Source organism: Mesoplodon densirostris, chromosome 19 (assembly GCF_025265405.1).
Source record: "Mesoplodon densirostris isolate mMesDen1 chromosome 19, mMesDen1 primary haplotype, whole genome shotgun sequence".
In the NCBI taxonomy this organism is placed as follows: Eukaryota; Metazoa; Chordata; class Mammalia; order Artiodactyla; family Ziphiidae; genus Mesoplodon; species Mesoplodon densirostris.
In genome coordinates this window covers 65439825-65491021 of record NC_082679.1, presented here as the reverse complement: position 1 = coordinate 65491021, position 51197 = coordinate 65439825, and the positions used below count along the sequence as shown (strand labels likewise).

The 51197-nt window shown below is 60.5% G+C and overlaps 4 protein-coding genes across 5 annotated transcripts; 2 read left to right on the top strand and 2 right to left on the bottom strand.

Moving 5' to 3' along the window:
* Positions 1-2399: 2399 nt before the first annotated feature.
* Positions 2400-6823, bottom strand: TRAPPC2L (trafficking protein particle complex subunit 2L). Of its 2 annotated transcripts, none has more exons than XM_060083618.1 (5): positions 6735-6823; positions 4884-5056; positions 3644-3731; positions 3427-3506; positions 2400-2607 (listed from the first exon to the last, which is right to left on the bottom strand). In XM_060083618.1, exons 1-5 carry the CDS (start codon positions 6765-6767, stop codon positions 2562-2564), a joined length of 420 nt encoding a protein of 139 aa, XP_059939601.1. In that variant the 5' UTR covers positions 6768-6823; the 3' UTR covers positions 2400-2561. The 2 variants fall into 2 exon arrangements, with proteins under 2 accessions (XP_059939601.1, XP_059939600.1); XM_060083617.1 differs by lacking the exon at positions 6735-6823 and adding an exon at positions 5667-5833.
* A 181-nt stretch (positions 6824-7004) lies between these two features.
* GALNS (galactosamine (N-acetyl)-6-sulfatase) lies at positions 7005-28738 on the top strand. The gene is made up of 14 exons (XM_060084587.1): positions 7005-7213; positions 13068-13191; positions 13912-13986; positions 14485-14587; positions 16968-17111; positions 17869-17935; positions 18016-18143; positions 18419-18558; positions 20175-20278; positions 20560-20696; positions 21284-21386; positions 24438-24559; positions 25082-25199; positions 27773-28738. The coding sequence occupies exons 1-14, from the start codon at positions 7097-7099 to the stop codon at positions 27857-27859; spliced, it is 1569 nt and encodes a 522-aa protein (XP_059940570.1). The 5' UTR covers positions 7005-7096; the 3' UTR covers positions 27860-28738.
* An 801-nt stretch (positions 28739-29539) lies between these two features.
* APRT (adenine phosphoribosyltransferase) lies at positions 29540-32076 on the top strand. Its single transcript, XM_060083088.1, has 5 exons — positions 29540-29645; positions 29781-29887; positions 30968-31101; positions 31349-31427; positions 31548-32076. Exons 1-5 carry the CDS (start codon positions 29566-29568, stop codon positions 31688-31690), a joined length of 543 nt encoding a protein of 180 aa, XP_059939071.1. The 5' UTR covers positions 29540-29565; the 3' UTR covers positions 31691-32076.
* CDT1 (chromatin licensing and DNA replication factor 1) lies at positions 32062-36710 on the bottom strand. The gene is made up of 10 exons (XM_060083087.1): positions 36402-36710; positions 35793-35924; positions 35562-35713; positions 34844-35041; positions 34600-34745; positions 34342-34442; positions 33744-33932; positions 33321-33461; positions 33043-33244; positions 32062-32684 (listed from the first exon to the last, which is right to left on the bottom strand). Exons 1-10 carry the CDS (start codon positions 36675-36677, stop codon positions 32521-32523), a joined length of 1701 nt encoding a protein of 566 aa, XP_059939070.1. The 5' UTR covers positions 36678-36710; the 3' UTR covers positions 32062-32520.
* Positions 36711-51197: the final 14487 nt, after the last annotated feature.

Sequence of the window (51197 nt, the reverse complement as noted above, 5' to 3'; positions counted from 1 at the left end):
AGGCTTCTACCCCAAGGAACTGGTTCCTTTTCAAGTATCTTCTTAATCCCTTCTGTGTGGCCACTGCGAGGAGTGTGGGCCCTTGAGTCCCTCCTTTCCTGTGGATTTCAGGCCCAAGCAGCCCACGTGGGCGGCCAGGGCTCCAACCCACACTTCCTCAGCTGTGCCCAGAGAAAGCCAAGACACGCCGGATCCTCTTGCCCGTCTGGCCCGGGGAAGAAGGGAGAAGGAGTGCTGATGGGGAGGGACGACAGACCTTCAGCAGAAGCACCTGGAGCAACAGCCAAGGGCTGAGTAGGGGCGGCGTCGGATGGGGCTCAGCCCTGTGGGGAGGATGCGCCTGGGGAGGCAGGGGATGGGCAGGCAGGGGGCCCTCAGTGAGGCTAGCCTCACAGTACAGAGATGCAAAAAGTTAAGAGGAAACTGCCATCTGACAGTTCTTTTGGCAAAGCCAAGGCTAGCAGGTTACGACTAACCCTTGATTTTCTCAGACTTAAAATGGGAATGCTACCTAACAATGCATGTGAAAAACCTCAAATATAAAACCATTGTGGGTTGCTCTGGCTCCATCTGCAGAAAAACCCAAATAGCAGTAGCTTCAACAAGATAGGGGTTTCATTTTCTCATTTAAAAAAAATGCTGAACATCAGTAGTCCAGGGCTGGTATGTCAGCAAAGACCCAGCCTCCTTCTAGCTTTCTGCTCCCCATCCTTAGGGGATGAATCTTGCCTGCATGCTCTCAAGATAGCTGCCTGGGCTCCAGCCATCACATCTAAGTTCCAGGGAGGAGGAAGGGTAAAGATGAAGGTACCGCCAGCTGAATCCCCCTTTTAAGTATCCTTCCTGCAAGTGCCTCCCAACACCATCCACTTACGTGCCGTAACTACCTACCCTGGTGAGGGCAGGAAGTATATTTTGTCTAGCCGATTGTTCCCAATAACACTAGGGGTCTGTTAGTAAGCAAGCAAGGGAGAATGGATGTTGCCTTGGCAACCTGTAGTCCCTGCCTCGGCCATTACTCAGGCAGGAGAGATTACTAAGTAAAAGCTCAACCAGAAAGTTGAGGATGGACTGTGGGGAGAAAGCCCGTGTGAGGGTGGCCTGCATCAGACCAACACCTGCTGGTCGCACTTCTCAGCCCTCTTCTAGGTGTTGCAATTCCACCTGTGGCAGGTGAGGCGGGGTGGGGGGGGAGCCCGGGACGTGTGTCTTTAACAGATTCTGAGCTGTTTTTTGTTTGTTTACTTCTGTAATCCTGTGCTCATAAGAAGGGAAGGAAACCCAAAGACAAGCAGAGCAGAGTGCATCCCAATCCCAGCCCTGGGCCAACGATGCTCACAGCTCACAGCCTCCCTGTTCCCAGTGGGTCTAAGCCACCCTCCTACCTTCCTCCTGGTCAGAGACCCTCTCCAGAGTGACTGAGGGGGCGGGAGGGGCTCGTGGTGTCTTGGGGTGCCTGATCAAGGAAGCCAGCCACGCTGAGACCACACAGAGCCGACTGTGTAGATGGCTCAGGCCCAGGAGGGCCTCTTCCACTTCAGAGACGCCGTCACCAAATGACAAAGTGCACAGGAACCTGGGTCACCTGATCCCAGAAGGGGCTGTGGCCTCAATCACGGTCAGTTAGAACTGTGGTCAACCTTGCCTGAGCAGGCTTCTGGGGAAGCAGAGGGCAGGAATCTGACGACAGCAGCGCCTCCTCAAGTGTAAGCGCCCCTTCCACAGCCTGCCCAGGGGCCTGGGGGTCAGCAGGGAAGGGGGCTCCTCTCCCAACACCCACCTGGCCCTCGGGCCATCAGGAACCTCAGGGCACTCGCAGGCAGGAGGGGACTCTGGGGGTTTGCTCATTCGATGCCCAGCAGCAGCTGATGAAGACGCTGTAGTTCCATGGTCTCGGGAGGGTGGCCTTCCGGGGCCGGGCAAGACCAGGAGGAGGAAGGCCCCTCCCGCCGGGGGAAGGTGTGCAGGCCGTCCCATGTGCCCCTCTAATCCGGCTCTGGGCGCAGAAGGCCGACCCTCCAGATAAGCCCACCTGCTGAGCCACTGGAGGGGGCGGCCGGCCCACGGGTCCCCTGCCCCTCCCTTCGCAGCCTCTCCTGGGCTCCCAGCTCTGAGAGCTCCCGCCACCCAGCTCCCCCTGCCGCTTCGTGCCCAGTGGGGACAACGGCTCCTGCTCTGCCCGGTCCCCGATCTGCTCTGTCCCTGAAAAGTCCACATAAAGTGTTTCCTTTTGTTTTCGGCCGTGCTGCACAGCATGCGGGATCTTAGTGCCCTGACCGGGGATTGAACCTGCGGCCCCTACAGTGGAAGCACAGAGTCCTAACCACTGGACCGCCAGGTAAGTCCCTAAACTGTCTTTAGTTAAACCTTGTGTTGACGCGGAAAGAAAAAGCGAAACCTGACCTCACAAGACCTTTAGTGAACAGGCACCGTGCACGAGGCCCTGCCCCCAGCGGCACGTCCATGACACCCAAGAGGAGACAAGTGGAAATAAAGATACATCGGAACAACACGGATATGCACAGAACGATTCCTTCCAGCCACGGGCTGCAGCACACTCCTCAGCAGACCGGTATCATCATGGACGTCACCATGCCATCGAAGGCCCTGCAAAGAGAAACAGACAATCAGAGAAGCAGAGCCAGGCCCTCCATCCCTGGCTGGCAGAGATGTCAGTCTCTGAGGTCCCGGTGAGTGAAACCGGCTGAGGCCAGGACGTGCGTGCCGACACAACAGGTGAGAATCTGAGTCTCCCACCTCATTCCTGTGTGGTTTCCCACGGTGCTGCCCTTGCTGGGTCTCCAGGCCGGGGTGGGACCCAGGATGACCCAAGACACATTGTCACCACTGAGGGAAGGCGCCATAGGAAGGGGTCATCTTCCCTGGCGGGGGTCACCTGCCGGCTACAAGGAACCCCTTAGGAACTGTGTCTGGGATGCAGGGAATTCCCAGAGCAGGTTTGGAGCACGTGCTCGTGAATGCTTCTTTGGGAAGCATCACTGTGACATCCAGATGTTAGGTCTGTGTTTACCTGAAGGCTATTTGGAAGACACCTGCAATCTAATTTCCTAATCGTCTAAGTTCAACATCAAAGACAAAATCGGGCCGCGACAGGAGGACGTTTTCTCCCAGAGGCTCCTGTCCGTATGCCTGAGCCCTCACTGGGATCTGGGGAGGCGCCCCAGGACCCGCTGGGCCGACCTGGGAGACCAGACGGGCAAGCTCTGCCCCCTCCGCTCCCCAGCTCCTCGCCTGCTGATCTGGAGACCCAAGGAAGAGCTTGTTTGGAAACACAGGGTTCTGCTTCTTCAGAATGGCTGCCTTAGAGGGACAGTGCCCTTCGCTTAAAAAGACCTTCCCTCCCTGCCTCTCAGAATTGCTGCCTCTCAGCAAGGCGGGGGCTACCTGAGAAGGCACCACACCCACCTGGACTGAATGCGGTCCCCCGGGTTATAGAAGGGGTTGCACATCACGTCTGTGTAGGAGTTGTGTAGCTTCCGGAACATCTGAAACAAGAACCAACAACGTGTTTAATTCACATGTGCAAGTACACACAGCTGCTGCCATGCTCGGGCCTCTCAGCATTTCTGAACAAAGACGGAAAACCGAGCGGCCAGGCGCGCCCACTGGTCCCCACACTCACACTGCGAATCTCGTTGTCTCTGAGCGCCGTGTTGGAGGAATCCACTACCATGACAAACTTCACCTTGGAGTTGGTCACGTAGCCGTATCTGCACAGCTGGTTAGGGAACATGCTCTTAACACGGGGACTCTGTGACAGCCCCAAGCACAGCATCACCGTGCAGAGCCTGTGAGAGGAAGGCCATCTGTGCATGTCCTCCGGCTGCTAAGCTGCTCTGGAGAAGCATGACAACCTGCATCACAACAAGTGCCCCAGGCTGGGCCACTCCCACAGTGCCAGGAGGACACGGGACTGCACCAGGTGTGACTGGACACTTCCTTAGACAGCTTCTTGTGTTTACTGGAGAAGCAAAGGGCAGGGAGCTAAGCCTTATCATGATTCAAGCCCCGGGGCAACCTGCCCAAACCCTGGGGCCCCTCGCCTTCTCTCTGCATCAGTTCCCAGCTGGGAAGGGTTAACTGCAAGACCAGAGGTTGCACAAATGAGGCGAATCCTGCCTAAGGTACCCACACCTCTAAAGGCCACTCCATCTTGCAGAACAGTGGCTCTGGGCAGTGACGCTGGGCGAGCTCGTTACTGCTTGTGGGAATGTCTTTGAACTCCATGGGTTTCGAGCCATTTGTCCCAAGGACTGGTCAAGATCTCACAGTGACTGGTGGGGCTGGGCCTGGCAAAGAGATGAGTGGGGACTTCCCTGGTGGTCCAGTGGCTAAGACTCCTCGCTCCCAATGCAGGGGGCCTGGGTTCGATCCCTGCTCGGGGAACTAGATCCCACACGCATGCTGCAAGTGAGAGTCCACATGCCACAACTAAAGATCCTGCACGCTGCAAGGAATATCCCACATGCCACAAGTAAGACCCTGTGCAGCCTAAATAAATAAATACAAAAAAAAAAAAGATGCGTGAACAGTGACCCCTTGCTCAGGAGGTGGTGGCCCCGCTGAGACGGCATGAAGCCAGAGAGTCCCCAGTTCCTCCACAAACCCAAGGGACAGGTGGGGATTGTCACAAGGCAATTCAAGCCTGGCTATTCCCACATTATCGTCCTAATTAAAGAAAAAAGGGTATGAGGTCCTAATTGTCCTCAAGCTGCTCTAATTCCCCACTGGCCAAAAGCCCGCATCTTTTTTCCTTTTCAAGTGATGTTACGAGATGCTTTTCAAGGGGACCTAACGCTACAGTGCACCCTGCGACTGCAGGGAATCCCCAGACTTGAAGCCACTGCCAAGTGCGAGGATACACCTTGTAGTCCTCTGTGGGGTACAGCAGGCCCAGGTAGAGCTCCCTCTGGTCCACCAGGGCCTTCCCCATTGCTGAGATCTTCTCGTCCACCACGTCCAGGGACGTGTGCACCATGTAGTGAAACTTGAGCTCGTTCTCTGTGGGGACACTGCGGATGTAAAGAGGGTAATTCTGCAAGAAAAAGATGACGGCGGCTGAAGTGACAAGGATCCACCCCATGTGCACTGGCCCGGAAAACAAGGCCACGGGGCACTCAGGAGGGCAGATCGGCCAAGTGCCAATTAGCCATGGAATACGCTCTCATTCCCCAAAACCCACTGCTTAATCCCCCAAACTGGGACGTCCCTGGTGGTGCAGTGCTTAAGAATCCACCTGCCAATGCAGGGGACACGGGTTCGAGCTCTGGTCTGGGAAGATCCCACATGCCACGGAGCAACTAAGCCCGTGCACCACAACTACTGCGCCTGCACTCTAGAGCCCACGCACCACAACTACTGAAGCCCGCGCGCCTAGAGCCTGTGCTCCCCAACAAGAGAAGCAGCCTGCTCGCTGCAACTAGAGAAAGCCCGCGCGCAGCAACAAAGACCCAAGGACGAAGACCCAACGCAGCCGAAAATAAATAATAAATAAATAAAATTTCAAATTGCCGTGGGCATTGCCTTCAGGGTGCCCAATCTAATCTGAGGAGGTTTTCATACTGTCTGCAAAGGGGCATGGGTAGGATGGGCAGAAAAGAGAAGACAGCTCTGGGAAGTGGGTCTGAGCGCAGACTGTCACTCACCTTCTGAGCAGGGCCCCATCCTAGCACGTGCCCTCCTCCTGGCCTCATCATACTGGCTGTTTCCCAACACTCCAGCTCCTGCAGTCTCAGAGGCACTGGCAGGCTCCCTCTAAACCCGTCAAGGCTCGTCTCAGACCTCCATCTCTGCAGAGCCATTTCCGAGCAACCTAACCCCGGAGTTAACAGCGTCTTCCCAGGCTCCCACAGGCCTGGCACTGCACAGATATAGTGTACACAACGCTGTCCCTACCCTGATGGAGATGACAGATGAAGGAGACAGTTCACAAACCCACCAACAAATAACGCAGCAAGTGATAAGACGGAAGCCAGCATAACAAGAGCTTCACGGGAAAACCGCCTCAGAAGCCTAGTCTTTCAAAAGGCCGGGGCGGACACCACGGCTCCGTGCAGTAGGAGCGCGTGGATGGGCACGCAGCTCAATCTCAGGATTCAGAAAAAACTTCCTAGAGAAAGTGAAATCTTTGGTGGCCAGTGGAGGGGACAGGAGTGGGGGGGAGGGAGGAAGGGGTTCCAGGTGCACAGGCCCAGAGGTGAGAGAGCAGAGCCTGCCGTGGGAGCTGCAGGTAAGTCCGTCAGCTGGAGTGGAGAGTGTCTGTGGTACGGGGAGGGGATTACTCAGACATGATCCTAAAGCAATGAGAAGCCACTGTTGAGGTTTCTAGGCAGAGGTGTGCAACGGTCTGACTTGTGGCTGCTGAGCGAAGAGGAAACAGTCACTCGTCCGGGGGTCGAGGGCCTGGCCGTTGGGAGCGCGCGGCCGAGAAGGATGGACAGAAGTGGACGCCTAGACTCGGGAGCAGGAAACCACAAAGCCCGCGGACGGATGGCTGGGTGGAGCGGGGGCCCGGACGGAAGAGGAAGACCCGGCCCGTGACGCTTCGGCAGCGGCAGGTGCAGGTCTGGGCGGCGCCTCCCCCGGGCCCGCCCCTGGCCACCTACGCTCGGCAAAGCCCCCGGGCCCACCCTCCGGAGCCCTTGGGGCAGGGAAGGAGAGGAACCGGAGAGCTAGGCTGACGCTGGAGCGGGCCTGCCCTCCGGAGTACGCACCTCCTTGGCGATCACCGCTACGCACACCGCCATTTTGGGGGCCCGACAGGCCGCATCACGTGACGACGACGACGGTCACGCGGCCGGCCAGGCCCCGCCCCACCCCACCCCACCCCACCCGCCTGTCCTTCGGCTGGCCCTGACCCTGCCTCTCCTGTCAGTCAGTCGGCCTTGCCCCGCATCCCTGTCACTCAGCCGGTCTGACCCCGCCCCACCTCTCATTCTGTCGGTCAGGTCAGGGCCCCGCTTCTTCTGTCACTCAGTCGGCATGGCCCCGCCCCATCGCCCGGCCGGAAGTATCGCCCGCTTCGCCAGGCCCGTTCCCGCCGCTCCGGGGCTCGGTGGCGCTCGGCGTGGTTACCATGGCGGCGGTTGCTGTGGCGACGAGGTGGCGGCTGCTTCTGGTGCTGAGCGCCGTGGGGCTGGGGGTCCCAGGCGCCCCGCAGCCCCCCAACATCCTGCTCCTGCTCATGGACGACGTGAGTGCGGGTGTGGGCCGGGCTCCCGGGAGGGCTGCGCGCGGGCGGGGTTGGGGGCGGCCGGCGGTGTGGGGGTCGCGCCTGGCCCTGCAGGCCGCAGCCTGGCTCGTGGGTGAGGGTGAAGCGAGGTGTAGCGTCCAGGCCGGGCCAGGAGGAGACCTTCCTGCCCTGTTCCCTCCCCCGCTCCTTCCGCTGCCCCTCAGGCGTGCCGCGACGCTGGCCGCGTGAGGACCACCTCCCCAGGATCCCTGCTCTCGCCTGCCGCCCCCCACTGCTGGGGGTGTGGGTGGCAGGGAAGCGGTACAGAGCTGACTTAAGACCCCGGCCTGCCTGCCCGCCCCGGAAGTCGCCTTCCCCGCTGCCTTTGGCCTGCTGGACCGGCCCTGCCCCAGGGCTGCCGCCACCTGCTTGGTCTGGCTGCTCCCACCCTGCTGAGATTTCTGACCAAAGGTCAGGTCTTTGTGGGTCGGGGAAGAACTGAACCAGAGGAATGTCCCCCGATGGGTGTGTGTGTAGCCCCAGGCCACCCTGGTCACACCGGTGGGCCAACCCTTCCCACAGAGCCGAGTTGTTCGCGCCTTCTTTGCGACTTGGTCCCTGTGCTCCTTCCCAAGGAAGCGGGACTGTATTGGGGGGGCACTTTTTGGGGAGTGAGATGGAGGTTCTGAAATTAGCCCATGTGAGGCGTTGGGGTAAAGTGGGGGCGCAGACAAACCTGGGTTCAGCTGCCTGCTCCACTGAGCTGTGGGCCTCCCCTCCGCCCCGTCCTGAGGGCTGAGGCAGTGCAGAGGGTCCTGCATGCGGCTCCTAAACCCTCGACTCCGGACTACAAGTGGGGGGGGCCCTGGATGGCTTCAGGATGGGGTCGCCAGGAAGGCCAAGGCGTGACTGGAGGGTTAGAGCTTCCAGCACAGCCTTGACCTCCAGGGACTCCAGGTCGGTGTACACGTGGAAGGGCTCAGAGAGGGCAGGGAAGTCCCCCTGACACCTCACCCGAGGCATCTCTTCCACCTGTTGTCCCTGAGTTGTACCCTTGATAGTAAACAGGTGATAGTAAACACAGCGCCACCCTGAGTTCTGTGAGCCGTTCTAGCATATTATCCAACTTTGGGGGCAGTGGGGGTGGGTTGTGGAAGCCTTGACTTACAGGAGGCCCAGGATGTGGGCCTGGCATGTGAAGTGGGGGCAGTCTTGTGGGGCTGAGCCCTTGACCTGTGGGGTCAGATGCCAGGTCCGGGTAGGTAGTGTCAGACGGAGCTGAATTGCACTCCCAGCCGGTGCCTGGAGGCCAGAGAAGTAGTTGCTGTGGTCACCCACCCACACACATTTGGTGTCAGAAGTGTTGTGAGTAAAAATAGCTAAAAGTTCCCCAAAAGACCAGCAGAGACACTCCCAGGAGCCTTTGGACCAAGGCCACGGGACCCACGTGGCTGCTGGGCGGTCCTGGCTGGTCGGAATTGCGAGGTGCCGTGTGTGTAAAAAACACGCTCGGATTTCAAAGACCTAGTACAAGAAAAAGACATAAAATATATCTCATGTAATTTTTTTATTATGAAAATAATTCTTTATTACAAAAAGTTAACAACATTCAAATAAGCCGGAAAAGATCGCAGCAACCCATCCATAGTGGCACCACCCAGAGGTGACACAGACCATGCTTCTCTTTACCCATAACTGCTCAGACACGACGGCTTCCGCAGGGACCCGGAAGCTCCTCTCCTCCGGAGCCCGCCCCGATGGCTGGTATGGAAACCTTGCTTCATGACGAACACGTGGGCCTTGGAAATGCTCGCTGTGTCAGCGGGTCAGCCTTCTCAAAGCTGAGGTTGCTGGGCAGGAAGGCTGTTTAAGTACGTAAATGATTGGGGCAAGGCTGAGCTGAGCACTTAGCCTCTCCGATTTCTGCCCCTCCCCTTCTCTGCAAGGTGACAGTTCATTAGTGAAGGTTGATGCTGCAGGCTGGAAGAGATGGTCGTTTTCTGGATTTATGGGGCTACAGAAAGTACACCCTGTGCCCACACCCACCTGTTTCTCTTTGCCCGTTACCGGGGCCGCTGGGCTCTGTCGGAGGCCCTGAGTGGTGGAGCGGGACCGGCACTGGGCATGTCTTACTCGAGGGGGGCTGACCCGGGGGCCCGTCTGCCTGGGTGCCCAGGGTGGGTCCAGGAAACGGGGACAGTGGGCCAGGAGGCCCTGATGCCCTGACTCTCCTCTGCGGGTTCCCCCTGTGACTTTGGGGTTCTTTGGCAGCTGAAGCCCGGAGAAGTCAGGGAGACCTCTGTCCTGGTCAGCAAATGACAGGAAACACACTCAAAGCGACTTTCGCAGACGTGGGGGCCGAGGCTCTCCTGACTAGACAGGCTTCGGGCCCCCCAGCTCTGTGTCCTCACCCGTGCGGTCATCTGGCCTGTCAGGAGGTGCACGCCCTGGTAGGCGTCAACCTATGGAAGGCTTTAGAAGAGGCTGAGAAGCTCCATTCTCTAAGGCTGATGGGTGACGGGGCCGGGGCGCAGGGACAGAGCCCCCTCCTGCCTGGCTGGGCCCGGGCGCTGTCTGTGTCTCAGTTCTTTACTTGTAAAACAGGACTAAGAAGGATGCTCTGTGACTGCTGGGAAGGGTAAGGCCAGGCTGCACAGAGGCCAGCCGCTGTGTCCCCACGGTGGGCCCATCCAGCCAGTGCCCCCGTCCTGACCCTCCAGGGCCTTGCACACGTGTCAATGTGGACACACGCACGGGTAATAATCCCTCGTAGCCGCGTGTGGCCCCTGTACTGCTCAGAAATCTTTTATTTTTTTAAATTTTTATTGGAGTGTAGTTGCTTTACAGTGTTGTGTTAGTTTCTACTGTACAGCAAAATGAGTCAGATATATGTATGTATATCTCCTCTCATTTTTGGATTTCTTTCCCATTTAGGTCACCAGGGAGTACTGAGTAGAGTTCCCTGTACTATGATCTCATTAGTTATGCCCATAAGTCTTGAAGTTCCCACCGAGTAAAGGCAAGGCCGCGGCCAGGAAGAGGACCGTAGGCCCGCGTTCCCGGCTGCCTTGGGAGCGCGGGTGGGTGATCACGTGGGAGAGAGGAGACATCCTTCCCACTCTGTGGGAGACCCTGCCCAGGGGGCCGTGGAGGATGGTCTCATGGAACCGGTGATAGCCGTGCAAGGTGGATGTTAACGTCCCTATTTTTATAGCCAAGAAAGCCTACCGATAAGTGATAATAGAATTTGATTCAGCAGGAAAGAGCTAACACAGCAGGCCAATGACTGCAGGCCTCAGAGAGGCTCACCTGTACATAGGTGGGCCCTTGGCCGCCATCTGGGAACTTGGATTTGGGGAGTATCCCAGCATTCCCTGTGCCTAAACTGTTTCTGCAAACGTCAGATCTGTGCTGACCCCCACCTCCCTCCTGGGAGGCTGGGATTTGGGCGGTGCCAGCGGACCCGGCCCCTCTGCCTCTCTCTGCTCCTCCTCCCTGGCCTGTGGGTGGGGGTGGGCAGCCCGCCTGCGCCCCGTGGGCCACGGGGAGAGGCCTGGAGCCTGCAGCCTCGTGCCTCCCACTCCGCTTCCTGCCCCGTTGGCCGCACCTCCCTCCAGGGGCAACTTGCATTCCAGCTCCTGTTGTGGTGAACGGAAAAGCCTTTTCAGTAACTTCAAGGTAAACCATCTCCAAAGGGAGTCTACGGCTGGAAGGGTCTTGGAGAACAGACCGCACGGTCCAAGGGCAAAAGCCCCAAGACAGTTCTGGGACCTGAGTGTCAGGATGGGCCTAAGGCTGGGGGACAAGGGGACGTGTCCCCCTCCTGGCTCTCCCTGATGGAGAGGGCGCCGTGTGAGCTACTGCCCAGTGCAGGGGACATGAATGATTACAGCCAGACCACACACGTACCTGTGACCATCCTGGGCAAACCTGCATGCTCGGCCCCCACGTGTGACCCAAGGCTCCCCGAGCTTCGTGCGTGCCGGCCCAGCTCTCCCCAGCGTCTCCGTGCAGACCTGCCGAGGCTGCTGTGGGCTGGCAGCCCGTGGCCCATGAGTCCGGAGAGCTTTAAGGGGCCCCAGAGAGACAGGCATGGCTAGGCCTCTGCAGCACCAGGTGCCTGCGCTATTCCAGTCGCACTCCATGGAGACGTAGTTTCCATCACGCACAGTTCACCAGTTAAAGGGCACAATTCCGCGGTTTCTAGCACCTTCACAGCGTCGTGCAGCTGTCACCACGGTCAGCTGTAGGTCATCTTCATAACCCCGGGAAGAAGCCCCGTCCCCGCCCTCCCCCCCAACTCCACCCCTCCAGGAGGAGCGGCCGGTGAAGGAGAGCCCGCTTGGAGGGGGCTGGCGTGTCTAGAGAATCCAGAGGGGAAGCAGGGCCGCGCCCGCCATCGGCGCCCAGGGGAATCCGTTTGTCGGGGTCACTCCTGCCCCACGCCACCGGCCGCAGAAGGATGCGTTGGGTCGTAGAGCGAAGTCACGTCCCGTTGCCCTTTTCGGGTATTTCTTTAGCGCTTTATGATGACAGTTGTCACAGACCCGTGCAGCTGCAAGCGCGTCGCAGTGCACAGCTGTCGCCCCACCTGGACCCTGCCTGCTGTGTCTCACATCTGTCCGTCCGTCCGTCCCTGTGCACGTGCTAACCCACCTCACCACCTGGCTGGTTTTATTTTGGCACAACGCCCATAACACGAATTCACCCTTTTAACACTCGAAAGCGTGCAGTTCGGCGGTGGTTAGCACGTTCGCCGGCTTGTGCAGCGCCCCCATCCAGTAGCTGAGCACGTCCCACCCCCCGAAGAGAAACCCCTGTCCCACTGGCAGTCACTCTCCTCCCCCTCCCCCAGCCCCCGGCAACCACCCGTCTGCCTTGTCCCCATGGACTTGCCTGGTCTGGACGTTTCACATCCATCGTACACCCTGCGGCCTTTTCTGACCGGCCTCTCAGCGGCCTGTTGTCGTGTCAGCACCTCGTTCCTCTTTACGGCTGAGTACTGGCCCGTAGTGTGTGTGTCAGGTCCCTCGTGCCTAACAGGTGGCCACAGACTTGGTGCCTTGGAATAGGAATCTCTTCCCTCCAGTCCTGGAGGCAAGAGTCTGAAATCAAGGGGTCGCAGGGCCAGTCTCTCCAGAGGCTCCGAGGGAGGGTCCTCCCTCCCCTCCATTTCCTGGGGGCTCCTGTGCTCCTTGGCTTGTGGTTGCGACCCTCCAGTCTCTGCCTCCGTCGTGGAGGCCTGGCCTCTCCTCGTGTGTCTGTCTGGTCTCTGTGTCCATCTTCTCACCCGGGCCCCCGTCGCTGGATTTAGGACCACCCGAGTCCAGTGTGGTCTCATCTCAGCTACTTAGGTCCGTGTTCCCAAATATGGTTACGTTCTCCGGTTCTGAGTGGACATAAACTGGGGAGGCTGCTGTTCGCTCTGGTCCTGGATGGATAGACTGCATCCTGTCTACTGTTGATCAGTGACGGACACAGGCTGTTTCTTTTGAGCAGTTGGGAGTCCTGCTGCTGTGGACGTCCATGCGGCGCCTGGGTGCCGGCCGGCCCAGTTCTCAGGACAGCGAGCTTGCGGGGAACCGCGGGTCTCGGGGCCTCGCCGGGCTAGCTTCATGGGGCCTGGCCACTGTTTTTTAATGTGAATTCACACCGCAGAGTAGGACGGCCTCCTCGTCTGTGCGGAAGGCAGGGGTGTGTGTCTTGGTGCCGGTGCCCCGTGAGCACGTCGGGCCGGCGTCGGAGCCGGGAGGAGGTGGGCGCTGGGCATCTGCACCGGGGAGCGGCTGGCCATGCACTGGCCGTACTCAGGGTGCACCGGGGGCCGCGGCTCCGGCTACGTTCTCATCCCACCTCCACTCGCTCTTTCCTGCAGATGGGGTGGGGCGACCTCGGGGTGTACGGAGAACCTTCCAGAGAGACCCCGAATTTGGACCGGATGGCTGCGGAAGGGATGCTCTTCCCGAACTTCTACACGGCCAACCCCCTGTGCTCCCCTTGTAAGTCAGGGCCCCCTCAGGCCACCAGGGAGTGGGGCCGGGCATAGGGCATGCTGGGCGGGGGACGCAAGGGGGGCGGGCACGGAGCGCGGAGACTGAGGCGCGGCGGGGAGGCGGGGAATGCGTAGACCAGAAAGTGGGGCACAGGGTGCGGGCACGGAGCGCGGGGCTGGCAGCCCTGGCTTGGGTGCCGGCTCCACCGGCGTTTCCCGCGAGGGGCAGAGGGCTGGCAGGCGGCCCCTTCTGTCGGATCCTGGTGCTTGGGAGCACCTGGGCTCCGTGCCCTCGGGAACACGGGGCCATCAGGAGCCATCAGAGGCCACCAAGGGCTCGGAGCCTCTGCGGGTGTTCGAGGCCCAAGTGGCTGCCTCGGCGGCGGGGGCTGTTCATTCACGGAGCTGAGTGCCGCGGCTGGTTCGGGGGAGGTGCTCGGCCGGGGAAGGGGTCGTCAGCTGGGGGTGTACGGGCCTCGCAGGTGGGGAGAACCTCTGATCTGGAGGACGAGAGGTGACGCCGGAAGGGGCGGCGCATGAGGAGGCCTGCGGGCTGTCCCGGGAGCCAGAGAGAGAGTGAGGGTGCACTGCAGCTGGCCCTGCTGCTGGTCTGTGCTGGGCTGTGCTCCCTCCCGGCTCTCAAGTGGCTGCCGGGGACTCAGGCACCACAGGGCTGGCCTCGGGCTGCACGCGTGACCCGTGTTTCTGTTGTGTCCCCTCCGCGTAGCCAGGGCAGCTCTGCTCACCGGACGCCTGCCCGTCCGCAGTGGCTTCTACACCACCAACGGGCACGCCAGGAACGGTAGGCTGTGCCCTGGGGCAGAGGGAGGGGGCGTCTGTCACCTGTCCCCTCCGGTGACCTGGCTTCTCCCGGGCGCACTCGTTACCCAGGGTTGAGGGTTCTGTCTGGGTCGTAACTCATTCGCAGAGCTTCCATCAGAAACAATGTGTTTTAGGCAAGTGGGGAGGATGTGAGGGTGGGGCCGGCTCCCGCCCTGTCCCGGGGGTGGGGGCGGCCCAGCTCTAGGGTGGGCTCCCCACCAGGTGGGGCTTCAAGGGCCCCTTGGAGGAAGGTGTGGTCTCAGAGCCTGAGTTCTGGAGACCCTGGGGGCGTGCCCTCCCCTGACCCCTGACCCCTGACGTCCGGACCCCCCTCGGGGGCACGTTTGCCTGTGGGCTCCGGTAATGGTGCTGGCCGTGAGGAGCGGCTGGAAGACCTGAAAAGTGCCCCGGCAGTGCCGCCCCGACCAGGGCTCTGCCGCTCCGCCCTGCCGGCTCACACGGTGCGTTGCTCCACCAGCCTACACGCCACAGGAGATAGTGGGCGGCATCCCGGACTCAGAGCTCCTGCTGCCGGAGCTGCTGAAGGAGGCCGGCTACACCAGCAAGATCGTGGGCAAGTGGTAAGTCCCACACCTGCCAGCTGGGCTCACCCCACGGGCTCCGTGCTCACGTTGCCCAGCGGGAGCCCCTCGGGTGGGAGGAGAGCCCCTGAATTCCAGGTCCGCTAAGATGTCCAAAGCGGCCCTTTAAAAGCTGCTGTGGCCGTGCCCGGGGGACCTCCCGTGGTGAGGCTGGGCTGGTGGCTGCCACAGCAGCACCAAAGGAACCATGTCATTGCACACACGTGCCGTCACTGTCACACGCCAGTGAGCAAAGGGGCTCTGTCTGGTGATGAAACCAAGAAGCAAGCAGGGGACAGAGGACGGCCGTGTGGTGTGGAATCATCGGGATCAAGTGATCGTAAGAGATCACGTTGTCACACGCGGTGTCGCGCTGTTAAGTGGCTTCTCTCCTACTCCCCGGGGATGCCTAAGTACGCAGCCCTAGACGTTGATATGAAGGTCGGATGTGCTCTCTTTCCTCTTCCGAGTGTTGGAGCCCTTGGAGACCAAGCCTGCTTCCTACAGGAAGCCTTCCCTGACTTTCCAGCCCTGATCATCTCTGCTCGGCTGCTGCTGTGCTTTGGATCCTCTCCCCTTGACCCCTCTGGCACTCACCACCTCGAGGGCAAGCACCTCATCTGCGCCCCTTGGGGACCACTGCCCCATGCAGTTGACAGTCCTAGTGATGGGGGATCTGCAGAAACTGGGAGAGGAGTCCTCAGGGAACCCGGGGACCTGGGGGCTGCAGAGCAGAGCTGACGAGGGTGCAGGATGTGGGAAGCCTGCAAGGCCCAGCAGTGTCGGGAAGGCCCGGGCGACGGCGGTAGGGCGGCTACAAGGCCCACTGGGGCCGTGCCAGGGCTGCGCCCACAGAAGGAGGAGGCCCTGCGATGACCGGCGCTCTCTGCCCAGCCTGGAGGCTCTGCCCCGGTCCAGGGGTCTTCCATTCATGGTCACTGACACGGGGCAGCCAGAGCTGGAGTGGGAGCCTGTCCCCACGGGCTCCCGAGATGGGCGGACTCAGGAACAGGAAGGGACGCGGCAGGGCCTGGAGAAGCAGCTGGCATGGACTCAGGGAGGTGGACGCGGTGCTGGTGGACCAGCCGGGGTCAGGGCGGCCATGGCCAATGGGATGACGGGCTCTGGGAGGCCCGGGGCAGGGGGCTCGGCCCCTCCTCTGCCAGGTGGGTGTCCTGGTCTCAGCAGGGTCACGTCAGAGCCACAGGGGGTGTTGGTGGCCGTGGCCATGACTGCCTGACAGCCAGCCTCGGGCCCCAGCACCACGGATCCAGATTTCCACGGCCTAACCAAGGCCTGGGGTGGATGGAGCCTGGGCTCCCATGAGGGGCTGCCCCGAGTCCCAGGGGCTCGACGTGCTGTCACTCAGCTCGCTGGCGGGCAGCGCTGACCCCGCAGCTGCCCTGGGACCAGCACTTGGAATCAACAGCTTCACACGAGCCGGACCTTCGTGGGTGTTTCTGTTTCACGAAGGCCGTTTGGGCTACAGGACGCAGGCCCAGGAGTGTCACACCCAGAGGTGTCCAGCATGGAGGGGGCATCATAGCTGCGGGCCCAGAGAGGAAGCACGGGGCGCAGCTGGCTCTCCTTTGCGGAGACGGCGCTCAGGGCAGAGCCGGTGCGGGTGCCCCCGGCACAGGGGCTCCAGAAGCCAGGCAGCCATCCAGCGGAGGCAGAGTGTTTCAGGACCAGCAGGGGGGACCGAGAGGTTCACTTACCAGCGCCCAGACTCCGCTGCCGGCCAGCTCAGTTCCGGCCCCATCCTGCCCTGCTGCCTTGTGCTGCACCCACCTGACCGAGTGACCGAGCTGTGCGGCAAGCTCACGGTGACGTGGACTCGGCCTGGCCCGGTGCAACTCCCCAGCGCTGTGCCGGCGATGCTGGCTGCGAGAGGCTTTCTGCAAACGTGACCCCAAGAAACCTGTCTGCTTCCCAGGGAGGAGGAACCTCACCCCGAAACCCCTTCCCTAAGCTGCACCTTCTCAAGAGAGACCCTCCCACTGGCGAGAGGACCCGACGTGACACACCCGCGGGGAAGGGGCTCCTGGGTGGGAGCAGGGGGTGGGTCCGAGCCCGGGTCTCAGGAACAGCTGGGCCGTTGCCCTGAAGGCACCTTGCCGTGTTCTCCTCTCGTCCCGCCGGAGCAGTGAGCCACGCTCATGGGACCTGGTCACCGTCCCCGTGTGCGCCCCTCGGTTGTCGCCTGGGTGGACCGTGCGGGCAGGGGGGCCAGGCCATGGGGCACCTGGGCTCAGCACACCCTGGGGCTGGCTGGAGCCTTGTCTCCTGAGCTGTTCTCTGAAGGCGAGGGTGTTTGCTTCCTGGAGCTCCGGGGCGCCCATGCAGCGGTCCCTGAAGTGCCCCGGGTTCCTGTCTCTAGGCATCTGGGCCACAGGCCTCAGTTCCACCCCCTGAAGCACGGATTCGATGAGTGGTTTGGATCCCCCAACTGTCACTTTGGACCTTATGACAACAAGGCCAGGCCCAACATCCCTGTGTACCGGGACCAGGAGATGGTTGGCAGGTAACAGGCCCTGCCCACTGCTGCTGCCCACCCGCCAGCTCCTCGTCCTGCCCAGACCTCGTCCTGTGACCTCTGACTTATAAGAGCCCCGCCTCCGGGGGCTTCTCACTATCTCAGGAGAGGTGCTGGGAGCCCCAGATGCTCCCCAGAGCGAGGCACTTCACTCGGCTTCCGGGGTTTGGGCCCCGTGCCCTGAGGGGGCTACGCTCTGGACGGTCAGCCTCGCTCCGAGCCACCGTCTGGGGGGCCGTCGGCTGCAAGACCGACCCGGTCAGGCCATCGGGTGGCTGCAGGCAGGCCCTGGTCTTTCCTGTCTGGCCTAACTTCCCTTTCTTTCTTCCTTTTAAAATTATTTTTGTTCTGGTGGAAGCGCGGTACACATCACTGGACCACAGAGCTGGGCCAGCATTGCTGGGGTGTAGCTCACCCAGCACCCCCATCCCAGACTGCCTCCGTCACCCCAGAGAGATGCCCACACCTGTTAGCCATGCCCTCCGTGGCCGTGGACTGGCCGCATCCTCTCGCACCTTTGGCGGGGCTCCCCTCCTTCTCCCAGATGGTGGGGTCACCGGGGCACCAGACTCAACCCCAGTGGGTCCCCGACGGGCCTGGGAGCTTCCAGGCTCCGGTTTTGTTCCTGACCTGAACGTTGCCATCTCTCTTTTAAACGAGGCCCCTGACTTTGCCCAGGAAATCGGGGAGGAGGGGCTTTCCTGCCCCGAAGGCCGATTTCTGTCTGGATCTGTACTGTTTTCAGATTTTATGAGGAATTTCCAATTAACCTGAAGACCGGAGAAGCCAACCTCACCCAGATCTACCTGCAGGTGACGACAGCAGGGGCTGGCCTGGCTCTGGGGTGGGAGGTGGGCCTGGGGCGGGGAAGACAGTGTGCGCTTCTCCTCAGGAAGCCCTGGGTTTCATTAAGAAGCAGCAGGCAGCTCACCGCCCCTTCTTCCTACACTGGGCCATCGACGCTACACACGCGCCTGTTTATGCCTCCAGGCCTTTCCTGGGCACCAGCCAGCGAGGGCGGTGAGTCCTTGGTCACAGAGACCTGGACCCCGGGGCGGGGGGGTCAGCCGTGCTTGATTACCACCAGAGGCTGGGCCCTCGCTACCACTGTCAGCTGTGGACAGAGTGAAGCACGTGGGCCTCTGCGGTGGTGGAGGGAGGGGTCGGCTCCGCCCCGATTCCGCCTGAAACTTGACTGGAACGCCCCCTCCTCGCCCCTCCCTGAGGTTCGGCTTCGGCTGCCCTCTGGTCCTGGAGGCCGCCGGCCCCTGCTGACCGCTCCCTCCTTCCCGCAGTTATGGGGACGCCGTCCGGGAGGTTGACGACAGCGTCGGGAAGATCCTGCAGCTCCTCCAGGACCTGAGCATCGCAGAGAACACCTTTGTTTTCTTCACGTCCGACAACGGCGCTGCCCTCATTTCTGCGCCCAGACAAGGCAAGTGACTTGAGCAGATGGGGCTCCACCCGGGGCCCCTCAGCACCCCCCCACCGGGCCGAGTGTGAAGGGCTCAGCTTTGGGGAGGGAGCGACACCGGCACGCGCCCCCCGGGTCCGATGCCCCTCTTCCCCACTGCCTGGCAGGTGCCTGGTCTGGAAGGAGAGCTCGGTGGGGCAGGCGGAGGCTGAGGCTGCGGCCCTCGCTGCGTCCTGCCTCTCTACGGGCCAGCCCTGCGGCCAGTCACATCGAGTTCTCTCTCTGAAGCCGCAACGTCCCCTATCAGCGTTTCTGTTCTGATCTCAGCTGTAACACAGTGGCCGTTGTGACTGGACACGTCTGCCCCTTTCTCTGTGTTTGGGGGCCTCCCTTCCCACGGGGGCGATGACCCTGCAGCAGCCAGGCCCAGGCTTGGCGCCCCGCCCCTCAGAAGTGCCCTCCCAGGCCTCGTGGTGGGTGGTGTCCGGGAGGGAAGGGACCGAGCCCCCCCCCCTGCAGTGCTGGAGCCCCTGGCGCAGCGCGGGGGGTGCTGCACACTCCCCCAGACCCTCCCTTTGTGTCCCTGCCGGGCCTGCAGTCCTCCTGAGGACCCTGACCTCTAGGCCTCTCAGGTCTGAGGCTTTTCCACCTTGTGGAGCTGGAGCGAGGTTGCTAGACCCGGCGTTTCATGGGCCCTGAGTCACTCAGACAGCTCTGGAAGGAAGGCCACAGACAGCAGGAAACCCCACAGGGCCGGGTCTGTCTGGGGAGGTCCTGGGGGACCTTACAGCCACATGTCGTGGGGGCAGAGGGGCCCAGGGATCTCTAGGGACAGGGACAGTGCGACTGGCTTTGGCCGAGAAGGAGCTGCAGGGGCGGAACAAGAGGGTGAAAACCCACGAGCCCACCGCCAGCTGGAGAGACGGGGACAGGAAGGAAGCAGGCCCTCGGTGACCTCTGGCCTGGGACCCTTGCTGTCCCTGTGCTGACCAGCGAGGTGGGCTTTGGGCTGCAGTGCGGGCACGAACCACAGGGTCGCTGCTGGCAAACGCTGTGCTCTTGTGTCCATCTCCCTATCCTCGGGGGTCCTGAGGTTGTGGGACCCTCCCTCCATCATGGCAGCGAGCCGGGGATGTGCGATTAGCCAGGACCGGGCTGTCTGCCCTCGGCACCGCCCACAGCCGGGTTCAGGGACCACCTGCTCAGAGCAGGGCGTGTCAGAAACACGGGGTCTGCACCCCCAAACCTCAGGTACACAGGAGCTGCTTGTGCACAGTGACATTTAGGAAACCTGGCACCTGCCAGGCCCGGGGTCGGGACTGTGTCTTAACGTTTCCACATCTTTCACTAACACGTCCACGTGCTGTGTGTGTGCACAGTCGCGGTCTATGGGGTCGTGACCTTATGACCACAGCTCTAGGTCAGAGCCGTCTCCAGGCGTTCCGACCTTGAACTTGAGGCCTGAACCCCAGGGCTGGTCCTTTGTCTCCACAACGGCCTCAGTGCCTCAGCAATGTCACCTCCAAAGGGCCAGGCGGGGAGCCAGGTGGACAGACGTGTCCCGAGGGCGAGTGCCCGGCAGGGTGTGTGTGGCCCTGGGGACTCAGGCATGTGGTATAATGGGCGACTGTCCCCAGGTGGCAGCAATGGGCCCTTTCTGTGCGGGAAGCAGACCACGTTTGAAGGTGGGATGAGGGAGCCTGCAATCGCCTGGTGGCCCGGGCACATCCCTGCCGGCCAGGTGAGTCAGAGCCGGCCTTGTGCCAGGCCTGTGGTCATCCCGGGGGGTGAAGGCTCGGTCCCCTCTCTGGCCTGCTCCCTGCGCTCATTCGGCCACGCACACGTGTCATCGGGCAGAGAAAGCCTCTGTTCTGCGTGTGTGGACACGCTGCGGGATGTCACCGCGTGTGTGTGTGTGTGCACGTGCGTGTCAGCGGGCACGCCTGGGGACCTGGCCCCTGGCTGCCATCTGGGCAGGGCAGGGCGGGCATCCTCAGCGCGTCTGGGCCACATCTATCGCAGGTGAGCCACCAGCTGGGCAGCATCATGGACCTCTTCACCACCAGCCTATCCCTCGCAGGCCTGGAGCCACCCAGGGACAGGACCATCGATGGCCTGGACCTCCTCCCCACCATGCTCCAGGGCCGCCTGACAGACAGGTAGGTTCCCGCCGGGCACTCACCCCACCTGGCGCCCCGCACCTGGTGCTGGAGCCGAGCTGGCTGACAAAGCCGGTGTCCTCGCCCAGGGAGAGGTGAGACCCGGGGATCTTGGCGTGAAACGCTTGGTGGGGTGGAGAGGCCTTGTTCCTCCCTGCGGCATCCCTCACCCTCTGCCCGGCCCCAGCCTACACCCAGCTCCGCGCCGGGACGCTGTCCAGAGGCAGTTTCTGCCGCTCAAGACCTGCTACTGTTTTGCTCAAACAAAATGAGTTTCCCAGGCTGCCGTGAAGGGGCGCGGATTCTGAAGTGTGTATACTGTCGCCAGAGCAGGCTTACGGGCAGGAGTGGACGGCTCACTCTCTCTTTTCTGTCTTGAAACCTGGCATGAGAGCTTGCTACCCCTGGCGGGGGTGGCAGGGGGTGCCAGCTGCCACGCTCGTCCCCACAGGCCCACCTGCCATGACCGGGTGCTACCCCCTTCCTCCGCCGCCAGCCTCCCCAGCACTGAGGATGAGGGGCGGCCATGGGGGGCTCCTCCACAGCCCGGGGACCCTTTCAATTGACGCTGCCTGTCCCCCTGACAGGCCGATATTCTATTACCGTGGCAACACGCTGATGGCGGTCACCCTCGGCCAGTACAAGGCCCACTTCTGGACCTGGACCAATTCCTGGGAGGAGTTCAGACAGGTGAGGGGGTCCCGGCTCCATGGACTCCTCGTCCCTCACGTCCCACCTTGGGGAGGCCTCTGTGCCCCCGGCTCACGTGCTGACCTGCTGTCAGGGACTTGGGGGTGACAAGGTGTAGCCACAAGGACAGCACCCACCCTGGCCTGGGCCACCCAGGCTCAGGAGAGGAGGTCTCAGGGCAGCTCAGCCCCAAACCCGGGTCAGATGCCACAGGGGCCCAGGCAGACCCGGCACCTCCCCGGCCTCCCCTCCCGTCCACCCACTGGCCCGGCCAGGTGCTCAGCGGCCCCCCGAGAGGCTGTCGCGATGTTTGCTCCCCCATGTCCGCCCCCGGTCCTGACGGTGAAGCGCGCCTGCCAGGCCCGGAGCCGCACTCGGCCCTCCCAGCTCGTGGCCGCCCGCCACCTCCTCTCCACGTGCCTGGGCCCCCCCTGCTCGCCCTCCCCTAGCCAAGCCTGTGCTTCCCCAGGTCCCATCACTGCCCCAGGCTGAGCTGTCCTGAGCACCCAGCACCCCAACGGGCAGGGCTGTGGCTGGCTCGCCCCTGAAGATGCTAAGGGGCCGAGAGGCCTAGGAGCACCCGCCTGAGAGGGCCCTGAGGCAGGCGGTGTGGTGATCCTTGGGGACAGTGCGTGGCCTCCCTTGTCCCTCCCAAGGCCCCTCCCCACCCCGTAGGGTCCCTGTTGCGTCCAGCTGCATGGGTGCGCTGGCATTCTGGAAGCCACCGCTCACCCACTGTGGGCTCTTGGGCCTCTTGAGGGCAGGTCTGGTCAGCCCAGCCTCCACCCAAGCCGGAGCCCACAGGGGCTGGGGAGCCTCTTCTAGCCCAGAGTGTCTGCAGGCAACTAGCAGCCACCTGCACGGCCTGTCCTGACTCGGGTACGTTCACGGTGGGGTTGGAGAGTGTCAGCCACTTGGCGTGGCTGGGTGACACCCCTGCGCAGGGCTCAGCGGGTGGTGCTGCTTCCGTTTTCCGAGGGTGGTTTGTGGGGCTTCTGGATGGTTTGGTCTGCACGGCCGCTGTCCTCTTGTGAGACAAAACCCGCAAAACTCCCGTCTCTTCTCCAAGGCACACAGGGGTGCGGGCACTGGGGGGTCCCTCCTGCGGTGGGTTTGCACGACTGCAGTTCCATTCAGATGCCAGGGGCGGGCGGTGGGGGAGCACCCGCACGCTGCTTTGATGGCCCTTCTCCCTGCAGGGACCAGTAAGGCTGAGGGGGTGTGTGCAGTCGGGAGGGGCCCCAGAAACTATGACAGCGGCCTTGTGGCCATCGACAGCTCCCTGAGCTCCATGCAAGAGCTCCGCCTCTTGCATCCCTTCCAGGCGATCAACACATGAGGGGCAGCCTTGTCTGCAGGCTGGGGGCGTGGCTTAGCTGAGGACACAGGTCTGGGGTCCCCAGGTGCAGGGTTCGCCTGAGGGGACCTTACTAACTTCCCACTGTACCCTTGTCTGGGGCATCTCCCACCCACCTCAACCCCCCCACCCCCCAGTGCCTGTGGGCCCACCCGCCCGTGTCCTGATCAGGTGCCAGAAGCGAAGGAGGAGGGAGCATCCTCCCTGTGCCAGACCTGGTGCCACCATCACCAGCAAGCCCGGAACCTCCCCTCGTGAGGTGTCTGAGGCCCGGGGGCCGAGGCAGGAGGGAGGGCCCGTGTGTCCAGGGCCCGTGTGTCCACGGGACCTTCTGCATTTTTGGACTAAGTCCACGAACGTCGGCTCAAGGGCACGGCTCGCCCCCCCTCCTCCTTCCCATCCTCCCAAAGCCAGTGCCGTGCTGGGGCAGGGCTCCCCGCGCCCCCTCTGCCTGGCTGGGCTGCGTGGGGCTCAGCTGCGGTGCCCCTGGGGTGAGTCCTCCCTCCCGTGAGCGGCTGTGAGAGAAAACTCCTGTATTAATTAGCAGGATCTTAATTAAATAGCTTATTTGATTTGCATCCAAATTATAATTTGTGTTTTCTGTCTAGACTTGGATTCTCCTCCATTAACTGCTCAGCTTTTTTATGCTAAACGTGGTTGTTTCTCCCACCGTTAAATCCACTTTTGTTCTCCAGCTGGTCTGCTCCCAGGTCAGAGGTCACTCACTTGGGACCCACCTGGCCGCCCTTGACAGCTTAGATTGCAGCCGCTGACTCAGGGGTCTACAGCTCAGGGCAATCAACTGGGATTTATCTCACTCCTCACCTCCCTGCTTTACTGAGAAGCGGGATATTCACTGCTCCACCGCCTGGCTGTCCAGGACAGACACACGGGTGTCGGGAGGATTGCCGTCAGACCGCACCGGTGCCTGCAGGAGAAGCAGGAGGCACGTCTCTGTCCCCAGCCCCGTTTGAGGGTTAACATGCCCTGCCACGGCCCCGCTCCAGACCGTGTAAACAGTGTCCCATGTTGCCTGAAGACCAGTGCCCAGCTGCTTGTGGGGCCCTGAGGTCCCCAGTGCTTCTGGGGTGGCAACGCTTGGCCTCGCCCGACTCTGCCCAGATGAAAGCAGGCCTTTCCCTAAAGCAAGTCAGGGAGCCCCGAGGGGCAGCCTTCAAGCCTGGGGGACATGCTGGCATGGGAACCTCATCTCACACGCGCGTCAAAGGCTGAACCCCGAGGGCAGAGGCCGCCTGGAGGGCGCGGAGCAGGGCTGCACACCTGAACCTTGGTGAAGATGCTCCATCTCCTGTTAAGGGTGGGGGTGTTGCATCCGCGTCCCCTGTGTCTCCTCTGGCTTTCAGGCCTGCAGTCCCTCCTCCTCAGCTGGCCAAGGAGTCTTGGAGGAATGCTGACCACTGTGCACCTCATCTGCTACAAGGCAGATAGGGTGGACGTGAAAAGCTTTGCTCTAGAAATTAGATAGAAGATGGACTGAAATATTTTAGAGACTTGCCACCCCCTCCCCCAAGAAAGTACTGAAGCCCTAGGGGATGGTGCACAGGGCAGATGGCATGCAGCCCGGCGCTGGGTGGCAAGCAGGCTCCGTCCCGCAGCACGGCATCCGCGGTCCTGCTGTGCTCGCCGGCTGCGAGCCCCGCACGCGTCACCTGCGCTTCGGCCTGTCGTTTCAGGGCGTGGATTTCTGCCCCGGGCAGAACGTGTCCGGGGTCACCACCCACTCGCAGGAAGAGCACACTAAGCTGCCGCTGGTCTTCCACCTGGGACGAGACCCCGGGGAGAGGTACCCCCTCAGGTGAGCTGGGGGTTATGGGGCCCCAGGTCCCCTGGTGGGGCGAGTGCAGCCGACCGAGCAGGGCGCCGAGGGCCCGGGAGCCATGCGGTCTCAAGGCGTTTGGGGCAGGACCAGCCGCTCCGAGAGAAACGAACCGGGGGCCAGAGGATTAAAAGGGACCCTGAGAGAGGAGAGATCAGGCGCTGCCAAGCCTGTGCGGCTCAGGGTGCCTGCGATGCCGGGCGGTGCCCGGTGGTTCCTGCTGAGCAGCAGGCTGAAGGGTCACAGCGGCTGTCCTGGGCACGACGTGGCTCTGCCTGAACCCTCATTTGCTGGGTGGTTCCCGGGGTGCACGCCTCTCAGGGAGGGCAGGCGGGACAAGGTGGGGGCCGTAGCTGCTCTTCCCGGGAGGCTGCTGGATGGTGACCCCGGGGGGGTGGGGCTTGTTCTCAGTCTCCCCCCAGCCCTGGCCTACCTGGGTGGGCTGCCCCACTTGCTTTGTCCCTCCCTCCACCTCGGTGACCTGCTGCCGCTCGCCTGCAGCATTGCTAGCACCGAGTACCTGGATGCACTTCACCGGATCACCCCGGTTGTCCGGCAGCACCAGGAGACCTTGGTCCCCGGACAGCCCCAGCTCAACGTGTGCAACCGGGCGGTCATGGTAAGTGGTTCGTACGTGGGCTGTGGGGGGCGTCCAGGGCCACGTGAGTGCTGACCGGTCTGCTGCAGGCACGCACCCCACTTCCCTCCTGCTTCTCTGTCTCCGATCTCACAGGAGTGGCAAGGGGGTCGCTTGGCACCTCTGCAGGTGCAGGACAAGCCAAACCCATGTGGGATGTGGGTGTTGAAAGGCTGGGCAGATGGCCTGGGGTGCAGCAAGCCCATGGGCCACCTCCGAGCACAGCCTCCTCCAACTCCATCGGGGCTCACCCACAAGTCCGTCCCATAACTGGGGTGTCCGTGTGGCTCCCTGCTCCACAAAGATGGGCGATCTCCTGTCCCCGCGGCAGAAGCTCCGGCAGCACCCCAAAACCCGCAGAGCAAAGCCAGTAGCTTAGCCTGCCTTCCAGCCTATGAGCGCCCCCGCCCCGCACACCGCATTCCCCAGACCCGCCTGGTGATTGTGAGGACGGCTAAGCACCTTGAAGCTGCGGGCGCGGCCGGGCCCGCTGCCTCAAGCCAGGAGGTGACTGTGTGAGCATTGCCGTGTGTGTGTGTGTGTGTGTGTGTGTGTGTGTGTGTGTGTGTGTGTGTGTGTGTGTGTGTGTGTGTGTGTGTGTGTGTGTCTCAACACACGGATGTTGGAAGCATTCCCTAGGGGTGAGGAGTATCAGAGGGCCGGTGGCCTTGGGGGTGGCTGAGGGTCGTTGGCCAGGGCCAGTGGGGCAGCCTGGTCGCTGTGGTCTGGGGCTCACAGGGGAAGACATTTGGGGCGGGGGCCAGCAGGCCCTCCCCCTTCCCTTGGAAGGATGCCAGGCTGGCATTCCGGCCTCTGGACTCAGCAGTGGAGCAGGAGGGCCCCCCTGGCTCAGGACCACTGCAGTCCCTCGGGTCCCAGGAGCCTGAGAGACCCCCGCCTAGGGAGGAGTCCCTGGTGCCCCTGGTGCCCCCTGCAAACCCGTCTTGTCCTCTGTGACACGGTGCTGTCCGCACCCCAACACGCCATCTCCTGTCACGCCTGTCCTGTGGGCTGAACCTCCAGGTAGCAGCTGTTGCCTGGTGGCTCAGAGACCAAAGAGGTCTCAGTGACAGTAGGGGAGATGGGGAGGGACTGACTTGGCCGGGGTGCTGCCGCCACCTCCTGGGCGCGGCAGGAATTGCCGAGGCTCGGCCGACCGCGGAACAGGAGAAAGCAGGGACCCCCGCCCCAAGTGAGCTGAGGACCCCGGAACAGCGTGGGTTGGCCTCCGACTCTGAAGTGAGCACTGCCACCAGAGAGGTGCATGGACTTAACAGTGTGTGGACGCGTGTGGGTGTGGGTGTGTGTGTGTGCGTGCGTGCGTGCGCGCGCCCGCGCACACAGGAGCGTTCAAAGCCCTCCCCGGTCCCCGCATTCTGCCTGGGCCCTGCTTGCCCAGGCCAGCGGGTGAGGACTCCGGGCAGCGACCTCTGCTCTTGGGGCAAGAGCAGCCCGGGCAGCCGGCCTCCCTAGTGCTTCATCAGCCGCCCTCCCTGACCCCCCAGGCTCGCAGGCTGGGTCCAAACTCCACTTCCTGCACCTGGCCCCTTCCTCTGCGCTGCCTCGGAGGTTGGGAACTGCTTCCTTACCTAAACCCGGCCCTGCCCGGCAGCCTGTGCCGTCAGAGGGCCACCTGATGCTATTCAGGGCAGGGGAGGGCTTTACCTGTGGTTCTCACTGGCGTTGATGTGCTGATTCAGACTCAGGCCCTGGCAGGGGCGGTAGTAGGGGGAGTGCCCCCGACAGGGTGATGAGGGGGATGGGTACACCTCCTGGGTGAGGGGACACGACAGAGCCACAAAGGCTCCCTCTCAGGGGCATGAGTGTCCTGTTTGGTTTTTTTTAAGGAACATTTATTTATTTATTTATTTATTTATTTATTTATTGGTTGCGTTGGGTCTTCGTTGCTGCGCAAGGGCTTTCTCTAGTTGTGGTGAGCAGGGGCCACTCTTCATTGCAGTGCACTGGCTTCTTATTGCGGTGGCTTCTCTTGTTGCGGAGCACAGGCTCTAGGTGCATGGGCTTCAGTAGTTGTGGCGCACGGGCTCAGTTGCTCTGTGGCATGTGGGATCCTCCCAGACCAGGGCTTGAACCCATGTCCCCTGCATTGGCAGGCGGATTCCCAACAACTGCACCACCGGGGAAATCCGAGTGTCCTGTTCTGTTGCCAGGAAATCATGGCCACAGAAAGCAAGTCTGCCCATGAAGGTGCAGCCAGGAGAGCCTGTGCTGAAGCAGGCCAGCTTTCCCTGGGGCACCAAGGCCGCCACCTATAGAGCTTACCGGGAAGCCAAGGCTGTGGGCAGTTAGTGGACTGCCCCCTTCAGTGACAGGAAGGCCCTGTTAACACCAGGCTGCTGTGGGGCAGTGTCTCCTGTGCCGGCCTCAGGCATTGAGTTGCCTCCGAGCCAGGTGGAGACAGGTGATTCCACACTGCAGCCACCCATTGGGGTGGGGCAGGTCATAGGCTTGGGCAGGGCAGGAGTCTGGAAAGTGCTGAGTCCACAACTGCTTGGAATAACTGCATGTCCCCTTTCTGAACTTTCATTACCCAGAACTGGGCGCCCCCGGGCTGCGAGAAGTTAGGGAAGTGCCTGATGCCCCCGGAGTCTGTCCCAGAGAAGTGTTCCTGGCCCCACTAGCACCGGCTTGGGCTCAGGACAGGCCTGGGCGTAGGAAGGCTCTGGCCTCAGGGCTCCTGTGCTGGAAGAGCCCCAACTCCCTCTGCCCCGACTGCTGCCAGACAGATGTCACCTGTAGCCAGCAGCAGGCCCTGCAAGACTACGCCTGCTGCAACCCGGCCCTGGAGTCAGTTCCCAGCCCACAGGGCCTGCCTGACTCTCCAGCCGCAGGCTCACATCAGCCCCTGAACCGGAGGCTGCCCGCCTCATGTCCTCCCACTCTGCTCCAGCTACCTCCCAGCTGCCTCTTCCAGGGCCTGAGCTCTGCCCCAGGACCCAGAGGCCTGACTCGCCGTGGCTGCCCCGCAGTCCCCTCAGGACTTCAGCCCTGGTGTCGAGGGCGGCCATGCCAATCCTGTGTTGCCCCTTGGCGCTGTGCACAGGGGATACCCCAGCACCCCTTCCCCGTGTACTCCCACCCCCATGGTCGGCGGGTGTGAACATGAAGGGGGAGGAGGCCAAGGGCCTCCCTGTCCCGGAGCCTCGACAGACAAGCCTCCCCAGTCCAGTGCGGACAGCTGAAGCCACCAGCTTCCTTGGAGATCAGGACTCCCGACCCCAGCACACGGTGGGGCCTGCCTGTGCTTCAGAGGTGCCCCGCCCGCCCTCCCGTCCTTGAGCCCAGGGTGGCAAAGCTTGAGGATGAGCCCATTCACCAGCGAAATCAGGAGAGCCTGAGCAGGACTGTGAACGGCCTCCAGGGACTCCCCCTTAAGGCTCGTGGGTCGTTTCCATTGTGTGGAGTTTCCACTCTGCAGACTGTCACACCAACTCTGTACTGTTGTAAGACTTGGGAAATTATGAAGAGAACAGGTTTAGAATAAAGTAACAGGCATTTTAGCATTTTGTTTTTAAATGAAATTCTATTTGGGGGAAGTTGTCCCCGCTGGGTACCACGGTGGGGGCTGGAGTGGGCCAGGCCAAGCATCCCATCACTGCCTCCTCCGCTGCCCTCCCCCTGCAGGCCCCGGGGGAGCCAGGCAACAAACGCCTGGGCTTCCGCCTCTGGCTCGCCCCAACCGCCGGCCGTTGGTCCTCTGAACTGCTCCCTTCCGGGCCTCTGCACCGCACTCCTGCTCGGAATCCCTCCTTGCTCCGGTCCTCAGGCACCGGCGCGCTCCTGGGGAAAGGGCCAGGCCGTGTGTTTCCGCCGTGCGCCCCGTGCGCGCGCAGGCCCCCTCGCACTGCGCTGCAGGAGCTCAGCCGAGACCCGCCGGGGAGGGAAGAAGAGCGGGCGAGGCAGTGCGCGCCGCCCGAGGCCTGGGGTCCCGGCCACAGCTGCGCCGAAGACCTGCGGGCGCTCTCGGCTCGGCCGAACCGGGCGAGGATTTCCCCGAAAGTCCGGCCGGGGCTGCGTAGACGCCGTACTCCATCAACCCTGACTCGCACCTGGGCCCCGCGCGAACGTCCTTGAGGCGGGGACGCCACTGTTCAGGGCACAAGAAATAAGCACGTGTCTTAAGACCGACCGCACTTAAGATTCGATGAAATACGGTACCTCCTACGGGAGATGGTGGGCCCCGCCCACCCGAACCCAGACCCTTTCCACGCTGGCGCGGAGCCGCCTTGGGCTCCCGGCCCCGCCCCCTGGGGGGCTCCTCCCCCACCCCGCGCAGGCGCGGAGCCTACTAGCCGGCTCCTTGCTTTCGAGACGCGCGGACGCTGCGATGGCGGATTTCGAGCTGCAGCTGGTGGCGCAGCGGATCCGCAGCTTCCCGGACTTCCCCGTCCCCGGCGTGCTGTTCAGGTACGGGCAGCCGGGCCACGTGGGGCGCGCGGGCGGAGGAACGGAGGGACGGACCGGGCCGCGCGGCCCGGGATGTCGGGGCGCGGTGGGCTCTGCGTGGGCCCGAGAATCACCAGGTCTGTCCTTGCGTGCCAGGGACATCTCACCCGTCCTGAAGCACCCCGACTCCTTCCGCGCCTCCATCAGCCTTCTGGCTAATCACCTGAAAAAGGCCCACGGCGGCAGGATCGACTACATCGCGGGCAAGTGGAGCGTCAGGGGTCCGCCGGGTCCCCGGACTCTCCCTGGTGCTGCTCGCGTCTGCCGTGAGGGCGCAGTGTCGGGAGTCCTTTACCCTGGGCAGGGTGGCTTTGGGGTCTTTTAGGGGACCCGCCGGACGCCCCAACGGTGCTTGGGTTGTAAGAGCAGACCCGCTGCCCCATCCCGACTTTGCAGCCGTGAGAGGGGCGACAGGCCCCTCCAGCGTCCGGGGAACGCCTCTGCTGGGTGGGTGCCGGCGGTGGGGCTGAGGGCAGGCACGACAGGTGGGGCCCCAGAGCTGAATTTCCCCAGGGGGTGTCTGACCAGAATCCACTGGGCCAAGCATGCTTTCTTGTTTTACCGGCGGCTATTGAGCGCCTGCCGTGTGCCAGGTCCTGTACCCAGGTCCTGTACCCAGTGGTGGGTTTTAGGAAAACCCAGGAGATCGTGGAAGATCCTGGCGCAGGTCCTATTTCTCTTTGAGAGCCCCACCCCTGATCCTCCCTGGTTCTTGGATACCCTGAGGGGCCACAGCACTGCCCTGGAGGCTGGAGGGCTCCAATTGGTCGAGTCCTGCAGAGGATTCTTCCCTTCAGAAGCTCTCCCTCCCTAACCACACTCCTACGTGGGGAAGAGGCCCTTGAGTTCTTCCATCACAGCTCAGTCCACCCCCGGAGGTGGCCGGCGCAGTCACTGCCTCTCCTTCTGGACTAGAAGCTCCTGGGGCAGACGCTGAACCGTCTGCTAAGGGCACTTCAGGTACCACCAGCCACTGGTGAGCAGCTGAGCTTTGGAGAGAGGTCAGGTGACTTACCCGAGGCCACACAGCTATTTACGCTGCTGTGTGCGGAGTGGCTCCTGCCCAGCTCCTGGCCTCTCTAGCACCTAGCAGTCCCTGTGTGGTAGGTGATCTGTCCACATTCCCAAAGTGGATGAATGTCATTGGTCTTTCATCTGGAGGCAACAAGGCTGTGTGTCCTGTGTTGTGATGGCTACTTGTCACTGTTCAGCCCTGACCCATGGGGACCCCAATGCTGCTGTACCACGCGGCTGCCCCCCAACACCCCAGGTCTCGCCGACAGGCCTAGACTCCCGTGGCTTCCTGTTTGGTCCCTCCCTGGCCCAGGAGCTGGGCTTGGGCTGCATTCTCATCCGGAAGCGAGGGAAGCTGCCAGGCCCCACTGTGTGTGCCTCATACGCACTGGAATACGGGAAGGTGAGAAGGCTGGGGGCTGCCTCTGTGGACCCTCCATTCCCAAAAGGAGAGTCGTGGACTCCAGTGCAGCTGCCGTGGTTGGTTGGAGTGGACATGGGAACTCAGAGAGACTGAGAAGCTGGGCCAGGCTGACAGAGCCAGGAGACAGGGTGGGTTGGAACTGGGGCCCAGGGGGTGGCCCCTTGTCAGTTCCGCATAAGGCCGTTCCGGGGAAGCTCGTAGATCACGTGCCCGCTTTCATCTGCAGGCTGAGCTGGAGATCCAGAGAGACGCCCTGGAGCCAGGGCAGAAGGTGGTGGTTGTGGATGATCTGCTCGCCACTGGCGGTGAGGATCTTCCCCCAACGGGCCTGGCCTGGCGTCAGGGTCCGGTGGGGGTGGGGAATGGGTCTCGGCACTCCTGCTTCCCAGGGCTCATCTCCACACCACCCCTCCCTCCCTCCCCAGGAACCATGCGTGCGGCCTGTGAGCTGCTGGGCCAGCTGCAGGCCCAGGTGCTGGAGTGCGTGAGCCTGGTGGAGCTGACCTCTCTGAAGGGCAGAGAGAAGCTGGGGGCTGTGCCCTTCTTCTCTCTCCTGCAGTACGAGTGACCCGGGCCCCAGCCCCGCACCAACTGGAGAGGATCCGCCGGCAGGGCGGGGCAGGGCTTCTGCGTCTGTGGCTGAGTGATTTTCTCCTGAGTGGGGCTGCTGCCTGGGGGACCTGCTGGGGCTTCTGGAAGCCCCAAGGCCTGGAGCTGCAGGCTCATTGACAGTGGAATGAGAATAAACGACTGCCTTTGCAGAGCGGAGTCTCCTCCCCAGTCAGTGTGGGAAGGTGCAGGGGCCCGCCCGGCAGGCTGTGCGCTTTCTGACATTAGCACTTGGTGGTCCTCGAGCCCTGTGGGCCGCCGTATGCACGCACAGGGGCAGCCCACCCTGGCTTCCCCTGCTGCTGTAACTCATCACGCACACGTGTGGACTTCAAACAACTTTATCTTACAGTTCTGGAGGCCAAGTACAAAAATCAGGGTGTGGGTGCGGGTTCCTTCTGGTGGCCCTAGGAGAACCTGTTCCCTGGCTCTCAGGTCCTGCCGGCATCTTCCAACCTCAGATTCAGCATCTGCCTGCCTCCCTCTTACGAGGGCCCTGTGTGACACCCAGCCCACCCGGATACTCCAGGACCACCTCAGGATCCCACGTGGACACCTGGGAGGGTTATCTGCCAGCCACACTACCCTCCGGACACCCCCCCCCCCACTTCCCTGCACCCTGTGTACGAGGGGGGCATCCACCACACTGGCCAGAAGCCCTCGAGCCCAGCAGCCAGAGCCCTGACCCTCACGGGGACTCGGGACAGGGAAAGCAAAGTGCGTCGTGTTCCTAGTGGAAGTAAGACACAGGCCCGGGGGCCCGGCAGCGTCGGCGCCTGTCCGCCGGGCTCACAGCGCCGCCTCGGCACGGGCGAGGCGGGCCAGCTGTGCCATGATACCTGCCAGGTCAGCGGCCTTGTCCAGCTTGACGTAGGTGTCGGTGCGGATGCGGTGGAGGCTGAGCCAGTTGGGCAGCAGCTCAGAGAGGAGCTGCACGTGCTCCTCCATCTCGCCTGTGGAGAGGGGGGCACGTGAGGCTGGGTGTCAGGGCCCTGTGAGGCCTCCCGGGACAAGACTGGGAAGGACTCCAGTAGTGACCACGCAGCCTTGCCGGGGAGCTGACCCGCGGAAACCCCAAAATGGGCGGCGCCCAGCAGCAGAGGGACCAGAGACCTTGGAGGCAACAGGCAAGTCCTATGGGGCCTGGGGGCCGATGGAGGGACCAAAGGGAAACAAGGCTGGGTTGGGTTGAGAGCGTGGGAACAGCCCCTCAAGGCTGCAGGAGCCAAGGGGGCCAGGCGGCCTCAGGAGGGGAGCCCAAGGGTACGGTGCCCGCCCTCATCTGGGACCTGGGGAGGGTCCTGCACGCACCGGGGCTCATGGCTGCGCGGTAGCTGCCCACCATCCTGGCGCAGGCCACCTCCATGGTGAGCGCTGGCTTGCGCTCCGACACGAAGACACCGCGCAGCGTGCGGGCCAGCTCGGGCAGCCGCTCGAGGCGCTGCAGCCGCCGCTCCTGCTCCGGGCGCCGCGTCATCTGTGCCAGCTGTTTCTGCGCCTCCTTGGCCCGGATCTGCAGCGGGCATGGACGGTCAGGGGGCGTCTGCCTCCCCCCTCAGCACCACCCCGCGGGGACGCCGAACACTCACCCGCTCCAGCAGGGCCTGGGACACCCCCTTTAGGGCGGCAGGCGGCGTGGCCGGCGGGGTGGCTGGCAGTGCCGGGCTGGGGGACTGGGGGCTGCTAGGCTGGGCCGTGCGCTGGGCCAGGTCACTCAGGGCCTTCTCCATCTGGAGGTCAGAGGGGAGAGGTCAGGAGACGCCTCCCCCCGGTTCAGCCGCAGGGGAGGCTCCTCACACCCCGCCTGTGTGGACCCCCCCAAGAGTCCTTTGTCCAGCCCACGGTCACCCCAGCACATCGAGGGCCTGTGCTCACTGCCCCAGGGCAGAGCCTGCTGGTGAGCGGTGCTCCGCTTGTGGGGAGGGCAGGTCCAGCTACCCTGAGGCCCACAGCCAAGGGTGGAGCCTGTGAGGCACCAACATGGGGCTCAGGCCGCCCTGCACCAGCCTTACCCTGGGTGACATCAGGCTGCGGGCACGGGCTAGCACCTCCTGGGCGGAGGCCAGCTTCTCCACAGTGGGTGGCTGGGGCAGCTCGGCTGGCTCGACGTCAGGTACTTCGTCCACATTGAAGCGGGGGTGCCAGCGTGTCAGCTGGTCCTCAGGCACCTCCATGGGGGGGTTCAGGGAGGCCAGGAAGGCCTGTGTGAGAAAGGGGGGCACCAGCTGACCCTGGGCACATCTGCCTGTGGGTGTGCAGAGCTGTCCGGGTTCCTGTCCCAGCTGGGCAACCTCGGGCAAGTTACTTCACTTTTCTGAGCCCCAGGTGCTCAGCTGGGCTGAGGGTACAGCACAGAGCGCCCAGCAGCACCCACTGGACTCTCCCCAAGCTTCCCGGGGCCCGAAGCTACCAGCCTCGAGCTCCCTGCTTGTCTGCTCAGGGCCAGGGTCCCCGCCCAGCCCCGCGCCTGCCCATGTGTAGAAGACAGCCGTGGAGAGTGGTTAAGAGAACTCTAGAATTCAGCCTCGGGAGGAGCCCACTTCCTGCGGCGGCAGATGGGGTCGCGGCAGCAGGGACAACAGGAGGACCTGAGCCAGGGCACCCGCTCACCCTGTGATGCTCCCGGACTCGGGCTACCAGCTTCTGGCTGAAGACCTGGCGCCGCTGCAGCAGGTGCGACGCCGTGAGCTGGGGGGCCGCACTGCCAGCCTCTGTGGGGAGAGTCCAGGCCTGAGCCCCAGGGCCGGGCCTACCCAGTCACCCAGCCCACCCCCACGGGTCTCAGACAAGGCCCAGTGCCCGAGGCCTTACACCCACGCTGAAACCGTGCAGCATCCTGGGCAAGAACCCAAGGCCCAACACACTCACGCTGGTCCAGCAGCGGCTCGATGGTGAGCTGGTAATCAGACCTCCTGACGCCATCCTTGAAGGTGGGGATGTCGCGCTCCTGGCGGAAGCGGTAGGAGCCAGGGTACACGGTTTTGATCTGGCCCACGTTGCGCTCCTCAAAGCGCCTACGGGATGAGGGTGCCGGGGGTCAGAGAGCCGGGGTTGGAGGGCGCACGGACTCCAAGGGCAGGACGAGGCCCTGACCCCCCAACCCCCGGCTCACTTGCGCATCATGTCCTGGACGCCCTGCTTGACCTTGGTGAAGGTCACGGTCTCAGAGCGGTTGTAGAGCATGCTCACGATGGTGTCCATGCTGCGGAACATCTCGGCCAGCACCTGGTACTTGTAGGGCAGCACAAGGCCCGGGGGCCCCGGCTGGGCCAGGGCGTGGAAGCGCTGGTAGGCAGGCATCTGCTCACCACTGCCAGGGAGGGAGGGGGGCCGTGAGAGAAGCACCAGACCCACCACCTCCCGCACCCAACGGCAGGCAAAGTTGGGGGGAAAGACCCCAGAGCCGGGGGTCCCACCCCCAGGGCACACTGCGCACCAGTCTACAAAGCCCCTACACGCCCACTGTCTCCGGGTCACGAGCACTACCAGGGACAGAGACAAAAGCCTGGCTTCAAACCCAGCTGTCACCCAGGGCGGTCCCCGACCATCCCCAGCCCTGGCTTCCTTGTCTGTAAGAGGCATATGATAACTACGTGACCTGGAAGGATAGACACGGTGCCAGGCAGCAGGTCCCGGTAACTGCTGGCTGTCCAGGTGGTCTGACATTCGCAGGAGCTGGCCCTCTCACAGGTGGAGGCCAACACGACTGCATTGCGCTGACTCCTTGGAAGACGCGGCCCTCCCCCACCCGAACCACCACAGCCCAGCCCCGCCAGGCCTCCCACCAGGCCACCCCTTCCTGGGCGCCTGGCCGCCCTCCCTAGACTCACCACAGCTCGGCTGGGTGCCCCTTGTCCTCCGGCGCGCTGGGTTCCCCAGCATCCTTCTGTGCACTTGCCTTCAGCTCCTGGACCCGTGCCCCCAGCTCCTGTGCCCGCTGCAGGCACGACTTGAGCTCAGACAGAGTGACTTTGGAAGGGACCTGCGGACACAGAGTGCTGTCAACCCGCCTGTCACCCCAGGCCAGTCCACCTCCCCTGCCCTCAGTCCATCCTCCTCACCTTGTCCTTGTCCTCCTGGGCTGCCAGGCAAGGTCGCTGACTGGCTGAGAAGGTGGCCTTCTTCGTCTTCTTGCTTTGGGGAGAAGAGTGCTGTGGGGAGCCAGCGGCAGCTGGGGAACTAGGGCCAGAGACCTGGTGGGAAGGACCCCAAAGGGGATGAGACCACAAGACTCTGGGGTGCACCATCTCGCAGAAAGCAGCTCTCCTGCCCCCTTGGTTAACTAGGATACGTCCCACTCACAGCCAGGTCCAGAGTCACCCAGGCCTGACCCCTCCCCCAGTCTTGCAAACGGACCTGGCGTTTACCAGTCCGCTGGGCTCTGCCCTCCCCCAGCATCTGTCAGACCAGGCACCCTCCCGTCACTGGAAGTCCTCTGGAAGGGAGGCCCTGGAGGCTACGGGACCCCGCCTGCCAGGTGCGCGTGAGCTGGCCTTAGCCCCTCCTCCCGCGGGGGGCCTGGGTTCGACCCGGGTCGGTGCCCTTCTCCAGGGCAGGTCTCTCCAGCAGCCCCGCCCCCGCCCCACCCGGGCCGACTCACCGCTCCACCGGTTCCCTCCCGTCTGTCCCCCACCCAGGCCTCAGTTTCCTCCTCCCCTCCGCGCCCTCACCAAGTTGGCCGGCAGCTGCAGCCTCCTGCGCGCAGGCGGCGCAGGCTCGTCGCGCGTGGGCCCGGCGGGCGAGCGGGCGCGCTTGCGGCTGCTGCCGGGGCCGGGGCGCGGGGCGCGGGGCGCGGGCTTGGCGGGACTCGGGGTGCGCCAGGCCGGCTTGGTGCGCGTCGGCTTGGCCCGGAGCCCAGGACGGCGGCGCGCGAAGAAGTCGGTGAGGCGGCACTGCGCCATGGCGGGAGCGGCAGAACCGGGGCTGCAGGACCGCGACTGCAGCATCACAAGCGGAAGTGGAGCCGCTTTTCCCGCTGATTTTCGCGCCGCGCCCTGGCCCCGCCCCGGCCGTGGGCGGAACCATCGGCGCCTTGGCCAAGGGGATTGGCGCATTATAGACGGGCCCGGGCGCGTGCGCGCTGGTCCTCTCGGGCTGCGCCTACCGCGCATGCGCCGCAGCGGGGGGTGGGGTCTGTGTTGTTTGGTGGTCCGTGGGTTGTTGCTCGAGTCCTGGATGGGTCTGAGCCGGGCGGCACGGTTCCGGGTGGGCGCCGAGCCAGTGCTGTCCTGGCAAAGAGGAAAATGTTACGCTGCTTCCACCTGAAATTTAAACTAATACGGTGCAATGAAGCTGGCGTCCGGCTGCGCGGACTAGGAGGGCGCTGCGCACGTGGCCGCGGGGGCGGCGGTCTCGGCGTGTCCTGGGCCTGGCGCCCAGTGTGCGGCCCAGGACCCTGAGGCTGGTGGATGCGCCTCGAAAGAAGGTGTTCGGCAGTTTTGCGAACGGACCGAGACCACTGAATTGCACACTTCTTTAAGGGTGAAGGTTATGTTTCAATCGAGCTGTTATTTTGAAAGAGAAAGTTGCTCTCAAATGGCCAAATTGGAAAGAAAGTTCTTAAAGCCTGAAGCTTTGGTATCTGGCAGGCTCGATGTCTGTGGAATTCCCATTACAGAAAAATGCAGTCAGCCCGGTTCTGAAGTCTGACCACAGGTCTGGGAGGAAACAAAATCATAAGGGTTGTCTTTGGGAGGGGGTGAGGGCTGAGACGGGAGTTTTACTTTGCCGTCTTTTCCAAGTTTTCTGTAAGGAGCATGAATCGTGCCTTTACAAAAGTAAAATTTAAAGGAGCAGAAACGTCAGTTGGGGTGGTGCTTGCAAAATGACAAGAGTGAGAAAGTTGGGGGCTGATGAGACAGTTTGGTAGAGAAGCATCGTTGCCCACATGTTATAAAGGGCACAGCAACTAGAGCCATATTTTGTTAGCAGCCAGTAGCAAGTTATTAGTGGGCCGAGGCCAGCATTTTTAAGGCTACTTTTTTTTTTTTTTTTTTTTTTTGCGGTACGCGGGCCTCTCACTGTTGGGGCCTCTCCCGTTGCGGGGCACAGGCTCCGGACGCGCAGTCTCAGCGGCCATGGCGCACGGGTCCAGCCGCTCCGCGGCATGTGGGGTCCGGAGCGGCATGTGGGATCCTCCCGGACCGGGACACGAACCAGTGCCCCCTGCATCGGCAGGCGGACTCTCAACCACTGCGCCACCAGGGAAGCCCCCAAGGCTACATTTTGTTACAGTTTTGTTTCGGTGTGTGTACTCTGAGCCACCAAGTAAAGTGTTATTTAAATTTATTTTATTGAAGTATAGGTGGTTTACAATGTTGTGTTAATGTCTGTGTTACAGCAAAGTGATTCAGTTATACATACACATGCATATTCTTTTTTTTTTATATGTTCTTTTCCATTATGGTTTATCTCATGAGATTGGATATAGTTCCCTGTGCTATACAGTAGGACCTTGCTGTTTCTCCATTCTATATATAGTAGTTTGAATCTGCTAACTCCAAACTCCCAATCCAACCCTCTCCAGCTCCCACTCCCCCTTAGCAACCACAAGTTTGTTCTCTGTGTCTGTGAGTCTGTTTCTGTTTTGTAGATAAGTTCATTTGTATCATTTTTGTTTTAATTCTGCCAATCAGTGATATCATATAATATTTGTCTTTCTCTTTCTTAGTATGTAATCTCTAAGCCCATCCATGTTGCTGCAAATGGCATTATTTCACTCTTTTATGGCTAATATTCCACTGTCTGTATATACTACATTTTCTTTATCTGTTCATATGTTGATGGACATTTAGGTTGTTTCCATGTCTTGGCTATTGCGAATAGTGCTGCGGTGAACATAGGGGTGCATATATCTTTTCGAATTAAAGTCTGTCTGGATATAGGCCCAGGAGTGGGATTGCTGGATCGTATGGTACCTCTATTTTTAGTTTTATGAGGAACCTCCATACTGTTCTCCACAGTGGCTGCAACTCATTTACATTCCCACCCATAGTGCAGGAGGGTTCCCTTTTCTCCACACCCTCTCCACCATTTGTTATTTGTAGACTTTTTTTTTAATTTTTTTTTTTTAGCATTTATTTATTTGGCTACACCGGGTCTTCGTTGCGGCATGTAGGATCTTTTTTTTTTTTTTTTTTAGTTGCGGCATGTGGGCTCTTAGTTGTGGCATGCAAACTCTTAGTTGCGGCAGGCGGGATCTAGTTCCCTGATCAGGGATTGAACCTGGGCCCCCTGCATTGGGAACGTGGAGTCTTAACCACTGGACCACCAGGGAAGCCCCCTGTAGACTTTTTAACTATGGCTGTTCTCACCTGTGTGAGGTGATACCTCATTGTAGTTTTGATTTCCATAAAACACATTTTTAATCAAAACAGTGGTTGGGGGTTGTAGGCAGGCATCAACCTGAGTCAAAGTGGAGCCTTCTGCGCGTTAAAGAGGGACGGCGTGTGGGAGTCTAGACCTGCCTGGGAGCCTACGCCGCAGGCATAGCCTCTTCTCGAGACCAGAGGCGATAAGGGGACCTTGTACACCTCGGCTGGCTCGTAGCTGCTCATCAGGAGGGAGGGTGCAACAAGGTGGTTTCCCACTCTCTGTTTCACATTTTGAAAACAGAAACACCTGGTCTGGAGAGGTGGCAACGGCGGGACCTAACAGTAGTGACAGTAGTGACCGTGCGCTCGGCCCCCCGCCTGCCGTTGAGCCCAGCCCCTGCCCTCTGTAGATAAGCGGAGGGGCAGGAAGCGGCCCGGAGGCCACCCCGGGTTTCCACGACGCTGAGCAGGCGCCACCGGCGTTTCACATGTCTTGCCACCTGCCCACCCACCAGCCTGGAGCCACAGAGTGGACGCTGGCTCATGCCCTCCCAGAGCTGTGTGGGGCCCCAGGCAGGCCCCAGGGTCCTGAGAAATCCAGGGAGACGCTTCGGGAGGGGACTCCCTTCCCGCCTGGCCACCACACGCTTTGTGATAGGCACGCGCCGCCAGGCGTGTCCACCGCAAGGGGACCACAAGGGGACTCCTGGGAAGGCAAAGCGTTGCACAGACTTCCTCCCGTTGGGGGCAGCTCTGGGGCCCTCGCAGGCCCCGAGTGGCTCTAGGACGAGCTGAGGCTGAGAAGGATGCTCCCTGGAGTCTCAAGTCCAGAACATGAGTGTGAACCTCGTCTGCAGGGGTGGGATGAGGGCTGGGAAGTGCTGGGGGTCTGGGGACTTTGCACACTCACCCCTCCCAGCCGGCGAGCAGGAAGGGGGCAGCCCCACAGCAGGGGCCTCAGGACCCGCCCCGCCGCTATGGCCACTGCCCATGCCCTGGCACAGGGTCTGGCTGTGCCACTGTGGCGTATTTTTAATGTCACCCCTGGAGGACAGGCCTTTTGGGGTGGCTTCAACCCTGGGGCCAGTTGCTTCTCAGAAAACTGCCCACCCGCCTGCAGTGATGGAGCTTGGCAGCCAGGGCAGCAGTGGGCGACGCCCCTCCCGAGCACCGCCCCCTGGTGTGAGAGCGCACAGCTGAGCCAATCAGAACCTCTTCTGGGACCTGGGACTCGAGTTAGAATCCCCTTCTGTCTCCCCTGGTAGCAGAAAGAGAGATGGAGGAGGACAGCCACCTTCCACCGTGTGTGTGGAGATAGAGCGAGCAGGGGACCCTGTGGCCCCAGAGACAGCCAGCCAGGCAGCCGCTAACTCAGATGTGGGTTCTTTTATTTTTGCTGTGCCGGGTCTTAGTTGTGGCACGTGGGCTCCTCAGTTGTGGCATGTAGACTCTTAGTTGCAGCACGCATGCGGGATCTAGTTCCCCGACCAGTGATCGAACCCGGGTCCCCTGCATTGGGAGCGTGGAGTCTTACCACTGGAACACCAGGGAAGCCCCTCGGATGGTTTTTAATAGTTTCCAGTTTGGTCTCTTGTGAGGCCCACTTTTTTATGAGGTAGCCTTGATTCCTTCCTATACATTTGCCTCTTTTTCTTAAAGTGCCTCTGGGTGGGTTTCTATTTCTTCCAACCCAAAGAGCGTTGATTAAAGCATGGTCACAAAGGTGGGTCCACATGAGGCTGCGTTAGTAAAAGTATAGAGAAGGGAAGTGAAAACCCTTCTCTGACAGGGTTCCACCAGCCATGTCAGGTTGGCTTATAGGTGTGGAACGCTAAGAGGATATAGCCCGGCTGAAATGCCTGCATGGGAGAGAGACCAGATGGCAGAGGGGCTAGACCCCTTGTCTGTGGGTACTTACGTTGGAGAAACTTGAATGTGTCTTCATTCATTTGATCAACCAGTATTTACTGAGTGCCCCCCGGGAACCTGGCTGCTAAGGACCCGCTACGCACCAGGTCGAGAACAAGACAGATGAGGCCCCTGCTCAAGGAGCTCACATTCTAGTGGAGAGAGAGAGAAACTAGTTATAAAGAGAGAGAGAGAATTTCAGATAAAGAACGTGAAACCTGGCCATGGGATTGAGTGCCAGGGGAGCCACTTTACATCTGAGGGTTCAGGCAGGCTGCTTGGAGGCAATGGCATGTGAGCTGAGACTTGCACGGCAAGAAGGAGCTGCCAGGGAAGAGAATCCAGAGCATTAGGGACTGCGAGTGTGAAGGCCCTGCAGCAGAGATCGTGCAGGCCGGAGCCCTGGACGTCCTGCAGTACCACCTCTGCCCCTCCTGTGGCACGCAGGGGTGGCAAAGGTCCACCCAGCCTCCAGGGAAGAGACGCAGGCCCCACCTCTAGACGGAGCAAGGTCAAGGCCACAGTGCAGGATGAGCTGTCCAGAGGTGAGGTAGCAAGCTTCTGGTGATGAAGGACCACCGGGAGAAGGGATTCAAGCACTGAATATTAACAGCCAAGGTGTGTGTGCTTACCACATGCCAGGTATAGTCCTGAGAGCTTTACACATACCTCTGTATCTGATCCACACAGCCACCTAGGAGGTAGATGGCTACAGATAACGCCCATTTCATGGATGAGAAGACTGAGGCCCGAGAGGCTGAGCCACTTGCTTCGGGCCACACAGCCTGCACGTGGCTGAGCTGAAATTCACACCTAGGCCCCTGGGCTTCCCTGGTGGCGCAGTGGTTGAGAGTCCGCCTGCCGATGCAGGGGATGCGGGTTCGTGCCCCGGTCCGGGAAGATCCCACATGCCGCGGAGCGGCTGGGCCCGTGAGCCATGGCCTCTGAGCCTGCGCGTCCGGAGCCTGTGCTCCGCAACGGGAGAGGCCACAACAGTGAGAGGCCCGCGTACCACAAAAAAACAAAACAAAACCTAGGCCCCTGCTGGCTGCCCCACCCATGTGGGCTGAGCCAGAGCCTATCTGCCCACCCAGGTGGCCCCCATCCCTGACTGGGAGTGACTTGGTTCCATCCGTCCACCAGCTCCTTGAGAGACCTGTGGGCTTCATCTCTGCCAGCAGGGCCTGTTCTGGGTCTGCATACAGTAGCATCACTGGTTGTGGGCTGATCTAAACTTTCGAGGGGACCGTCGCGGTCTCCCATTTGCTTTTCCTGCAGAATTCCTCATCCCCACGTTGGGTCTCTCAGGCTGCAGCTGAGCCGTACAGACCTTGGCAGTCTGGTGCTGTCGCTCAGCCTGTCCCCGAGCCCTGGTCTCAGCCAGCCTCCTCAGTGCTCCTCGCCTTTCCAGCTACGCCCCAACGTGAGGCCGGAGTTTCTTCACATGCTTTGACCAAAACAACTCGTCACAGCAGATTGGATGTGGAGCAGCTGTGAGAATCCAGCTGTCTCCTATTCAACCAGACAAAGTGACGCAAAAAGGTAAGGAATGCCATTCTTCTCACTAAAATTTTTTGTCTTGGAAAATACAATTAGTTTTCATTTATAAAATATGGATGTATTATTGTTACTTTTAATGATTTAATACATAAATTTTTTAAAGCCTTAGTTTTTTGGTTTTTTTTGCGGGCCTCTCACTCTTGCGGCCTCTCCCGTTGTGGAGCACAGGCTCCGGACGCGCAGGCTCAGTGGCCATGGCTCACGGGCCCAGCCGCTCCGCTGCATGTGGGATCTTCCCGGACCGGGGCACGAACCCGTGTCCCCTGCATCGGCAGGTGGACTCTCAACCACTGTGCCACCAGGGAAGCCCAAAGTCTTAGTTTTAATTTTTAATATGGCAAATACTGATAGATATAACCCACATCAACAAAAGCCCCTGGGGGTCCTCAGAAATGTTTCGGGGTGTACGGCTCGTGAGGCGGAGCTGGGGTCCGGATGGGTAAAGGCCAGGACCTGCAGTCAAACAGCCCAAGTGGAATCTGGTTGGGTGACTCCACACAGGTGGCTGCACCACCCCGAGCCTCAGTCTTCTCATCTGTAACAAGGGATGGTAATACTACTTGGCTCATGAGGATTCAATGTGGGTAAAGTGCTTAGCACAATGCCCAGACCACAGCCACTTAAAATAGATGGGGCTTGGGGATTCCTTGGAGGTCCAGCGGTTAGGACTCTGTGCTTTTTCTGCTGGGGCCCAGGTTCAATCCCTGGTTGGGGAAGTAAGATCCCTCAAGCCACGCAGCACGGCACCCCCCCCCAAAAAAAGTTAAAAATAAATAAAATAGGGCCTCCCTGGTGGCGCAAGTGGTTGAGAGTCCGCCTGCCGATGCAGGGGATACGGGTTCGTGCCCCGGTCTGGGAGGATCCCATATGCCGCGGAGCGGCTGGGCCCGTGAGCCATGGCCGCTGAGCCTGCGCGTCCGGAGCCTGTGCTCCGCAACGGGAGAGGCCACAACAGTGAGAGGCCCGCATACCGCAAAAAAAAAAAAAAATAATAAATAAATAAATAAATAAAATAAAATATATGGAGCTTGCCGTCATCACCACCATCATCATTTTAGCCACGCTCCAAAATACGAATAGAGTTGCAGTAGGTTCTGAGTTTGGACCACAGCCATGTCTGACCTTCCCTAGAATCCGCTCCAGCCCTGGTACTGCTCCTGCCCGTCTGCCCAACCTGAATACATGCGTGGCATGAATGGCTGGTCCCCACGTGCTCTACCTTGGAGCCATTTGTACGGAACGACAATCACCCAGGGGTGTGTAGCGCCTTACCGTTTTTAAAGCAATTTCAGAAAACAAGAATAGCTGGCCTCTGCTGAGGTGTGCTGTGTGCAGGCCCTGGTCCCTGTGATTGGAACGCCTTATCTGTCTGACCCCTCAAAGCAAACCTACAAGCGGTACCCCATTTTGGGGTGAAGAGGCCAAGACTCCCGGGGCACAGAGCGGGTGCACCAGGGAGCTGTGTCTGCACCCGCACCTCTGCCTCTCAGTCTGCCGCTCTTCCTTCCCCGGAGACCAGAGCGGAGTCAGAGACCAGTGGTGGAATTCAGGCTTTCTGGTGCTCCCCTGGGCCCTGCAGAGAATGCCTCACCTGCAGCCATGGGGGAGCTTTTAATGGTCTTGGCTTGTCATGCGAGGTCCGTGGCCAAGTATGGAGGCAGCTTTCACCTTCAGTGAAGGCATTTGGGTCTCAGCCAGGATCAATCCACACTTGGTCCACCAGGCAAGCTTGGACTCCATCACTGGATGAACAAAGAGGGAGGCTTCTGACCCCAGGGTGAGTGACTCGGGAAGTCTCCTCTCCCCGCCAAGCCTCGGTCTCCTCATCCTACCAGGAGGACCTCAAGGGAACCTGGTCTCAGCAGGCTGCTGGGAGAGTGCTGGAAAAGGGAACTGGGCCTGAAACTCCCACGTGGTTTCAGAGCAGGCAGGGGGGGTGCTCTGTGTCTTGCTCCACTGTGTCTAGCGCAGTGCTTGCCAGTAGAAATGCAACAGGAGCCACAAGTGTAATTTAAACTTTTCTAGTAGCTACATTAAAAAAGTAAAAAGAATCATGTGACAGTAATTTTTTTTTTTTTTTTTTTTTTGCTATACGCGGGCCTCTCACTGCTGTGGCTTCTCCCATTGCGGAGCCCAGGCTCCGGACGCGCAGGCTCAGCGGCCATGGCTCACGGGCCCAGGCGCTCCGCGGCATGTGGGATCTTCCTGGACCGGGGCACGAACCCGTGTCCCCTGCATCGTCAGGCGGACTCTCAACCACTGCGCCACCAGGGAAGCCCAATGACAGTAATTTTTAAACTATATCTTTACTTTGCCGATTATTTCCAAGATGTTATTTCAACCAGTAGTCAATATAAACTTATTAACGAAGTATTTCCAGTTTTCTCACCATCGTAATCATCACAAAGTACGGATCACTGATACCAGTCATACTAAGTGTAGCATGTATCTTACACCGACAGCACATCTCAGTTTGGAGCATGCTGAATTTTCATGGCGTACTCGATCTTTGTTTCGAAACCATGAAATTGGAAAGGTGGACTCATGTGCCGAAGTTGTTCTAAGTAGACTTAAAAGTTTTCCGGTAACGGCAAAGGGGGTTAAAATGAACTAAAAGCGAATGCAAGTGCAGCCCAGCCTCCAGCGGCTCCCCATCGCCCAGGGCCAGGGCCCATCTCAGCGCACCAGCTTGTGGAGCCCGGAGCAGGCGGGATGGGTGTGGACGACCAGGCGGCCGGGCACATGGAAGAGACGGTGCGAGGACCCTGCAGCGCAGGAAGAAGCTCCTGGAGGCCGGAGGCGAGGGCCAACCCCGGGCCCAGCCCTCGAGTGGACGAGCACCCGCAGGGGCAGGTCCGCGGCTCAGCCTGGAGCTGCCAATCACGGAGGCGGCGACGTGTCAGGAGTTGAGGCGAGCCTAACGTGGGCGTGGTCCGCGAGCGGCGGGGCCTTGTCCGTCACGTGGCTTCGCCGACCCAGGCGGAGGAGGAGGACTACGTAATGGGCGGGTCGAGCTCGCAGGGGGCGGGGCTGTCGCCAGGGGCCTGGCTGGGTGCAGACTCGCTGCGCTCCAGGGCGCGAAGTTTCCAGGCGCTGCCGAGCTCAGACCTCACAGGCACACGGACTGGCCCAGCCGCGGCGTCGGCCGCCGGGGTCACCTGGTCACTGCAGCCCCAGGGTCCTGCCACGTCCCGGCTTGCCTGCAGGGCCCGCCCCCCTGTCCTGACTCCTGCTGCCCTCACGCCGCACCGTTTGCCCACTAGGGTGGCCCCACGTAGCAAGGCGTCCTCCGTGGTCAGATGTCGTCCCAAGGAGAATGCCTAGACCTGCGTGAACAGCCTGACACTAGGGCCGTGCCTGAGCCCGAGGGGCTTGTCCTGAGGAAGCCAACACGGCCCCGCGTCCGCCCAGCGCGTTCCTTCCCTCCACCCGAGGGCGAGCATGGGCACCTCCGCTTCTGACCCAGGTGGGTACCCCTCCTGCCGTGGCCCGTGGACTGCACTCGAGGGGCTGTAATGTCCCACCTTTAACACCTTGACGGTCCCGCCACAAGCCACCCCGTCCAGGTCCAGGGTGAGCTGGGGAGTCCTACATCTGAGAGCTCAAAGCCTGGAGAGTGCAAGGTTAGTTGGTTCTAGGAGCTCGGGCTTGAAGTGAGGTGGCCGTCCGTCCATTCAGCAGTACTTACTGAGCTCCCACTATGCACCGGGCACCAAGCACGGAGCCCAGGGGACCGTGGGGAGCGGCCAGTGGGGAAACATACCTTAAACAAGTGTATAAATAGGCCCCTGGGAGAGCCTGACCCAGCCGAGGTGGGCTGGGTGGGAGTGATGCTCCCTAGGGGGCTGGCCATGCGGATGGGCCGGCAGGGAGCAGCTTGAGGAGGCCACGGTGGGGTCTGGGTGGGGCTGGGGGCCCTGGAGCTCGGGCAGTCAGGGCAATGTGTTGGCACGAGAGGGCGTACATGGCCTCAGAGGGCATTTTGGTCTCTCCTAAGGGCAGTGGAAGACTTACGCCGGCAGTATTTTAAAAGACTGTCCTGGGTGGATTGGAGCCTGGGAGAAGCTGATGCAGTTAGCTGGGCAGAAGCGCACGGCTTTGGATTCGAGGGGGGGTGGACTCAAGATTAGAGCAGATGCTGACTCTTGCATGCAGCTGCCTGTGTGGCTGTGGGCAGGTGACCGAACTGCCCAAGAGGGTGTCCCGCAGGTCCACGGGGCCAGCCTGCAGAATGCTGCCTCAGGGCGGAGCTCAGGAGCAAGAGCTGGTTGGTCACTAGCACGGGGCAGAGCCGGTGCATCCAAGGACTGGACAAGGAGGGCCCAGCCCAGGACTTCGGGAGTTGAAGGGAGGGACAGACCGTGTGGCCAGGGCAGGAATGATCACCAGCCCACGGAGGACTCAGAAGACCCCCGACAAAGTGTGAACTTCCCCCGAGGCTGGTGGGGAGGGAAGCGGTAGATCCGTGTTAACAGTAGATCCGTCGGTGGCTGTGCGGAGGACGGCGTGGGGCGGAGGACGGCGTGGGGCGAGAGGCCCGGAAGAGGCCGTGGCAGCCCTGCCGTGAGATCGGATGGCTATAGGAAGGGAGGAGGGGGTGAGTGTGACCCATCGGGGCCGCCAGCTGAGCCGCTCACCTGGTGATGCTCGCCTGGTCCTCCCAGGCCTGGGTCGTAACGTGTGGTCGCTGAGGCTGCCCTGTCCCGGCCAGCCCCCATCTGCTGCCCGGGACACCCGGGCTGTCTGTCCTGGATTCCTTCGGGATGTTGCTGGGGCCGTGAGATCTCAGAATCACACCCCCTTCCCAACAACCAGAGTGAGGAAGATGTAGAAATGGTGAGAAATGCCGTCTTCTCCCCTGAGCACCTTGCTCAGCGTAGCCTGAGTGGAGCCCTGCGGGGAAGGGATCCTCCGCAGGGAGAGGCCCGGGAGTTCTCGAAACCAGAACCTGGCAGAGGGCAGGCGGGTCAGCCCGGACTGTCCTTGGGCGCAGCACCTGCTTCTCCTAGCTCAGTTTCTCCACGTGTTATAAACATTTTCGTGTTATTGATTTTCTTTAGAACCACGGGTGCACTGCTGACCCCCAGCCCCCAGGTCCTAATCCATGACGGGGTGACGGGCCGTGTCACTCAGGCCCCATGTTAACCTGCCGCCTCTGTCCCTGCACTCATCTGCTTTGTGCAGGTTTGGTGCTGGACATTTTCCTGCCCCTCATAATCCTAAGCACTGTCTGACGGTGGAAATGATCCCAGCTCACGGGGAGGGCCATGCTTCAGACACTCCCCCACCCAGCCTCCGCCCCCTGCCGCCCCCTCCTCCCCACTGCTGCCGGCGCGGTCCTCCTCCTGTGCCCTCCCAGGCAGAGCCTGGGGCCAGGTGGCGGAGGGCGGAGCAGAGCCGTTGGTCTCAGCAAGGCATGTCACCTCTGTGAAGCCCCTCACCCTACTTGCCCCACTAGCCGGTCAGCCACAGGGAACGCTGGGTGTGGGGCCTGTTCGTTTCTGCAGCTGGGCAGTGTCTGCGCCCGGGGCCGGGCCATCAGCCCCGACCCGATCATTTTGACCTGGTCCCTCCATCATCCCGTCCAGCTGGAGTCCGGTTTTGCTGCCAAGATGGGGGTAGGGAAACCACTGACAAACTTCTAAAAGTTGGCTTCACGTGGAAAACCCAGTTATTCATCAGGTTCCCCTTTGCCCGCAGTGTGGGTTTAGTGTCCACCCCGTTCCTGGTGGCGGCTTGTGAAGGGCTAGCAGCCACAGGCCCCTGTAGGCATGTGTCTGCGTTGTAGGCGCTGATTTCCAGCCTCCCAACTCAGCCAGCCTGTGAGCCCGTGAGGGGGGCAGGTTCCAGACCGACTGGGAGCTCCAAATGCAGAAGCAGGCGCCACTGCTGACTCTGATCCAGTCACGTCCTGAGCAGGGACAGGGCCGAGGGCTGGGCCTTCGGGCAGCGAGGAAGCAGGGTCATTCGGCCGATTCCGGGTGGGCAGGTGGCTGGGAGGGGGCTCCGGTAGGACGGGTCCCTCAGAAGGAACCAGGCCTGGGAACCGCTGACAGGAGCCTGACTTGGGCTTGTTCTCCGCTGGATCGATTCCTGGTCTTGTTTCCAGGAAAGGGGGGCTGGGGAGACTCAGTGGGAATGTACTTGGGGAAATTAAAAAATAATCCCTGATCTCATCAAGTCTCTGGCCAGGAGTCAGGAAAACAATATTCAGAAGAAACAGACAACGTGGGTGCCTCTGGGGAGGCCCCCGGCGGAGGACCAGCCATAGTGTGGGCTGCAGGGAAATGCGCTTAGCCTCATGCGAATCTCTCAAGTTAGTTGTTTATAGTGGTAAAAACCCGTAATATACAATTTATTATTTTAATCATTTTAAGTGCGCGATTCAGTGGCATTAAGTACATTCACGTTGCTGTGTAACCACCACCATTTGTAACCATTTCCCGAACTTTCTCATCATCCCAAAAAGAAAGTCCGTACCTGTTAAGTAATAACTCCCCATTCCCTTCTCCCCTCAGCCCCGGGAGCCTCTAATCTAGCTTCCATTTTTATTAATTTGTCTATTCTAGATGTTTTATAGAAGTGGGATTGTGCAATACTTGCCCGTTTCTGTCTCACTTCCTTTGCTTCGCAGAATGTTCTCAGGGTTCATCGGGGTTGTAGCAGCATCAGTACTTCCCTTTTCATGGGCAGATAATGTCTCATTATCTGTGTGGAGGGACCACATTCGGTTTATCCACTCCTCCGTTCACGGACACTTGGGTTCTCTCTTCTCAGAAATAAGTTGTAAGTATAGAGACAGGTAAGGATGACTGTGTCATCCTTGGGGGAAAGTTAAACCTGAGTGACCACGGCCCCTCCGATGACACTCTCCCTTCAGCCCTTCCTCTCTCCATGGGGGACCTGACCACGCCTGCTTTTCCAAGACTAAATTACTATTTTTTAATTTAATTTATTTTATATTGGAATATAGTTGATTTACAATGTTGTGTTAGTTTCAGGTGTACAGCTAAGTGATGCAGTTATACGGACATATATCCATTCTTTTTCAGATTCTTTTCCCATATAGGTTATTACAGAGTATTGAGTAGAGTTCCCTGTGCTATACAGTAGGTCCTTGTTGACTATCTATTTTATATATATATGTGTATATGTTAACACCAAACTACTAATTTATCCCCACCCGCACCCCGCATTTCCCCTTTGGTAACCATAAGTTTGTTTTCGAAGTCTTTGAGTGTGTTTCTGTTTTGTAAATAAGTTCACTTGTATCTTGTTTTTTTAGATTCCACATATAAGTGATATCATATGATATTTGTCTTTCTCTCTCTCTTTTTTTTTTTTTTTTTTTTTTTTGGTCCGTAGCATGTGGCATGCAGGATCTTAGTTCCCAGCCAGGGATCGAACCTGTGCCCCCTGCAGTGGAAGCGTGGATTCTTAACCACTGGACCAGCAGGGGAGTCCCTCTCTGTCTGACTTAGGTCACTTAGTATGATCATCTTTAGGTCCATCCATGTTGCTACAAATGGCATTATTTCATTCTTTTTATGGCTGAGTAATATTCCATTGTAAATATGTGCCACATCTTCTTTCTCCATTCATCTGTCGATAGACATTTAGGTTGCTTCCATGTCCTGGCTGTTGTGAATAATGCTGCAATGAACATTGGGGTGCATGTATCTTTTTGAATTACAGTTTCCTCTGGATATATGCCCAGGAGTGGGATTGCTGGATCCTATGGCAGCTCTACTTTTAGTTTTTTAAGGAATCTCCATACTGTTCTTTTAGAGTGGTTACATTTCTGCTTTAATCAACAAGTGTGGTAGGACCCTGAACCATGGGGTTGCAAGGCAGAAATGGCTTTGGGCTTGGAATCAGGAAAGTTGGTCTTAAGGCCTGGCTTGTCCTTTGGCAAATGACGTCCCCGCCTCGGGCCCCCGTGTCCTCAGCTGCAAAGGAGTAGAACCTGCATTACTGAAGAGCTAGGACTGCCCCCGCCCCCTCCTTGGCAAGTCGGCAGGTGGGGAAGGTCTTCTGCTGAGAATCTGTCCCCACTGTGCTCTTGTAAAATGTACCTTGTGAATAGGTGATACATGGATACAGCAAAAAACCACAACACACAAAGGCATTTCAGCAACCATTGTTCCCCTACCACCCGATAGTGCAGCTCCGCCCCTACCGGCCTGGCTGTGGCTTGTGTTCCTCCCAGAGACTCTGTGTCCACGAAGGCCAGGCATGGGCCAACGCCTCTGCTTTTCCCAGTTGTAATACTGCATCTTAGGGATTGTTCCATATTGATACACAGAGAGTTGCTTCCCTCTCTAACTGCTTTGAAGCGCTCCAGGGCAGGATACACGATGATTTCTTCTAACAGCTCCTAAATTTGCCAGAACAGTTAAGTTTCTTTCCTGTCTTTCGCTGCTCACAGTTCTTGGAAGCACACATTCTGCTCCTCTTCAGGGAAAGTCCTTTCTTTGTTCTGGAGCCAGACGGGAGGGTGGGAAGCACGGTGAGCCAGGTCCCCGAAGCTCCGGGGGTGCTGGGGGCCTGCCCACCCAGGGCTCTTGTCCCCTCCTCCTCATTCTGAGTCCTCCTGCTTCCCCCTCAGACTTTGCTCTTGGGACAGAGTTTAAAACCTTGTGTCCTAGACCTTAGAAGGACTTAGCTTAAGGGAGTGGTTTTTAA

Bases quoted from the DNA above. Each gene is read 5' to 3' on its own strand.
- TRAPPC2L (XM_060083617.1), bottom strand. From the start codon at position 5,822: ATGGCTCTGCAGAGATGGAGGTCTGAGACGAGCCTTGACGGGTTTAGA. The intron at 3,507-3,643 runs GTGAGTGTGGGG...TTCTTGTTTCAG, and splicing joins GAGACAACGAGATTCGCAGT to ATGTTCCGGAAGCTACACAA. The intron at 2,608-3,426 runs GTGGGTGTGGTG...TTCTCTTTGCAG, and splicing joins GGGGACCGCATTCAGTCCAG to GGCCTTCGATGGCATGGTGA.
- GALNS (XM_060084587.1), top strand. From the start codon at position 7,097: ATGGCGGCGGTTGCTGTGGCGACGAGGTGGCGGCTGCTTCTGGTGCTG. The intron at 24,560-25,081 runs GTGAGCTGGGGG...GCTCGCCTGCAG, and splicing joins GGGGAGAGGTACCCCCTCAG to CATTGCTAGCACCGAGTACC. The intron at 25,200-27,772 runs GTAAGTGGTTCG...TTCATTACCCAG, and splicing joins TGTGCAACCGGGCGGTCATG to AACTGGGCGCCCCCGGGCTG.
- APRT (XM_060083088.1), top strand. From the start codon at position 29,566: ATGGCGGATTTCGAGCTGCAGCTGGTGGCGCAGCGGATCCGCAGCTTC. The intron at 29,888-30,967 runs GCAAGTGGAGCG...TCTCGCCGACAG, and splicing joins CAGGATCGACTACATCGCGG to GCCTAGACTCCCGTGGCTTC. The intron at 31,102-31,348 runs GTGAGAAGGCTG...TTTCATCTGCAG, and splicing joins ACGCACTGGAATACGGGAAG to GCTGAGCTGGAGATCCAGAG.
- CDT1 (XM_060083087.1), bottom strand. From the start codon at position 36,677: ATGCTGCAGTCGCGGTCCTGCAGCCCCGGTTCTGCCGCTCCCGCCATG. The intron at 35,925-36,401 runs GTGAGGGCGCGG...CCTTCCCACCAG, and splicing joins TGCAGCTGCCGGCCAACTTG to GTCTCTGGCCCTAGTTCCCC. The intron at 32,685-33,042 runs GTGCGTGCAGGA...CCCTCTCCACAG, and splicing joins CCGCGCAGCCATGAGCCCCG to GCGAGATGGAGGAGCACGTG.